Source organism: Styela clava, chromosome 12 (genome assembly GCF_964204865.1).
Source record: "Styela clava chromosome 12, kaStyClav1.hap1.2, whole genome shotgun sequence".
NCBI lineage: Eukaryota > Metazoa > Chordata > Ascidiacea > Stolidobranchia > Styelidae > Styela > Styela clava.
Genome location: NC_135261.1, coordinates 21050437 through 21122525, shown reverse-complemented (window position 1 = coordinate 21122525; position 72089 = coordinate 21050437). Strand labels below are relative to the sequence as shown.

Sequence of the window (72089 nt, the reverse complement as noted above, 5' to 3'; positions counted from 1 at the left end):
AATTGACTATAACTCAGCGACAAATAAAGATATAATATTCATTTTGGAATCGATGGAAATATATTTAAACCGTGCACAATTTTTTCTCAGGCCTATTTTGCTCATTTTCACAGAATTGTTGTAAGTTAGCAAGGTAATTGATTGCAGATTTTGTCGATGTGAATATTGTTAAAATTGATCCATCCAACGTCGATTTATTGTACAAGAAAGGAAGTCAGCTTCTTGGGCCACTATAGTGGCCCGTGGCAGAAAAAGCGTTAGGGCTAACATTTGGCATGTCGTTAACATATACATCGCAAATTTTGCTACAAAGGTTAATAACAAACAATTTGTTATCTTTGTTTTGACGTATACATGTCTCACGACATTTAAAAGTGAAAGTATAATTCTATAAACCTTGCATGAGAAGCGCACGACCCCCTCAAATCGTTGATACCCAGGGCCAAAATAATTAGATCCACATTTTTAAATACCGTGCCATGTAAAATCTCGGCATTTCCATGTGAAAGTTTTCCTCCGCGGATCGTGCACACAAAAAAATTGAATTCGCAGTCCTTTGAAATAGCAACAAACAAAACAATAATACAAATAATAATAATTCGAGCAGGTGAATAGTTTTAAAAAAATTCTGTTGGGGTTGGGAGAAGAGTATGCATGTTACCTCTAGCACAGGTGTCGGCAACCTTTTGAACTCGGCGTGCCAGTTTATGAATAATGAGCACCTTCGCGTGCCAAACATTTTTATGCGTATGGTTTGCATAGCCATCTACCTGGTTTGAATAGTAAGCGGATGAGCAACAAAATCATTTTATTGGATAACGTGCATGGAAAATAGCTTACGAGAGATTTCGGCATACGGCATTTCTACACCCGACCTGTCTTTGGACGACTTAAGTAATAGGTATTAATTAAGGCCACTCGCGATTAGTTTTGTAGCCAGAAACAATGAAATCGCGATAAATACTAAAGAAGATAACATTTATGTTGGTACTCCCGTATTATGTGCACCGTGATGGCCTACACCGTAACGTAGTATGTGTACCAAGTTAGCGTTTCAGGTACAAATACTACAGGAGTCATTTGGCTAGTCCCCAAACTCGTAATAGAACTAGAGATATATCGGTATCGGCAATGTCGGTCATTTCTCGGTATCGGCATCGGTTGGATTATGGCCGATATTTCCGATATATTTACCCTTTTGATATGGTCCAGAATGTTTTAAAAGATTAGTTGGAATACTACTTTTTAATTTATTTTTCGTCTGGAGAGATCGTGAGCCATGAGCCATACATGTCTCCTACCCCGCGAAAGAATAGGATTCACGTGTTTTTAGTTATTTATCAGCCAAACTAGCTCAACTAATTTGGCTATTTTCGCTGTCAAATTTTTATATTGTTGACATTTTTAATATTACTTAGTAATTATGAAGAAATATATCAACACAGCACATAACAAAAAGCAACTATAGGCGCCCAGTTTTAAATCATACAGTGGAATTGGGGTCCTTACCAACGGCTTGGGTTGCCACTTCTGGATAAATTTTTTTCGAATCGAATCTCGAATCAAAAATTTTCGAATCGAATCTGATTCCATTAAACTTTTTTTTGTTCATTGAATGCGTATGTTTGCTCAAAGTCACAAAAAAGCTCAAATCTAGAAGAGAAAAACTTGAAAGTGAAATAAGCTATATAGCAAGGATGATAAGGGTTTTTCAGTGAATAAGCCACACTTATTTCCATCATGATAAAAAAAGATGTAGGTCATAGATATCCCCAATAAATGCATTGATGAAAAACTTGCCGTTGCAACTTATCTGTGAGTCTTACAATATTGAGTTATTATTGTGTATCTTTGAGCTCCAAACACGCTGTTCTTGTATCAGGACTGTGGCAATTTGACGGAATTCATATAAGCAAATAAGCAGGAAACAGTTGTACTGTTATGCCATAAACACAATAACAGCACTGCTTTCCCAGTCCCACTCCAGTATATGTGGTGTTTCACTTCTTGTTATATTGAATTAAGGCCGGCCTTATTAGCGATTTTTATCTTCAAAATTTTCAGTACAATATTTTATATTCATGCTAGCAGCATAGAGTAATACGACAAAAACATTCTAATTGCATCTGAATTACTATAAATGGGAAATGCTTGCAAGAATATGACTGAAGACGATAAAATTAACCACGATTAATTACATTAATTTCGAGAAAAACAATCGTTCACCCGACTACGATTGCGAACAAAAATTTTCATAAATATTGCAGACAATATTATTTGTGGCTAACAGCGTTATTGGCTAACTAGGTCTTCATTATTATCGTGGACTACGTTTAATTTCGTAATTCAGAAAGTCCAAATGTGCATAACGGACGCCGCGCTGACCAGCGATAATTGATCGACGCTTCATCTCGATCAAACAGGGCTAAAGTAAGACGACATTCGTACAGTATGCTTGGTCTGGTATGAAATCTGGCACGTGTTGATTTAAACAGTGCACAAGTATAAAACAGTGCACAAGTTGCCATACCTCAAGTATTATTTACTCCCACCTGTCCGTTATGACATTTGCTAGAAATAATCCGAAATGTATTATTCCCGCTTGTATCGCGCTAACAGAATTAAAAGTAAGTATATACTACCTTTTTTTGTATTAGCTATTACATTATGCCCCCCTGATTTCGTTCACCGCCACTCGAGTGGAAGCCTGACAAACGCAAACAAAATAAATATATATTTTAAGATGAGAAACATGATTGTCAATTAACATTGCCGGCCGATGAACTCATTCAGTAATAGTTTTCTTCAATTGTACGAGAAATAATTGACTCATAACAAAGTTCAAATTAAATTTCAATCAAAATTAAATATTATCTAGACCAGTGGTTCCCAAACTTTTTTGACCATCGCCCCCCTAAAGTAGTTTATACAACTTCATCGCCCCCCTGCACTACAAAAAAATATAAAGTCACAAACGAATTTATTACAGACCTAATAAGAAGACAAATCATAGTTTATAGTGTTTTTTAATGAGATAGATGAGCTTGGTGTTCTTCAGCGAGTTTTTTATTATATCTGAAATTACCCCGTTTACTGATGGTAATGTGATTTCATTGTTCTAATAGCAATAGTAGCACGGCTGAAAACCCCTTTTCCACCATATAATAGGTCGGAAATGAAAGAATCCAGGGTCCTACCTCCTCAAAAACCGCCGTGTACTCTTGCCTTATAGCATTTCACTTCCTAAATTCACCCCATTTCACATTAAAATAATAAGAACAAAGTTAATTTTCCCAAACTTATAATAATGATTTTCGTACATTTCATTCATTCGTACAGCCTGATGACCTGCACCAAAATACTTCGGAAAAATCCATCCCCGATTCCTCATCCTATCACGGCCTCCAGTCCATAATTAACCAGCCATTTTTTTGGATTCATGGACTCGGATGTGGAAGAAGCCGTGACTGACTATCGGCTACGGCCCAGGGGTCGGCAAATTTTATGTCGCTCGCAGGACAAAATTCAGGGTTGCTAGTCTTTTGCGGGTCGCATATATTTTTTGAGAGTTAAAAACGGAACACACGCGAAAACTGCGACAATCGTGAACTCAACTCAGTCGTCTTATTAAAAAAATATTACAATGACATTTAATGTGACACTGTCTTGTTGCTGCATCGCGCTGGATAGCTTTACGACGCCAAGATTGAAACATTTTCTAAATGGGCATCACCAAACCCACTTCTTTGCTTGTTCTTTGTAATGTTCATTTTCGAAAATAATGGTTTGCACAAATATGTACTTCCAAACATCGAAGTGAATATTTTCGCACGATTTGTGAAATTTTGATAAATATATATTTTCTTAAAGAAGATACATTCTTACAAAAATCAAGCAGTGATGAATCTCCCGAATATGAATATGAATTTTATTTCCTTATTGCCTTGCAATATATTCGAATATTTACTGCGCTATTGAACCCCTACACTCAGCATCAACTTTTCTGCGTGTTTCCATTTGTCTAATTATAATTAAATCGTAGGCTCGTTAAACGAGTGGCTGTTCAGTAAATTGTTAGGATATAGTATAATTTACTCTAAACGTGTCTCACGATAAATTCTGTTACGTAAAAAAATGTAATTTACTCCTCGAGCGTAGATTATAAATAAAAAATTTTCATCGTCAAAACCGCCGTTTGGATATTTCCCCGGACATAGACTTCCTTGTTTACTTCGTGACATTGGCCAATCAGCAAGATGCAAAAAACGTAACAATGCCCCCTTTCGCAGGCGCTCAGACACTCTCACTCGGACAGATTTTCAGGGGTGGTCGTGAGCACTACCTCATTTTCGCGTTTTTGAATTATATTCGTTAGTATTTAGTTGTTTTTCGGAAATATAAATATAAATCAAATAAGTCAATGATTACTTTGTCTTCCTATGAGTTTCAGTTTAAATACAGCATCAAAAATTAGTGTAGAAATAGCTGTGATAGACTAGGCTAAAATTCTTTATCGGTACTTTTAAAAAAGTATGGAAAGAATTTTCCGCGGTCAAAGGTCGGGGAAAGGTCCATTCAGTGAATCGTCCCGGGCCAGATTATTTTACTTCGGCAGTATTTTGCCGACCACTGGGATACGCAAACTACCTTACCTTACTGCAAAGACAAGACCAGAAATCCTTTCGCGTGTGAATATCGCCCACATGATTCAAACCTGCGAATGCACACAGAGTACAGAATTAAGTGCGCCGAACATAGAACAGCTTTCGCGAGATCACCCCCTATCGCCCCCTTAGACTTTTTCGCCCCCCTCTGTATCGTTTTCGCCCACTGGGGGGCGATATCGCCCACTTTGGGAATCACTGATCTAGACGTCGGTAGCTGATTCTTTATCCAATCATGACAGGGCGTACAATAACTCAGTCGCAGCGCAGGTGTGCTGTTGAAAATTTTCATCAAAATTATCACGAATTTTTAGGTATACGATCTATTTAAATTCGCGCATAATAGAAACTTAGGCTATTTAGTGGAAAACTGAACTAGCAGTTTGGTGGAAATTAAGCCACACATCATCTCGAGTGATGCGTAAAAGAGTGTGTTGTGTCGAATTTGAAACAAATGACGGCAGATAAGTAAAAAAGTCAATCACGAAAAATTTATTTTCATTCATTTCCGTCCCGTAATTTGATGTTATTTGGAGTGCCGCATAAACGCATTAGGCAGTTTTAACGCCGCCGAAAACAACGATGAACAAATGTTGAATGTATTTCTTTTGGTCCCGTAATTTGGTGTTATTTGGAGTGCGCATGCACGCATTCGGCAGATTTAAAGCCGCCGAAAACAACGATTTATTAACAAACGTTCAATGTTTTGTTTTTTTCGGTTAATCTCTCTCTTTTTCCGAATCGCCCAAATCTGATTCGAATCGATTCGGAAAAGATGCGATTCGATTCGTAAATCCTATTAACCTTACATATACTTTTGGCACGGGTATAAATTCTGATTGTTTGTCCTCAAGTACGAGTGTCATTTAGTCCGTCGACATCGATAAACTAAATTCCGACACAATTATCCCTCTACGCAGGTATTAATTTAATTTTGTTTAACTACACAATTACTTTATAGATATATTGACGTGACCGCCTAGCCCTCTAGACTGTCTCAAAATATATGATAGCAATTGTAGAATATTATAAAATAGTAAAGTAAAAAACATCCTCGACGGTTATAGGTAGGCCTTCTTTTTGTCGGTGCTGATCGATATTCTTTCATGTTGGCTTTGACTTATTGCGTCGACGATTACGATTAGCCACGAAATAAAATATTTGTAAAATGCTTTTAATTCGAACGTAGGACGGTGGTAGAATGTGTGGGTGATATTCGATATTCTTTTAAACACGAACAACGATATTCAAAGGTCGCGATATTGACATTAAATTCAAATTGGACATGCCGGCTTATGAGTTTTCTAATTGAACACCGAGATTACTAGCGTTACTGTACAGCAGGCCTGCACAACATACGGCCCGCGGGCCGCATGCGGCCCGCTAGATACTTCTGTGCGGCCCGCGGGTGATTCGGAAACACGCCACTTCTCGGGTCTAACAATCAAAGCCGGCATTGTTATGCAAGCGCGCCGCTACTCTGATCATATTCGAAATCGTGAGATTTATGTTTTTCACTAGTTTCACTAAATGTCTAACTTTGTGTGAAATTTGTTTGCCCTTCGCGACCCCCAAAATTCGTCGCTAGACCCCTGGCCCTCCAGTTTGGGAAACCCTGATTTAGATATCTCAGTATTCAGACTGAATCACGCTTAAAACAATATCGGTATACAATCTCACACCCATTAGTTCATATTAAAAACCTCTTAATAACCCCATTTTTTTACTAGCAGTTTATGAAACTGAAGTTCCTTTTGTAATTCAAATTTAAAACTTAAAAAACAATTCCGTCATTTATGATTGGTGCAAAAATTCTCGCACAAAAGATTTTGCTATTTACTGTAAAATTTCAAATAAATTAGGCAGATTTTGTAGAAAAATGTAATTTAACAGTCAAAAAAGTACAACAGAGGAAGATCTACTGCTACTAAATTATGTTCATCGCCAATCGTCCATTCTCAAAAAAATTCAAAGTGTTTGCAATCGCTTTATTAGAAGAGTTTTTCATAGAGGTAATCGCGAAAAAATTGATGACTTATTTAAAGAGCATAGGCTACTACGAGTTGTGGATTTAGCTAAATTCGAACTATGTAATATGATGTTCTCTTGTCACATTGGAAAGCTTCCGTCCAGCCTGAACAGCCTGTTCCAAGCAAACCCAAATTCAAACAGCAGAAATAAAGATAATTTTTGTATTCCATTTGTCAGTAAAAGTATTTCACAAGAATCAATCGCAGTATGTGGACCAAAAGCTTGGAATTCCCTACCCGATGACATCAAAAATTCAAAATCGAACTCAGAATTTTGTTCCAAACTCAAGGTCAATTCAACACTGAAAGGGAGAGCTGTTGATTATTTGGATTGAATGAACTATCAGGAAACTGTCCTCCTCTTCAGTCACCATAGACCAGCTGACAATTTCAATAACTCTACAGGATGCTTCACCCGGATTCAATATAGAACAATGGACTGAATTAATAACTAGCACACCATTCTAATTTCATTATTATGCGTAATTAGACAACAACAAAAGCACAGCAATTTAGGTTATAGATAGTACAATTCAATAGAACTTCAATGCTCAAATAGTAGGGAGTAGGGACAATGGTTTTTGTTTGAGTAGCATGCTGTTCAATTTATTTCCATTGTTGCTACCTATCACCAAATCACACTTTTTCTTCTGCTCATCCCAGGATACCATATAATTTTATTATTTTATATTACATTGGAAAATCCATGACATGGTAAAATGGCTTCTCTTTTTAACTTATCATTCCCTATCCCACTGTACCTTTATACCATTCTAATCTTCTGGCTGAAATGCAACCATAATAGGTTTTGTGGAAATGCTTTTTATTAATTTCTTTTATTTTTTTTTTGAAACTTCATTGTTTTTGGCTGAATCCAGAATTCCAAAAAAACCTTACAATAGTGAGTCATTTGATACATACCTTTATCATATTTCACCAAAACCTGTAGGGTCACATTTTGGCCAGAACAGCCATAGACCACTTATAACACTGTCGCCCTTGAGTGGTGCATACCATATATGTACACACCCTTTAAACTTGACCATTCCCGCGTTTTATAGTATGTGGTATCATCACTCAATGGTATTGTACATTCATCCAAATTCTTAATTTTTTTTTTTTTAATTTTTTCATTACTATATTCATATGCAGTGTGTTTCATGTTGTGTTGTGTCTCTATTTATAGATGTTGTTTTGTCTAACAAACTCCTTTGTACAAACAGTTTTGTACGCTCCACCCATATCCCTGTTACCGCATCCACCCACCCTCCTTGCACAACTGCCTGTATAAAGGACCATATTGTACATATTTGATTTACCCTATTATAATTTTATATATATCAAAAGGGGTGTATGCCGCACAACTGTGTTTTAGGCCAATATGGTCTTGTGCATACATCCCGTCTTCAGTATTTATAATTACTTACTCTTTTATATTGCTTTTACGAGACGAATAAACATACATACATACAATTTTAACCTTTTCGCCTCGCCGCACACAAAGGTCAAATTCTACTAGCTTCCCAGCGGTGTAAAAACTAGATTCCCATCACCACTGTGAAGCTAGCAGCACTTTCAGCCAGAATATTTTTACACATTGAATATAGGTTCTACGCGCAAATAGTGTTCACTTATAGTTACATATAAAATTGAAAAAATTGATCAAAATATAATTTTAGCACGGAAATACATGAAAAATCTTCAAACTGACTGAATACAATGAATTTGACAAAAAATATAGTGTTTAAGAAAAGACCAACTGAGCGAAAATTGAATTTTCAAGTATTCCGCAAATACGAAGTTTCGAAAAATTATCGTATTTAAAACGTCGATTTCTCGAAAACCGCCAATAAGGGCAGCACCACGACACATTCGGAGAAAAGCAGATTCCTTATAGATTTGACTTTGATATGTCAGAACAGTAGCAGCACGTTTTGACTTGGCCATATATAATACAAAAAATAGCGTATAATTTTCAATTTTATTAACTATGTAGATATAACAAATTTAAAAACGGTTTGGTATTTCAACAGAATTTACTGGATAATTCATCAAATACTTTTTTCTCTTGGTCATACATCAAAACTGTACGTTCATTAAACTTGTAATAAGTGGGCAAATCTTAAAATAACAAAAAAAGATTTTACGCCCTCTTGTGGATTTTTTCCGGAATTTTTAAGAAAATATCGTTTTTGAAAAGGCGATTTCTCAAAAGCCGCCAATAAAGGCAGCACTACGACACATTCGGAGAAAAGCAGATACCTTATAGATTGGATTTCATTATGTCAGAACAGTAGCAGCACGTTTTTACTTGGCCATATATAATACCAAACATAGCGTGTATTCAAAATTTTATATAAAATGCGGACGTAACATATTTAAAAACCGTTTGGTATTTCAACTAAATTTACTAGACATCTAATGGAACATCTTTTTCTCTTGGACATACATATATACTGTACGTTCATTAAACTTGGAATAAGTTGCGAAAAGTATAAAATACCAAAAAAACATTTTACGTCCCCTTGTGGATTATTTCAAAATTTCAAAAAATTATCGTATTTGAAATAGCGATTTCTCGAAAACCGCCAATAAAGGCAGCACTACAACACATTCGGAGAAAAGCAGGTACCTTATAGATTCGATTTTTATATGTCAGAACAATAGCAGCACATTTTGACTTGGCCATATATAATATCAATGTTATGAAAGATAACAGGATACCGATTCTAGGCTTTATCAAACATAAGAACACCACTACCACAACTTAACATTGTAAACAATAAAATAACATGCAGACAGTAAAGTATGCAGTACGACAGATCTAGGGTAATCAAGAGTAAATTGTTTATCTAATAATTACACTGTAAAGAAATACTAACACCACAACCAAACATAGCGTTTATTCGAAATTTTAAAAAACAATGCAGACATAACATATTTAAAAAGAGTTTTGTATTTAAACTAAATTTACTAGATAATTTATCAAACTTTTTTTGTCTTGCTAACACTTCAATACTGTACGTACATTATACTTGGAATAAGTTGCGGAAAGTATAAAATAGCAAAAACCAAGTTACATCCTCTTGTGGATCATCTTCAAAATTTCAAAAAATTATCGTATTTGAAATAGCGATTTCACGAAAACCACCAATAAAGGCAGCACTACGACACATTCGGAGAAAAGCAGATACCTTATAGATTCGATTTTCATATGTCAGAACAGTAGCATAACGTTTTGACTTGGCCATATATAATACCAATCATAGCGTATAATTTTCAATTTTATTACCAATGTAGATGTAACATATTTAAAAACGGTTTAGTATCTCAACTAAATTTACTGAATAATTCATCAACTACTTTTCTCTCTTGGTCATACATCAAAACTGTACGTTCATTAAACTTGGAATAAGTGGGCGAATCTTAAAATAACAAAAAATGATTTGACGCCCTATTGCGTTGTGGATTTTTTTCGGAATTTCAAAAAATTATCGTTTTTGAAAAGGCGATTTTCTCAAAAACCGCCAATAAAGGCAGCACTACGACACATTCGGAGAAAAGCAGATACCTCATAGATTTGATTTTACTATGTCAGAACAATAGCAGCACGTTTTGACTTGGCCATATATAATACCAAACATAGCGTATAATTTTCAATTTTATTAATTATGTAGATATAACATATATGAAAACGATTTGATATTTCAACTGAATTTACTCGATAATGCATCAAATACCTTTTTTTTCTTGGTAATACATCAAAACCGTACGTTCATTAAACTTGGAATAAGTGGGCAAATCTTAAAATAACAAAAAATGATTTTAAGCCCTCTTTTGGATTTTTTCCGGAATTTTCAAAAAAATATCGTGTTTGAAAGGGCGATTTCTCAAAAACCGCCAATAAAGGCAGCACTACGACACATTCGGAGGAAAGCAGGTATCTTATAGATTTAATTTCATTATGTTGGAACAGTAGCAGCACGTTTTGACTTGGCCATATATAATACCAAACATAGCATATAATTTTCAATTTTATTACCAATGTAGATGTAACATATTTAAAAACGGTTTGGTATCTCAACTAAATTTACTGGATAATTCATCAACTACTTTTCTCTCTTGGTCATACATCAAAACTGTACGTTCATTAAACTTGGAATAGGTGGGCGAATCTTAAAATAACAAAAAATGATTTGACGCCCAATTGTGTTGTGGATTTTTTTCGGAATTTCGAAAATTATCGTTTTTTGAGTGGCGATTTCCCGGAAACCGCCAACAAAGGCAGCACTACGACACATTCGGAGAAAAGCAGATACATTATAGATTCGACTTTACTATGCCAGAACAGTAGCAGCACGTTTTGACTTGGCCATATATAATACCAATTATAGCGCATATTCTCAATTATTTGAATAGCGTAGATGTTCACATATTTTGAAAATGTTTTGTATTGTAAATAAATTCACCTAATAACGTAATATTCCGTTTTCTTACTTTTTCAAACACAGATACTGTGTATTAAGTAAACTTGGAATAATTTGCAACTTGTATAAAATGTTAAAAAAGGTCTTACTTCCTATATATCATTTTTTTAATTTCCCAAACATGCTGTTTTTGGAGTGACGATTTCTTGAAAACCGCCAATAAAGGCAGCATTACGTCACTTTAGGAGAATAGCAGATACATTGAAGATTCAATGTGATTGAACCAGAACAGTAGCAGCACGTTTTGATTTGGCCATATATAATACCAATGTTATGAAAGATAACAGGATACCGATTCTAGGCTTTATCAAACATAAGAACACCACTACCACAACTTAACACTGTAAACAATAAAATAACATGCAGACAGTAAAGTATGCAGTACGACAGATCTAGGGTAATCAAGAGTAAATTGTTTATCTAATAATTACACTGTAAAGAAATACTAACACCACAACCAAACATAGCGTTTATTCGAAATTTTAAAAAACAATGCAGACATAACATATTTAAAAAGAGTTTTGTATTTCAACTAAATTTACTAGATAATTTATCAAACTTTTTTTGTCTTGCTAACACTTCAGTACTGTACGTACATTATACTTGGAATAAGTTGCGGAAATTTTAAAATACTAAAAAATCATTTCAAGCCCTCTTGTGAATTTTTTTCAAAATTTTATAAAATTGTCGTTTTTGGAGTGGCGATTTCTCGAAAACTGCCAATAAAGGCAGCACCACGATACATTCGGAGCAAATCAGATAACTTATAGATTCGACTTCACTATACCAGAACAGTAACAGCACAATTTGACTTGGTCATGTATAATACCAAACATAACGTGTTTTCAAAATTTTATATTAAAATGGACGTATCGAACTTAAAAAGCTTGTATTTCAACTTAATTTACTGGATAATGGATCAAATATATTTCTCACTTTGTTCAGTATTGATGTGTGACTGGTAGGAAATTATATTTGAACAAGTATTCAGTAAATTTGTTTAAAATACGACAGCTTCATTAATTTTTAACGTCAGCATTATTCAAAAGTTGAAGAATACACGCTATGTTTGGTATTAAATATGGCCAAGTCAAAACGTGCTGCTACTGTTGTGACATAATGAAATCAAATCTATAGGGTATCCGCTTTTCTCCGAATGCGTCGTAGTGCTGCCTTTATTGGCGGTTTTCCAAAAATCGCCCTTTAAAAAACGATAATTTTACGAAATTTTGAAAATAATCCACAAAATGGCTTAGAATGATTTTTTGGTATTTCATATTTTCTGCAACTTATTCAAAGTTTAATGAACGTACAGTATTGGTGTATGTTTAATAGAAAAAGATGTTTGATGTATTATCTAGTAAATTTAGTTGAAATACAAATCACTTTTTAAATATGTTACGTCTGCATTGTTTATGAAATTTTGAATTCACGCTATGTTTGGTAATATATTGGCCGAGTTAAAACGTGCTGCTATTGTTCTGACATAATGAAATCGAATTTATAAGGTATCTGCTTTTCTCTGAATGTGTCGTAGTGCTGCCTTTATTGGCGGTTTTTGAGAAATCGCTATTTCAAAAAGATATTTTTTTGAAAATCCGAAAAAAATCCACAAGAGGACGTCAAATCATTTTTTGTTATTTTGAGATTTGCCCACTTATTCCAAGTTTAATGAACGTACAGTTTTGATGTATTGCCAAGAGAGGAAAGTATTTGATGAATTATCCAGTAAATTTAGTTGAAATAGCAAACCGTTTTTAAATATGTTACATCTACATAGTTAATAAAATTGAAAATTATACGCTATGTTTGGTATTATAAATGGCCAAGTCAAAACGTGCTGCTACTGTTATGACATAATAAAATCGAATCTATAAGGTATCTGTTTTTCTCCAAATGTGTCGTAGTGCTGCCTTTATTGGCGGTTTTCGAGTAATCACTATTTCAAATACGATAATTTTTTGAAATTTTGAAAATAATCCACAAGAGGATGTAAAATGTTTTTTGGTATTTTATACTTTTCGCAACTTATTCCAAGTTTAATGAACGTATAGTATATATGTATGTACAAGAGAAAAAGATGTCTCATAAGATATCTAGTAAATTTAGTTGAAATACAAAACCCCTTCTAAATATGTTACGTCTGCATTGTTTATAACATTTTGAATACACGCTACGTTTGGTATTATATATGGCCAAGTCAAAACGTGCTGCTACTGTTCTGACATAATGAAATTTAATCTATCAGGTATCTGCTTTTCTCCGAATGTGTCGTAGTGCTGCCTTTATTGGCGGTTTTCGAGAAATCGCTATTTCAAATACGATAATTTTTTGAAATTTTGAAGATAATCCACAAGAGAACGTAACTTGGTTTTTGGTATTTTATACTTTCCGCAACTTAATCCAAGTTTAATGATCGTACAGTATATATGTATGTCCAAGAGAAAAAAAAATGTTTGATAAATTATCTAGTAAATTTAGTTGAAATACAAAACGGTTTTTAAATATGTTACGTCTGCATTGTTTATAAAATTTTGAATACACGCTATGTTTGGTATTATATATGGCCAAGTCAAAACGTGCTGCTACTGTTCTGACATAATGAAATTTAATCTATCAGGTATCTGCTTTTCTCCGAATGTGTCGTAGTGCTGCCTTTATTGGCGGTTTTCGAGGAATCGCTATTTCAAATACGATAATTTTTTGAAATTTTGAAGATAATCCACAAGAGGACGTAACTTGGTTTTTGGTATTTTATACTTTCCGCAACTTAATCCAAGTTTAATGATCGTACAGTATATATGTATGTCCACGAGAAAAAAATGGTTGATAAATTATCTAGTAGATTTAGTTGAAATACCAAACGGTTTTTAAATATGTTACGTCTGCATTGTTTATAAAATTTTGAATACATGCTATGTTTGGTATTATATATGGCCAAGTCAAAACGTGCTGCTACTGTTCTGACATAAGGAAATTTTTTCTATCAGGTATCTGCTTTTCTCCGAATGTGTCGTAGTGCTGCCTTTATTGGTGGTTTTTGAAAAATCGCCCTTTCAAAAGCGATATTTTTTTAAAAATTCCAGAAAAAATCCACAAGAGGGCGTAAAATAATTTTTTGGCATTTTAAGATTTGCCTACTTAATTCCATGTTTAATGAACGTACAGTTTTGATTTATGACCAAGAGAAAAAAGTATTTGATGAATTATCCACTAAATTCAGTTGAAATACCAAACCTTTTTTAAATTTGTTACATCTACATAGTTAATAAAATTGAAAATTATATGCTATGTTTGGTATCATATATGGCCAAGTTAAAACGTGCTGCTACTGTTCCGACGTATTAAAATCGAATCTATAAGGAATCTGCTTTTCTCCGAATGTGTCGTAGTGCTGCCTTTATTGGCGGTTTTTGAGAAATCGCCCTTTCAAAAACGATATTTTTTTGAAATTCCGAAAAAAAATCCAAAAGAGGGCGTAAAATCATTTTTTGTTATTTTAAGATTTGCCACTCATTTCAAGTTTAATGAACGTACAGTATATATGTATGACCAAGAGAGAAAAGTATTTGATGAATTATCCAGTAAATTTAGTTGAAATACCAAACCGTTTTCAAATATGTTACATCTACATAGTTAATAAAATTGAAAATTATATGCTATGTTTGGTATCATATATGGCCAAGTTAAAACGTGCTGCTACTGTTCTGACATAATGAAACCGGATCTATAGGGTATCTGCTTTTCTCCGAATGTGTCGTAGTGCTGCCTTTATTGGCGGTTTTTGAGAAACCGCTATTTCAAAAACGATATTTTTTTGAAATTCCGAAAAAAATCCACAAGAGGGCGTAAAATCATTTTTTGTTATTTTAAGATTTGCCACTTCTTCCAAGTTTAATGAACGTACAGTTTTGATGTATGACCAAGAGAGAAAAGTATTTGATGAAAAATCCAGTAAATTTTGTTGAAATACCAAAACGTTTTTAAATATGTTACGTCTGCATTGTTTATATAATTTTTAATACACGCTATGTTTGGTATTATATATGGCTAAGTCAAAACGTTCTGCTATTGTTCTGACATAATGAAATCAAATCTATAAGGTATCTGCTTTTCTCCGAATGTGTCGTAGTGCTGCCTTTATTGGCGGTTTTTGAAGAATCGACCTTTCAAAAACGATAATTTCGTGAAATTTATTAAAGAATCCACAAGAGTGCGTAATTTTTTTTTTTGGTATTTTAGACTTTCCTCAACTTATTCTAAGTTTAATGAAGTGCATTATTGTGTGTGACAAAGAGAAAAATATCTTCTTTGATTAACTATCCAGTAAATTTTGTTGAAACACAAAATCAGTTTTAAATTTGTTGTATATACATTGTGCATAAAATTGAAAATTATACGTTATGTTTAGTATTATATATGGCCAAGTCAAAACGTGCTGAGTCTGTTCTGACATAATGAAATCGAATCTTTGGGGTTTCTACTTTTTACCAATGGTGTTGCAATGCTGCCTTTATTGGAGGTTTTCATGAAACGACCGTCCTAAACGACGAAAATTCAGTCATTTTTAAACAACTCTCAAACGAGTATAAAAAAAATTTATGCACTGTAGCAGTCGCTTTAGCTTGTTTACTATGTATTAACAATACGAGGAGTGTAGTTAATGATTGTTTTGCTTTATTTGCCATTGTGAAACTAATTAAAATGTACACTTTCTTTTAAAAATCATTGGGAACATTTAATTTTACGCGTGGGTATTTTCTGCGATTCTGTCAGTCACAATTTCGTGTTTTGCTGCTAGCTTCACAGAGGTATTCCCATCGTGCAACTGACATACCGTTAACAGCCCTGTTTAAAAAAAAAAAAAAGTGTAAAATTCTTTGAAATTAAACATACCAACTGGTCCGTTGACCGTAAATTTTGACACATGGCCTCGACGGCGACAACGCGTATTATTTCATAGGATAAAGGTCAAATAATCGGTGCAAACAGACATAGAAAGGCAGGAATACAATGGGCAAGTGGGACTTACAAACAGTACAAATGGTTGTAAGTCTATGCCTTGTACCTGTATGCGAAGTAACTATTCACTTTAGACAGATGTTATACGGTATTCACTTTGTCGGTATGGGATGAGTTAGCCAGTTATTTTATTTAATATGCATGGACGAAAGCCGTATCCAAACAGCTGTTACGGTACGAGGAGACTGGTTGGGATCTTATTACAGTATTAAATACAGAAATAATTATTTTTAAGGTCTAACAATTTAGATTTTGTTATACTGTTATACCTCACTGTTGGCGTATCGTAAGTGATGATTTTTTGTCTTGTAAAATATATTATGTACCGATACTGCGATACCGGAATTTTTATAATTCTGTCAATATTTCGGGTCTGGTATAGCCTAGTTTAGTACAGTAGTACCACATGTAGACTACTTCTAGATGACCTGGCTCAACAATTTTTGCATATGTCAATCCTAACCCCCACCTGACTATGTCACCGAAAAATTACGTCATTTCGACGTCACAGTGGCGTAATAAGGCCCACCGAAGTATGCGGATGGTTGTCCAAAACGCGCAGATGATCACCCGAAATCGAGCAAACAATTTCTCTCGTTTTCTCGTCACAACGATCACTTTAGGAGAGAGATCGCCGGCTTTAGCAAGTTCGTTATCGGCGGCGCAGATGTCATTTCGGGCGATCGTAATTATACTTTGGCATTTCCTATGACGTGATGGTGACGTTGTAGTGACGTAATTTTTGGATGGCATAGTCAGGTGGGGGTTAGGAATAGCATATGCAAAATTCGTTATGCTACGCCCACCGGAAGTACTTGCAGACTTGTGGTACTATACTAGACCCAATACTTCTGTCTCTGCTACGTACCGGTACAATACCGATACCTTTAAAACATCTAAAATACTGGAATATGAATGTGAAACTTAACTCTGGGATTTGAATAAAGGTTTTTTGGTATGTGGTATCGTTTGAAATGTCAGACAAAGCAGTTGTACCAGGCAATTATAAAGGTTGGTTGTGGAAGTGGACAAATTATGTCAAAGGTTATCAGAAGAGATGGTTCGTACTTTCAAATGGACTGCTGTCCTATTACAAGTAAGGGATATGCTCATAATGGGGGTTAATATTCATACCTATCCAAATAATTGAAATTAAAGAGTAAAACACTGATTCCTGTATTCAAACAATGCAATCATCCATTCTGCCATTGCTGCATTGTCAGAACGTAATGAATTCATGATGATTATTGAATTAAGGAATTCAACCTCTTTGATATTTCAAGCTTTGTTTTGATTTGTTCCTACTTAACAGACTTATACAACATTCAATCACAGCATTCTAACATATTTTATTTCAATTGTTCAGGCTTTCACTTACAGACTTATGCTCTGATGTTCCATATTCAGATATTATTTATTTTCCCACAATCAGACACTCGTCTCCACCGGTTAACTTGCTGACTTGACAGTTTGAGTATTTTTCAAATCATGATAATTAAGAGGGCGTAAACTATCTACTTCCAGGCATTGTTTATGTTAAAGTGTGTCTTCTCTTTTATATCCTGACATCTTGATTATCGGTATACAAGGTGTTTTGTTCTTTAGGAAGACAGCTGCTTCACATGATGATAAGTTGTATTATCTCCTCTGTATCCCACTCACTTTTGACTGACAGATCCAAAGCAGTTAGAGCAAGGATAGAGAAAAATTGATAAATTCAGGATAGGATTGAATTTACAAATTCATCCCCGGGGAGAGGAAAGCCCATAAGACAGCTTAACCATATGGCTGTCTGGTGAACCACTGCCTCGCATCCAGTTAACATTCCATGTTGGGTACAGGATTAGTTAGGTATTTGTTTTCGGAAGTATGGGCGTGGAGGAGCCAACACCAGATAAAAAAAAATTAACTTGTCAATTTGGGTTGTGAATCACTCTCTGGAGTGAATCTTTCCCTAGTGTTAGTTTAGTGTCTGAAAGTAAAGTTTTGCAAAAATAAAAAAAACTTTGATGCTCGCGCAGCTTAAGAACTTCTTCATGTGAGAAAATGTGAAATAGCTTCTAGTATTTTCCGGAGGAAGTAACGACCACCGCCTTGACTCTAGCTGTAACTGTAATTGCTATTCAAATATTTGGTTCATTAATAAAAATATTATATTTTGTCAATGCCTTTTTATATATTATTACAATGCATCAATTGATCACCTCCTTTCTATATATTTTCAGGTCTCAAGCAGAAGTGTCTGTAGCATGTAGAGGTACAGTCATTTTAGCTGGAGCTTCTATTGTTACTGAAGATTCGTGCCATTTCACAATTTCAAATGGAAGTGCACATCGTTATCATTTGAAGGTAATGCTTTTTAACCAGAAAACAGATATATGTATTGTCTTTCAAGTTTTTGGCAAACCTTCATTTTTTTAGTTACCCATATCTTATTATCTCACATATTTATACATATGTGTAGATATTGAAAAGTATTCATGAGTCATGACTTATTTTATTTTGTAATCTTCAGGCTGGTTCAGAAATAGAACGCCAAAGGTGGATAACGGCATTAGAACTAGCAAAGACATTATCAACTCAAATGCTGGATTCAGGTACATACCTAAATCGTATATGAGGTGCATGGAAAAATTTGACACAATTTTGTATTACTGAGGCTTTTGATTAGGCTTCAGTTACTAATTTGTAGAATTGCACATTATTTGCATTTTGACAAATAAAATAATCTACTTAAATTTTTTTTTTGTGATTCATGGCTTGCAGGGCGAAATTTCTTTTATTTTCTTTCGTTTTGCATAAAAGTATGAAACAATTTTTTATATAAAATTTCTTCGATTCCAATATTTGTTGGCCTCTACTAAGGTACTATTAATAAGGCAATTCAAAAGTTTATTTCTTTTTGATATCTGTTTAAAATTATGTAGCCGTTGTACCTAGTGCCCGCCTTGGTTTAAAGTTATGCACTTTCACTTACCCACAGAATTGTTAGGGGTATGTGTATGAAATGATTGCAGCTTTTAGGGCAATAAAATTTGGAAAACAGGGTCAACTTTTTTTCTATTAAACCGCACTGCGACTGTATTAGGTAATTTCTGAGTTTCAAATATTCAAAGCAAATTTGTGATTCAAGTTTTTTCTCATATAAGCATTTCTTTTCTTTGCAATCATTATTAGTAATACACAAGAATATCAGCTGACATATGCTGCTTAGCAGTGGTCTGCATATCTTCATTCAATCGCTACTCATGTTTGACATCATTGGGCAGGATAGTGTTTTATGCATATTTTAAATATCTAAACTCATTTTTATTTGCTAGGCCTATTTGATTTTGAGGATATATAGGGATGGGCAATGTAGAATAATTTACTATTCTAGAATATTCTAGAATAGTTAAATCGAATCCAGAATACCGAATCCTATTCTATTTTCATACTGGGAATTTTCCTGATTGCTGGATTTAGATGTCAAAAAATTATAACTGTATTACTATAAATGTATTATGTATTTGGAAATTTCCTTAACATTTGATTTGATACTAAACACGCATTTCCCAGCACAATGAAATCTAAGAATATCACAATATTTTGCTTTCAATTGTTCCAAATGTATGTAATCTCTAAATACTGATATGCTAAATTAAGACACGCTTCAAACACTTTAATAGTAAGCTGTTAAATACAAAAATAGATATGAAACGGCATTAAATCATTATTATTGTTAGAGTGCCGAGTGTACTAAACACACCCGCTGAGAATTAATTAGATGCAGAACCAGCGTGTGGCCACTGCAACCTATGCGACCGATGTAAAATATTAAATTTACCCACTATCAATTAAAACCAATTTTTTATTTTGTGCGATCAAGACGTGCAAAACAAGGTTCCCGTAAACGCGATTTCGTAGTTAGTTATTAGTTAATATCATCTAAAGACGAATTCATTTTCTATTATTATCGTTACATATCATTATCTACCCAGACTTGGCCCTACTCAAACTCAATACGTAACTATTTTCGCCAGATGTGGCATCTTTTTTTAATTTCATCGGCGAAAAAAATTACTACAGACACTCGATCAAACGTGCGTCTATCTTGAACGATAGAAACGGACCGAAAGATATGTAATCTTTTGAGTGTGAAATTTAAATGCGACAGATCATCGTGTTTTGCGATATAACTTTGTATTTCGGAAGCTGGTGCAATAATAGTAATAAAATTATTCCTAAATAATATTTGATTTAAATTAATCGCAAGTAATGTCGAAACATTTCACACCTGGCTTTTGGTTTACATGCATCATTTTCTGGGGAAAACTCGCCGGTCGCGGAAAATCATTTACAGTAATGTAAAATTAGGCAAGGCACGCCTGTAAACAATTGAAGATTGTTGCAATCAGATTATCGGAATATCGCCAGTAAGTCGGCACAAATAATTATTATTATTAAACCCTAGCTAGATAGCAAAGAGGGAAAACGCAAAAAATGGTGCAATAACGAGTCTCCGACGGAAGGTGTACTTCAAGACTTCTTGTCCAGGATACGCCGATTGAGATTAAAGTGTTGGATGTTTACCGATTTTACGGGTTCTTCGCGATTAGTCAAGTTTAATTAAACGAGAGAAATTTCCACGCGAGAAAGAACGCTCGTCTTTAATTGATAAATTAGAAACCCGAAATACAAAAATTGACGCACGGCGCAAACGCAAAAATGGTGCAATAACGAGTCTTCGCCATGAGATGTACTTCCTGTCCAGAATACGCCGATTGAGATTACAGCGTTTGAAGTTTACCGATTTTACGGGTTCTTTCCGTGCAGACGCAAGTCTATTTAAACGAGAGATTTCCGCACGAGAAAAACGCTCGTCTTTAATTGGTATTTAGAAACCCGAAATGCAAAAATCGACGCATGGCGCCGGAGAGGCGGAAACCGAATCCTGTTATCGAATCCTGTTGGATTCGAATACTTTGGGATTCGAATCCTCCGGATTCGGTATTCTATATTGCCTATCCCCAGAGGATAAATTATTTTTAATTTATTGAACATTCAAAAGGACATGAACAATTGTTTGTCGACCCTTTTCATGTGATTATGTATTTGTGGGAAGTGATCATATTTGCTGAGCCGATTTTTTGTACTTGACCCCCTCATAGCAACTTATGTTGCTCACTGATGTCTTGGTAGGAAGCTCTTGTTATTAAACAATAGCTCAAAACTGTCAGGATTAGATGAGGTCAAAGCTTCGATAAAAAGAAGGAAAGTTATAACTTGAAACTGTGAGGGTAGTCGATAATTTTATATTCAATCCTTCAATAGTATTGTATTTATGGTAATAAATGATATTATAATGTGTTAACTATCGTACGGAATGGGTTAACGCTTATCTCCTACATTTATTCACCTATAAGTGGACAGACTTTAATTTCAAAAAGAAGAAATCTGAAAGATCGTATATAATTTCCCAATCCAAATTTCCAGCCAGAACGATTTTGGTTAATTATTCAAAACAGGCAATTTGAAATTGTGTCACAGGACTCATTTTTTAGTATAAGGGTACTTTTCATTTCAAAGTGCTATGATATTTAATGTCTAATCCAGGGCTTCCCGAACTTTTGAGCTCGCGGCCCCTTCTAATATTTTAAAAATTTTCGCGACCTCTATTTACGTTAATGGTGCTAAACAACAAACTACTCAATAAGAAAAACAATCACATATTTACTTAGATTGTTGTTACCTAATTATTCAGTGTATTGGGTGCGGATGCATTTTGCTGCATAGCAAGTTCAGCTGTAGCTCAATGTTTGTTTATGCAGGCCTAAATGATGAATTGGGATGTGTGGCCACCGACGGCATGGTCCTCATCCAGGATTTTTCACTCTCATTGATCAAACTTACCATAAGGCAAATTATCAGGGAAAACACACCTATACGAAAAATATGCTGCCTAAAAATAAAACACCATTTTTTCATTGTTAATATATGCCATTTGAGGTTTATAAACATGTAGGCCTAAGGAATAAAGGCAAAGGTTAACTTTTGGCTCTCCCGTAGTATGTGAACCAAGATGGCGGACACCGGAACGTAGTATGTGTACCAGGTTAGAGTTAGGCCATAATTTCATTCCAATTTACTTTACTTTAGTTCTATCACGAGTTCGGCGACTAGCCAAGTGGCTCACGTAGTGTTTGTTTCTGAAATTATGGCCGAACCCTAACCTGGTACACAATACACATACTACGTTCCGGTATCCACCATATTGGTTCACATATTACGGGGGTACCAATTTTTCTTATCTCTGTCTGGTTTTTCTTTAAAATGTTAAAAAATGTTCGATAAACTCAGTTCAGCAAATGACTTAACTGCAGCCTACGAAATTGCAGCAAGTAGGGTTTACCTCTTCTGATACTTAGCAATAGACCCTACGTAACAGAAAGTAAACAACATCGAACGCTAAAATGAATTTGATCCATATACTTGTCATTTGCAACAATGGAGAAACAATAAAACATTTACAATAAATAAAATATGTGATATGTTTCGAGGCGAACAGCAATTAAAGCCGACATTGCTATGCAAGCGCGATGATTCTACCGTGTTTCGCCGATACTAATACCAAGCCTGAACTTTATAAAAAATGATTTTATATATGATACTTCTACTATATGCTACTTATATCTTCTACTTTTACTGAAAAAAAATAAGATTAAATCGATCTTACCTGTGATGGTGTCATAATAAGAAGAATCGTTTCTGAAACATTCGGTTTTCTATGGATAAAGATTATTTTTCCTTGGCTCAAAAGTGTTGCGAACTCCCATCCCCTTTGCGATTTTGTATTTATATAAAGCAGGCTTTTCTGCCATGGTCCATTAAATGTGATTTCACTGACTGTCGTTAGGTTTTGTTTGTTCGTTTATATGAAATTCATTGCAAAAAAGGTCTTTTATTGAAAGGTATTAATCAATACGTATTTTCACGGGGAGCCGCAACTTGAACATAATATTTTTGGAGGGCGTCACAATACAATGATGTTCGAAAACCACTGAGTCCTAGTCGATAGCGAGAAATCTTTTCTACTTTTTAAATGTAATAATCTATGTGTAGCAGGTATTTTAAATCATTCAAGTCAAAACGTGCATTTTATAAGTAAATAAAAATTTGTAGCCTATATTTAAAAATGTCGCTATTCTCTACATCCCCTCAAAATAAGCCCTAGTGTTATTTTCGAAAGAAAATTGAAGACGCTGTCTTATTTTCGGGGAAACAGGGTATCAAGATGTATTCACTCGGAATCGTGAAATATTGTTTTACACTATTTTTATTAATTATATTTGGAATCAAGAGTCTGAAAAAAGCACAATAGATATAGTACTTTGTGTAAAATTGGTGTTCTATTTGCGGCTCTTAAAATTCGTTTCGCGGTCCCTAGTTAGGGAAGCCCTGGTCTAATCTATCCTAAAAGCTTAAACAACAACATGATGATGAGAAGACAAGATAACTAAGTTGTGTTCTAGAAAAAGAAGTGACATTCAAATGGCTTATATTTTCAATCAATGTCAGCAACTATAATATTCACTGTCCACCTACCAGATGTGAATTCAGGGTATATTCTTCATAATTTTTTTGGTGCTCCCAAAGTATGTGCACCAAGATGGCACACAACCTGAAACCTAACCTGGTACACATACTATGTTCTTGGTGCACATACTTCTGGAGCTCCATTTTTTTATTTGTTAATAATTTTACTTCAAACTCTTGGACAAGCTGCTACTGATACTCATGAGTGTTTTTCTTGATGATCAAAATCTTTGTAATATTGTTCATTGAGTAATCTTGCACGATTTTTTTGTTTTATGTTATTTCAAAATTACATACCGGTATGTAATGATTATTTGAAAAATATTGAAATGAATGTGTTGTGTAATTGTTTTGGTTTTATAGTATTTAAATGGACAATGATTCCTATAATAAATGGAGAATATTCATAAAACAACCATTTCAAAATAATGTTTCCTTGGAATGATTACTTCAGCATTTATGCAATATTCCAAATAAATAATATCCTCAGTTCCGTTCTTGTTGTGTTCAATTTATTATGTGAAAACTTCTCTAAATTAGCCTTAAATAAATGGGTTTTTTTCAGGGAGTGAGCAGTCATTGTCTATTAATAATGGAAAAATTTATGCGATTGTCATAGGAATACAGTTATGTGTCAACAGAATTGCAATTTTAAAAAGAACTATTTTGTGTAGAATTCTGCGCAAAAATACTTTTCTTTTTTTTATACACTGAGCCATTTCATGGTTGTGATGTCTACCTTTAGTTGTTCCTCTTTCATCAGAAGAATCTTCGGACGGGGAATCGACATCTCCTACATTCAGAAAAGGATCTGTTGATGTTTCACATAGTGATAGCAAAAAAAGGGAATTTGCCTATATTTCTCGACAAGATCAGTTATCGGAAAGTGAGAAACATGAGGTAACTGTTCAATAACACTTTATAATCTAGCAGAATTTATGATAATGACATAATTGATCCAGTTTTGCCTGTTTTCTTACTAACATTCATCAAATCGAATAGGCCTAGCTTATAAATCATTTATTTTTCATCATAATATATATGGATGAAAAAGATCACAAATATGAAAAAGGTTAAATTCTTTAAATTATGTGATAGGAGTCTTAAGGGACCTTAAGGAGGTCTTCTAGCAGCGACACGCATAATGCTGTGTCAGATTGACTAGCTATGAAAGTTGGTACATGCAGATGCTTCTAATCATTATTCCCAATATAATAAAGCACTAAAACAATTCAAAGAAAAATATTTTTAGAACAAGAACAATTTTAGAAAATAGGAAAGTCAATTATATATTAATGTTTTATGAGAACATAACATTCTGTATACATATTTTGAAATTTGCGCAAGATTTTACACAAGATGCAGCATACTGTGCAAGGCTATCAGATATTTGAAAACAAGACTAAGCATAAAATGATTATTCATTTATCATGTGAACGCTTTCAAGCAGTTTTCAAATCAATAGTTTATTAATAACGTCATTGTCAATAAGGATTCAAAATACTTGAAACTTACGTATTTTTTTTTAAGTCACTTTGAAAATCATGACAATACAGTTACCTTATGGTGCCTGGTTGATCACTCTATTAACACCCATGTATTAATGTATTTCTGCATTTTACATGTGTATTTCGGGACTTTGTGAAAGGCAGATAAGACAGTGTTGAGTTAAAGATATCTGACGTTATATCACCTATTGCCTGGGAAATGTAAAAAATCTTTCATATTCTGACCTAGAAAGTAATATATTTTATATTATTAATATCCATGTTTTGGCAATCATTTATACTCATAGGTTGATAAATAGGCATCTAGTTATTGCTGACTTTCATCTCATCTGTTAGGTTTACACAATCGGAGATTTATAGTGACCTTTGCACTTTTAAAGAATGTTCCACCTAAGCAGTGACTGTTGATGAATCAGTGTGACAAAGTCCATTTTATTATGATCAATACTAACCAAATCAATACCTTGTCGTTTATTTGAAGGTTTTAGATTAATAAAATTTAAAAAAAACTGGAGGAATAACATGCCTATTAAATGCTTGTGTTATTCGATACATTGTCGTTCATATAAAGTGAGGAAAGGGATGAAGGGTGTGCTTGTGCTATCCATTTATTGTCATTGGATTTATTTTTCAATATCTTTCTGCCATTTCTTCTTTTTCACATATATCAATTGTTGCACCACGGTGGACATCAAAGTCTTTTTTTTTTAATTTCATTTCAAAACTGTGTGTTCAGTCAGACAGACAAGTAATTCGAAGAGTAAATTTACAACAACGTACAACAAATACAGTGATACCTCAAGTCGAACATAATTGGTTTAGGATTAGTGTAATAGTGGGCCTACCGAAACATTTTTTGCCATAAGGAACAATGGTAATTATTAACAAAACATCTAAACAACAATAACTATTAAAATTTTTACATAATAAAGATAGAATAATGCAAAATTTTATATCAGTTACTGTAAATTCGAGCAAATTTTTTGGCGTTATTGGAATTTTTTTGTGTGTGATGATGTCATCAAAATTTGCACATCTTGCGGTTGTTCCACTTTCGCGTTAGATGTCAAGATTATCACAGCGGTAGTCTACTGTGACAGATTGCATACCCGTACTACTTACTTCCCTTCCTATGATTATTGTTTTGGGTGATTGACATAAGAAGACAGCTGAACAAAAAATTTTCTGACTCAATTTCTGAAAGTTGTAGAAGATATAAAATCAAATGATTTTAATTTCGAGTTTTCAGATTCATCTAAACATTTTATTTATTTCATAACTATTCGACATTGTATATATTATATGTTTTAAGCGTTGTCCGTTCCCGAACTAAATATAAAAAAAAACGTTTTTACTTGCTCAGAAATAACAGTAATGTTTTATCTCAAGATCAGAGCGACTCTCACACCACTAGAAGTGAAGTTAGCAGATCTTGAAACATGCAATAATTTGATTGGAAAACATGGAACTACGCTTTTATCAGCATTGGCAGACTTGGAAATTGTTGAAAAACAACTGTCTAATAATCCCAAATCTAGCAGTGGAGGACAGAATGTTGGAATAGCAAAATTAAAAGTTGTCAACGAACGGGCTATGCTATTTCGTATAACATCATCAGCTATGATTAGTGTGAGTATTGATGATTATTATGTTCTGATCACCTGCGTTTGATAGTGTAGCTCCATTCCATCGATGCAACTTTTGTGTCTGAAATTAATTTTTTGTGTTACCGAAATGTGTCATTTTATGCATAAATCAATCTCTAATGCTAATTGGTGTTATGGTATTTTAGCTATAATTCGACTCCTTTTTTTTTATATTTTAGTACTTATTTGAGGTTATAAAGAATTGATTTATTTGTAGGCATGCACTGAATTTCTTCAAGTTGCCAAGACACAAAGTAAAAAGTGGCAAAAAATGTTGACGCATGAAAAAGAGCAAAGATTGAGACTTGAAGAAACTGTTGAAACTTTGGCAAAACAGCACAATAGGTAAAATATATCAGATGCTAATGATAGTTTCAATCTTTTCGATATGTTTTCTTCTGTTTCAAAAAATTACTGATTGCAAGTCGCTAATTGAAAATGCAGTCTTTTGATGTGCTACTGCTCCAAGGTATTTCATGAAAATTAACAACCAGCAAAATAATTTACAGGAATCGAAGTGGTATTTGATGACGAAGACCCCAAAGCTATGTTTATTTAATTTTTTTGTCAACTTGTTGCAGTTTATTTGTCATCTTGTATTCTTTGCACAGAAATTGAATCTGTCTTCATTTCTGTATAAAAAATTGTTTCTTGTCTGGTAAGATGACAGGAAAAATAGAATATGGTTATTTCTAACTTTTTCAAATTAGCATTTGATTTATATAGTCTTGAACGAGCATTGAATGCAGCAACTGGTCCCCCTCGATCATCTCAACAAACAATAAAACAAAATAATGATGGTGATGTTACATTACAATCTTCAGCTGAGAGACAGGTCGAGCCACAATTAATAAGTGAGTTTTAAAATTGTGACTCTTTTTACTTGATATTATACGCATGAATATTTCGGACTCATAAATTAAGTTTTCAAATTTGAGGATTTTTTTAATCCATTTTTACTATCCATATCTTGGCCAAAGTTGGAAGGATACCGCATTGGTGTTAAGTCAACAAAACATAGCCTGGCCTTATTAATGAAATGTACAGAATTATATTTTTCTGGAATGCAGCAAATAACCTAGTTGGAGTACTTGCATTTCCATAAATTAAATAAAGAAGGAATTACTTTTATCTAGGGGTTCGGTGGCAAACTACAAATAAAATTTCAAAATATTAATTATGCTAGATTTGTTCATTGGGTTTTCTGATTGCGATAGGATGATTGATGTGAATATGTGTAGAAAGAATGCTAAAGTTGTTTTTGCCGAATGGTTCACCCTGTAGATTTATATCACACTACACAAGAAGCCAATTGATTGATGGTTCATGTCCTTGTTTTTTTATATCAAATCGCTATTGTTTTATTTCAGGACCTTTGAATACACTTAATGATGAATTGTCTGATGAAGACGATGAATTTATGGATGCCTATGAAGATGCTTATCCAGAAGAAAGTAGTCGGCAGGAAAGGTACAAGAAATCATTCCAATATTTCACCCAGCCTTAATAATTATGATAAATCTTCTTGTTTTTGTTTCAATGATCTGATATTTCACAGATTTTTTTGTAATTTTTTGCATGCAATCGATGTTCTGTGAACAAATTGAAAATAAATTTTTTAGAACTGCTGAGGAAAATCAGGATAAAGGTTCGATATCAACAAGTAGTAGCCATGAATCTACGGAGTCTGTTGAATCAGGATCAGAGACAAAAGCTAGAAAATTATTATTGAAAGCTGGCCACGGAGCTTCATCTGGTGGTGTAAGTTGCATATGCTATTGGGAAAGTTTTCAGTTTCACAAGAATCATCTGATTTTATTCTATAATGATACTAGAACAGTGGTTCTCAGTCACCCTTTTTTCTTTCGTGTCCCATTTTCGTTGTACAAAAATTCTGTGACCCATTAAACTTTTTTATGCTAGGTGAAGTCCACAAGCAAAACAAAAAATTCTTCCTGCAAAAATAGACACTTTCACTATAATAATATAATAGAAAATTACCACCCTGTAACAAAATACAGCATCATTCGTTGCTACAACAATCCAATTTGAATAAATTTATCAACAGCTCTAGCAATTCTAATAGATCTCTGGCCCATCTGAAAATGTTTCTGTGGCCCAGCAGTGGGCCGTGGCCCACTGGTTGATAACCAGTGTACTATAAGAATGCAATTGACCTGATTCCAAAATAAAGTGTAACTTTTGAAAACCCAAAAAATCAGTTTGTGCCCTTTGTTGCACAAGTTTATGAGCAATTGAAATGAAACCTTGATTGACTTGACCTGATTGTTTGAGTATTTCCTTACTACGCTAAATAATTAGTAGTAATGATGACATGTGTATCTTGGTACATTTATTGCTGTAGCTAAATTACACTGCAACGATTTAATGCTGAACTTCAAAGGGTACTCTTCACATGTATAACTGGAATTTTAATTCTTTAAATTCTTTATAACAAGTTGAACTAAATACAATTTAAACTTGTAACACAATATTTTTCAGCTAAGAGGCTGATTATTTTAGAGTTAGACTCCAAAATTCCATGTGTCCACGGCACACATTATGCTGATTCAAATCTATACCATGGTAACTGAATTTGTTATCCATTTTTAAATCTTTATTTCTGCAGATTGACGTGGTATTTTTAAAAAGTAATGCTTTTATTTTGTGCTGCCTTTTTTGGCTGTAAAATGTAAAAATCCTCATTTTAGTTCTGAAAATACTCTTCATCTGATTTACCGGGTCAACTTATCAGCCGGAAAACATGGTATTAAAAATAAATCAATTGATGTTCACTTCATTTTTTTTATTAGTTTTTTAGAGCTGCAGACATTTTCAATATGTTCCTTTTTTTGAAGGTGATTCATCGTACAAGAATTCCATTCAAACCAAGCAATAAACTAAATTTATGGAGTTTTATGAAGAACTGTATAGGAAGAGATCTTTCAAAAATTCCTATGCCGGTATGAGGAATTCTTGATATTTATCAGATTTACATAATTGACTTGCTAAATAAAATAGAATTGAATACTATCTTGTAGGGATGGGACGACTCTGGTGTTACAGAAATTTACAAATCTGAGTATTAGGTCAAGGACTCTAATCGAATCTTCCGAGTCTGTGACATCATGATGCAAAAACGGTTTCTGACTCTGCTACAGCAACATGCGCTCGCAAACTCAGTCATATCTCATATTTTTTGTTTGGTGGTTTTGTAGGTATCTGTTGAGCCATTTTAGAAATATATTTTTCCACCTGTTTCAGGCAGCCACAAAGCCCACAGTACAAAAGTAAACGTGGGTCAATGGTCGCCTTGGTTGTAGTCATGGACTGAATTTCCTGTGTATCGCCTTCGTTAATTCTGGGAGGCTATTTAGAAATTCTCACATGTCATTTTTGACTACAATGTGTCCACATATACTTACTATGCCACATGCGCAAATGGTAGAGAGATGCCACTCATCAATACAATGTGGTGCATCTGCTTGTGATTTAGTAGTTCATGCGAAATTTCTAAAACTAAAGAGTTATTGATGTAATTACCCCTTGGGTTGATCTCCTATATATTTCTTGTTATGATAATTTAATATGAAATGGTTTTTATTAGGCATGAGCGGGTATTTACTTGTGGTAGTGCATGTTTCATTTTTACGTGAAGTCAAAACTCGAATATATTGCATTGTTCACAATTCACATGTATAACAAAAATGATAGATAGTTTGAGCGGCGACATTATTGTTATAAGTGATCAATAGTTTTTATCTTGCATTATTTTATCTGAATATCTTATATCATTTTTCTCGGCCCATCCCTACTATCCTGCATCGTCATTGACAATGAATTTTAGAATAATGAGTCTAAGATTTTTAATATCACCCAAGTATTATCTGAGATCATCTTCATTTTAATCTTTCCTTATTTTTTTTTATTCTAGGTCAACTTCAATGAGCCGTTATCATTTTTGCAAAGATTGTCTGAAGATCTAGAATATAGTGAACTGCTGGACCGCGCTGCTAGATGTACTGATTCATGCGAACAACTTGCTTATGTTGCTGCTTTTTCTGTATCATCCTATTCTACAACTCTTTTTAGGTGAGGTGGCTGATTGATTGATAAATACAAAACGTGATTTTGAAAAGATTTTTATATAATATTTGCAGATGACAAAATTATTGATATACTCTTCAAGCATATTCCAAATTCCTTTCCATGCTGAAAAATAATCCTGTGTGGGAAAAATTTTTTCATTTCTTTTTATGGGTTTGTAGCCATCAGAGCATAAATTTCCATTTTGCTGTATCTTTGGCCATACAAAATCTTGTTTGTCAGCTTAATTAGCAAAGTTTATTTTTTTAGGTATTTTCCCTAGCTTTCAATGATAAATATAAATTGGATTTTTATGAATTAACTTTTAAAAACTGTTTGAATACAATATGAAAGTGAATACAAATTTTAGAGCACGACCGATATATCGGGCCGATATTGCGTGTTTGCCGATATATCATATCGGCCATACTCGGCAAGCGCCGGGCTGCGTGCTTCAACGGCTCTCGCCCCTGCGTAACTAGTTTCCCAATATTTCTCTCGCTTTCATTTTGCGTTCTAAAGGTGTCTCTCCTAATTCCCCCGGTGTCTTATGATTAGCCATTTCATGCATGGTCATAACTGAAAAGTTATTATCTGGAGTAACAATGACGTTTTTGAGAGAGTACACATTGAGAAAAAGGCAAATTTAGTAGCAGCATTAAACGGTGGTTCTATAAATAGAATGGATTGGAAGCTGGTGAGTTAGTGATCATAAAAACATGGTACAGGTAGCTCGAAGCAATATTGTCAGTTCCGAATTTGTGACCTCCCCAAATTCAATTTTAAATTTCTGGGATAACAGTTTTGTTTATATTGATGAATGCTTATCATTTTGCTGAAAATTACAAAATAAAAACTTAATCCATTATTATTGACTAAATAAGGTATTGAGTCTCTGGAAACAAAGTTATTAAAAATTTCACATGTAACTGCACATGTATGCTATCACAATATCGAAGGATAATTATCACGATTCACTTTTGAAATTTTTTAATACCCTTAACATATGTCCATAGTTATATTTAAAAACGTCTGATTAACAATTCTTTTTCCTGGAAATAACTAGACTGATATTGAAGTATCAGGAAAAGTTACAGAATAACATTTGTTCGAGCATTAACTGAAGTTAGTTAAATATAAGTCTTACTGCCATGATAACGAATATCAAAATGAAACTACAGACTCACCAAGGTGCATCATGAAAGCGTCGCTCAAAATATGATTTATATTAATATCGGCATTGCGATATCGGTTATCGGACACCAGTTGGCCGATATATTGATATCGGCGTCAAAAAGTGACATCGGTCGAGCTCTAAATACAGTTAGGACAATTGCTACATACATGGGTGAGAGTTCACAGGTGATAGAGTTTAATAACTGAAAACCTTTTTTGAAAAACAAGTTTAGAAGAATCTCTGTAAAATATGCACCACGCAAATTACGTCGATTGGAGAGTGTTTGTAATTCTGATGCCAATCATATTCTCTATTCTTTTATTACCCATTTAAGACATGGGTGGGACTGGCGATGATTGGTTTCAGATGATTTATTCATCGAATAATATAAAAGGAATAGGGAGCGAGAAACTACATCTTAACCGGAAAAAATTTCAACAGAACTAGACTGCAAATTGCACTGAAAAACATGAAAAGCAATATATTTTAATATCTGTTAATATTTGCAGAATCGGTAAACCTTTCAATCCTCTATTAGGAGAAACTTATGAATTTGACAGTCTTGATGAACATGGTTATAGACTGCTTGCTGAACAGGTATGCCAGAATTTTATTAAAATTTGATTCAGAAATTTGACATAGAATAATTCTATTCTAAAATTTAAAGTCATGGTTGTTCTGAAATAGCGTATCTAGTTTTTCCAAATAATATAAACTCCAGACCTTCTAACATCAGTCATATGCCCAAATTCCCATTTTTTCATTTGGAATATCTTGATTATGTACCAAAATATAGACAAAGTTTTAGTTTGTAAAGCATTCCATGACACATATTTGGCTGTAGATAACGAGACGACAAGTCCTTTCACTTTATTAGGTTCTTTGTCTTTTGTCATTAAATTGGATGTTAACAAGTTTGGTATTACTTGATATTTTTTAGGTCAGTCATCACCCACCATCAGCAGCTTGTTATGCTGAAACGACAAAATCAGTTGATCATGGAGGTTGGTCTTTCTGGGAACAAATCACTTTAGTCAGTAAATTTAGGGGAAAGTATATCAGTTTTACACCAATTGGGACATGTCATGTTAAATTCCACAAAACTGGACATCACTACACATGGAATAAAGCTACTATTACAATACATAATATCATTGTTGGAAAGTTGTGGGTTGATCAGGTATTCAATTTTTTTGTTTGTTTTGTGGTTGGTCTATGATTTGCACTATCTTGGCACGAACTTAAAAAAATTGTTATCCTTTTTTTTTCACCGTTTTCTGTTGCGATTATTTGAATTTATCAATATTTGGAAACATTATTACTATTTCCTGAACTCTTTGTGTGTTGTTCCAGAGTGGTGAATCAAACATTGTCAATCATGTTACTGATGATAAGTGCAAGATAACGTTCTTTCCATACAGTTATTTTTCAAGGGATACACCACGAAAGGTGAGAACTATATACATAGTTTTATTAACAAAGACTATCACATAATCTACTATTAAATTACTGGTACCCTTAGACCTTCAGATTCTACGTTTTGGGAGATTTTTATCTGATCTACATAATTCACGCCAATTACTTCTAGTCATTAATTAAACTTGTTGCCAGATTTAAAAGCGCCAACTGGAGATCTTCTGTGTAGAATTTTGTGAAAAATTATAGCTATTCAGTGAATATTTATATTACTACTAAAATTGTCAGTTTTGTAATATTTTTTGGAGTCAAGTCTGATGGAAGTTAAGGTCATATCTATATAGTTCGAATGATCTTCTTATATATTCAACACTGAATTCTTAGATATCTGGCTTTGTGATAGACAAAGATGGCAATGAACGTTTTCAAGTATTTGGAACATGGGATGCATCTGTGAAATGTAAAAAAGTCGATAAAGCTACTCCGAAAAGTCAACAAAATGTCACTTTATTGTGGCAAAAATATCCCCTGCCGTAAGTCTGTTATATTGAAATGTCTTTGTTATAGTAGATGTAGTAAAAAATCAAATTCAGTTGTAGAATGTTTCAATAATATTGTATTTGCATCATACTTTCACAAATTTTATTCCATTGCATTTCTTCTTACTAAAGTCAATTTTCTAAGAAGAGCAGTGTAGAACAATTGTATGTATATTAATTATTGTGTCAAGATTTGATTTTAAATCGATGGTTCAATAGAATTACTTACATGGTTCATGTTGACGTATGATTTTGATATTATTTTTGCAAAATTTCAATTTTTTATAGGAAACTACTTTTATTAATCCAAGTTGAGAAAAATATTTTTATACTTCTAGTCTTCTTGCTGAAAAAATGTATTATTTTACGAAACTTGCACTTATACTGAATGAATGGGTTGATGGAACTGCTCCGACAGATTCTAGGAGGAGACCAGATCAGAGAAAGATGGAGGAAGCAGCATGGGATGAATCTAACAAGATTAAACTTGAATTGGAGGAAAAACAGAGATGCCGAAGAAAATTGCGGGAGATGGATGAGGCAAAAAAGAAAGAGGAGGGTACTGTTCATGAAGTGTATTTAACAACTCTCGGAACAAATACATACTACATCTTTAGTTGTTTTCGTTCATACTTTAATAATATTACGATCGCTCACATTTATTAATGACTTATCAACAAACTTGCGTATCAGGGCAGATTTTGGGCTTCAAGTAAGATGCGAAATTGTTTATTTAATTGAGTTATGAATCACATTATGCAAATCAGGTTTCCTGTTCTATGTGTGTAATATTTTGGAATATAGCCACAATGGTTTCTTGATTGATTTAAACCAAATCATTATTCAAAGTCAATAATTTCATCTATGTTGTTAGGTGTTCCTGTAGTACCTTATCGACCGAGATGGTTCAAGAAAACACAGTGCCCTCTGATGGATGAAGATGCTTTTGTCTTCACACATGAATACTGGGAAGCGAAGAAAAGACAAGACTGGGGACAAACAGTGAATATTTTTGATCTTGATTCTGAGAAACCTGAAACACAGTCAACTTCAACCGCTGATACATCCACTGTATTGGGGGATTTACCAAAATCAGCGAGTGAGGGTCAGTTGACACCGTATTTTGTGAAACAACCTGTCGATCCTCCACAAAGTTCTGTTGTTTCTTGATTTTTCATTGTCTGTAATGTGGAATGCTAAGTCATGACGAAATGACTTCGAAAGTATGTGTGTTGAATTATTATGTGATGGACATGTGGACAGTGCAATTATAAATGTCTATTCTATTTAACATCATTTTTTTTCTGTTATGTCAATACACTGGAATTATATATCAGAAATAATATATTTAGGTTGTTCAGTAATAAGATATTCTGGTTCATGGTGTCAAGATATACATACAATAATAAAATTTTCTTGTAAATTGTAGGTTTTATGCTATCCAGGTTTTTTTTTTATTCTTACAAGGCAAAAATCTGATTAGCTTTGCTGTATTAATTGCTATAAGGAGCTTTCTTGCAGCTGCACAATATTTGGTCCAGGAGATGGGTGCGGTGAATAAGTTGTTGACAGAAATTTAAAAAATAAATCTTGTTGTGCAATATTTTCGTCATTTATTCAATTTTCTAGGGACTCCAGGTAAATAGCGGAATTAATGATGACGTTTAATACTAAATATAGCATTTGGATCACATTTAAAGACTACATATCACAGAGAAACATCCCGAATGGAAATTATGGTATATAAATGAATCCCGATATGGCGCAGGAGGGATGGATGGGATATGTATTTACAGTATGCACCAAATATCACATATGACGCCATATATTCATAGAATCCATTGTTTACAGTTTTGTAAATGCTTCAGGTAGAGTAGGTTATCATACACTGGAACCGCTGGAATTATTTTGGCATTACCTCATCCATTCCAAAATCAACTCTGCCATCTTCAAAGCGCGGGGCTTTACCAACGTTTATCTTATCACGTGCCGCTTTTTCTGCTTATCAAAGCCTGAACGTAGACAGTGCTTTGCTGTGGAAAATATTCTTCTGCATCCCATTTTTATCTTTTGGAGAAAGTTCTTCTTTTAAAGAAATAAAAGTCTTTTCCCACATGCTATGGATGTTTCTGCCCCAAGTGGCGCTAAAAATGCTATGCTAACTCCCGGTTGAAAAACACTGACCTATACAAACGAAAAATTTTGTGTGTAATTTACACCGACAAATGCACATTGCGTTGTCACTCGCGAAATTGATCAATTTGAATCGTTTTTCATTTCAGCAATAGCATATTTGAAAAAGAAAAATCTATTGACAAGAGAAGAATTTAAACTGAACGACAGACTTGCTATGAACATGAGTGACATCATTGTAGTAAGCCAATTTGAGAAAACTCATTTAGACCGTTCTAGACTTTTATCAACTTCAACCTTGCTACTAACGTGAAATAAAAAGAACAATCGTTTAACAGACCCGCGACGGCTATTATCATCTTCGTTCGACGGCGCCACGTTAGGTTTCGTTCATTAAATTTCATCACAAATAAACATAAAAAATATATGAGGTGTGCAAAAGAAGAAGGAGAATCCCACCCACTTCGAGCCTCTGGCAAATCAGCATCGTTCTCCGTGTCATTTTTGGAAAAGGGAATTACACTTGGTTCAGCTTTGGACTGGTCAGGACATGGTGCCAAGTTGTTCACAGAAAAAGTCGTTCGTCTTCCAACTGGGTACTCACTTCCTGATAGTAGCCAAACTGGGGGCGATTGACCCAGTATTGATCTTCGTCGAAAACTAAATATTCGTTTTCGGAGATTCAAATTAGTAGACGAATATATATATATATATATAAGATCTTACGTTATGTAACACGTCGGATGAGACAATTTCGCAAGCGGCCTTAGGTATTTTTTTGAGAAGCCAGGAGCAACTTTATCATCATCATATTTTGTTTAATCCTTCACACTGCGCATTTTAAAAAAGACACAATATCACCGCTGCAGAAATTATATTTTCTTATGGATAGGCGAATGGAGAAGTGAACAATCAACAGAATTATCTTCCCACCCTGTACGCCACCCCTGTAATCTATGCTGATTATCACTATAATTGTATTCCCCTCTTATTCTGATAAGCCATAGATCAACCCAGCAGTCAACAGGACCAACAAAAGCATCAGCCTTTCAATTGTTGTATTGTAACGGTACAGAAGAATTCAATAGCGCTGGAATGCAGCAACGCCAAAACGAAGGTAAAAGTCAATAAAGGTTTGATGGAAGACCGATTTCTAATCTATTATAGAAAATACATGACCTTTAGCTATCTCGTCCATTTTAGGCAATGTATAAAAGGTAAATAGATGTGTCGGTTTACCGTTTGGGAATAATATATACATAATTTACAATTCTTTTCCAATGTCGGGTATCTTTGATCACAATAACCTAGGCTCTCCGCGGAGGTCTTGAAGATTGTCTTACACCTCCCTCAGGAAGAGGCGATATCTCGCTTTTTATAAATCGCCAATCATTGGAAGAATAATTTATAGAAGGAGCCGCTATCGGTTTGAAATAATTCAAGATAATTATAGCATAATTCAAAGTGCTAAATCGATTGCATAGTACACAAACATTAACATAGTACACAAGGAAGTGCCACGCCAGTTCTAATCATCAGTCTGCTTCATAAGTGTTTCAATATTTTCCAAATAGTTTCGTTGTGTTTTAGTCCTAGGTCTAACATTGTATAACAGTGGCCGAAGACGGCGAACAGCCGGAACCCATTTTTTTTCATATTAAAGTTCAAAAGTTAAATAATTTAAAACATGGGGGTATGTGTCACAGCGTCCTTTATTGAAGTCATAGACCGGTCAAGAACCCATAATCAAAGACAATTTATTTTTGGGACAGATTCGGTTGATTTAGCAGAATCAAATATTTATTATACCGGGTTTGACCCCTAGATTTAAATAGTAAGGTTAAAGAACGTCATCGGTACATCACTGATATGTAGATAGTAAGTCTAATGGCTTGTAATACTTTCCTAACTGGGTGGAATTTATCGGTTTGTTCTCGTAAACGCAAAGTAAGACAATGAAGGATTTGATTGGGAACGATACTGCAGACTGTTTCTGAAATTTGTTACCGTGGCCCCGGTATGTTAGTCGTTGCCGTGGCCCTATGATCTAACATTTGGAGTCTTTGGAGGATCTTCATATAATACACGAGAGGGATCTTTATATGATCCCTGAAGCCAACGTTACGCGTGCCGTCAACATCTAAATTGTTTGCAGCCCCGCAAATCATACAATTGTACCGAAATGCACTTGGAAGTCCCTGATTCAGTAGCGACGCCATTGATTTTAGAGCGACGTAAAGACAATAGCATACAGCCAAATCCACTTTTATTCAAGCTTTACTCACGTTCTAGCAATTGTCCAGTCGAGTTCATCATACTCACGTCAAGCTTAATCCTAGGAATAAAGCTATTATTTGAGCCTGCTTATGTTTAAATTACCAGTGGAACAGAATATACGATGGAAAGTAATTGCCAAAAAGAAGCGGTACGCGTTCACTCACCTAAAACTATTGAATCAAATACATACACACTCGCACGCACACACACAAAACCACAGGGCTATAATGAAGTTAGAAAAAAGTGAGAAGCTTTAGATAAATTATATGGTAAACAAAAAAATGATTAAATACGTAAAAAAAGAAATTAGAATAAAAGATAAATGTAATAAAAAATAAGAATAGTTTGCCACATCATTTTAATAATTTTATAAAAATTACCAAACACGAGTGAACAGTATTTAATATGAAAACCCACAAAAAAGGATTTCGCCAGTCTGATTATAATTGTAGTCAAATGCATGAAGTGCAAGTGCATGAAGAAGTGGGCTAAACCGCTTCATTCATCAATGAAATGCCAAATTGTAGTCCGGATTACATCAATTATTAAATGCTACTAGTAACAGTTTAATACAGACGACTATGCAAGCCTGAAAACTGAATGAATATTTGAATTCTGCTCGTAAAAGAGCCTCACACTAACAGTTCATTTTAACCAAAAACAAGTAACACAAAATATTGTTACACGCCGCAACTTTATTGACTAAATTTTTCAACAAATCTCACTGGATCATGTTTTTGATCCTCTCAATTCAAGGTGACTGCTGTATAAAATGTCCATCCATTTTGCAATTGTCCAGCTTATTACAAACATATGTTATCCACAAATTTCAACTCTATCCTATTTGAATGAACCATACAGATGTAATCGCTTACAATGGCTTTCTATTTCAGAACTCTATGGTTGGCCTTTTTTTCCGGAACAATCGTAGCCAGCCCGGGACACGGGACGCTAGACGTCAGTTCCGGGACTGTCCCGGCCATTCCGGGACGGTTGGTAGCCTTAACCGCTTAGGATTGGTGAAAAATTAATTCTACCATCCGTAAAGGAAGTTTTGAAAACTGTTTTGCATTACAAGGCGTCTTGAACAATTATCAAGTCTATTCCATTGAGCAATAATACAGTACAGAGACGAGTTGGTGAGATGGCATCTGATATAGAAGATAGGCTCTGCAGTATAATAAAAAATATAGAATTCAGTCTACGACTAGATGAGTCCATATTGCCGGGAAATGAATCACTGCTACACGGATATGTCCGGTTCGTACATGATGGGGTATACACGCAGAGCTAGCAATGGCTCTATCACTGACAATCAGACACTCGAGGCGAAACAGTGTTTCGGGTGGTCAAAAAGTATTTTGAAAATGACGAAATTCTCTGACCAATATTATAGCTTGTGCAACTGCCGACTGATGGCGCTCCAGCTATGATTGGTCGTTACCGCGGCTTCATTACACTTCTGAAAGAAGAAAACCCAAGTATGCTGCCTATTCACTGTGTAATTCACCAACAACATTTGGTGGACAAGAATTTGGGTGCTCGTCTTAGTTTTTCTTTGGCAATAGTCATCAAGGCAGTAAATAATATAAAGGTCCGTGCGCTAAACAGCCGCTTATTTAAACAATTATGCAATGAGAATGATGAAGCATTTGAGCGCTTACTACTCCATACCGAAGTAAGATGGTTTTCCAAGGGGAACTGCCTTACCCGACTTTACTCACTTTTTGACACTGTTGTTGAATTGCTACAAACTTGCGATCCGAGTCTCGCGAAAAATATTAAGTGGTCAAAAATGATATCGCTTACTTGGCAGACATATTTTCCAAATTTAATGCACTGAATTAATCTCTTTATAAAGACGAAATAACTCTGATAAAGATGAATCGACACTGTCTGGGTAATAATAAGCTTGTGAGTTATGAGCGAAATTTATCTCGGCGAGAATTTTTTCAATTCTCAAGCTTACAACAGATATAGACCAGTAGCAGAAGCATATCTAATAGGGACATAGACACTTACAAAACGCATCTTCAAGAGTTACACAATGACATGGAAGTTCGTTTCAAGGATGTATTTCAATTGGATATTCCGCCATGGATAATTGACCTATTCAGTAATATTTCGAACATGAAATTCTTGAGGAGGAACTTATAACATTGATTTTAAACTCAAACCAAAGTCGTGATCGCGCTTCTGGATGACAGGAGAAGCCGCCTTGACATAGTCAGACGAAGAGACTTAAGACTGTTTATGACCAGGCTCATCCTCATTCGACTAAATATTATATGGAAAATAAATTTCTTTCGTCGTTTTAGTCAGGGGGGCATTCATTTGTCAACAAGTTGTCCAAGGGGGCGCTGCTAGAAAAAAGTTTGTGAAACACTGCTTTAGCTTAAAGGCATGCATTTACACATTATAACGCCATTGTAGCTTCGGTGACAGTAACTTTTTCTTCGATTTGAGTAATAGTAGTCGGTCACTTTTGCTGATGATCCTCTAGCAGCTTTTTTATGCTTGGAACTTTCAACGTGGTATAGCCTACATCAGTGGTTCTCAACCTTTTTCAGTTCGCGGACCGGTAAAATTTCAAAACAAATTTCGCGGACTGGCGGACCTTCAAAATTAACCAAAAATGTCATGAACACAAAACATAATCAAAAGAATGCAATTACGACAAAAGTAGAAGGTGCAAAAGAATACAATCCAATCTAATGAGAAATTTGCGGCTGTCTTTTTGATATTATTTTTTTCGTTGACTTTGCGAGTTTTATTGTGTCGTTTGGCACAAAGAATTTTGGTGCAGACTTTGCACATGGGAAGCGGTACTTTTTTGCTGCTGGGAGCAATGTTAAAACCTAGCTCCAAATACTTCTCATCATACCAGATCCATATCAACTTTTCTGAAAGGTTGTTTTGGGGCATGTTGTAAAGTTGATGTAGCAGTCTCTTCATCTGTCCTGTCAACATCACTAACTTGGTTTCCCCACTGGGTTTCTTTTGGAAGAACTGGATAATACTTTGTTGTTTATTTGTCTTCATATTACTATCAAACCTCGCTAAATATAGGCCTACTGTCAAAAACGGAACGTGCGAACTGCGAAGTTCTCAATCAGGTACAGTATTGTGTGTAGAGATTTGTTCAAAAAGAATTTTTCTTTAAACAATTGTTTTAAATCCATTTTTTGCCTGTTTTGTTTAAAATGGCTGTACTATTTGCAGGCGCTCTCGCAGTATGTGGACCAAGATGGCGGACACCGGAACGTAGTATGTGTACCAGATCAGGGTTAGGGAATAATATTATTCCATTTTTTCTAGCCAAGTGACTGTAGTATTTGTACCTAAAATTATGGCCTAACCCCAACCTGGTACAGATACTACGTTCTGGTGTCCGCTATCTTGGTTCACATACTCCGGGAGTTCCGATTTTTTTGTATCAAATGTGTTAAAGAAAAAAAAGGATGTAAAAACGTGCCAAGTGCTTCTTATTTGCAATAAATCCTTCGAAACGCCACAAATATCGACGAAGGTCCATACAAGCCTTCTCAAGCTTTAGTTCAATGCGTCCGCAAACGTGGTTGGCGCAGGAAGGCGCAGGAAGACGCAGGCGATAAGACGAAATTACGTGATAACGATATTACATGAACGACCCTGCGACGAGAACGACCTTGCTTGCAAAAATTGAAATACGACCGAATAAATGAGTTTGTATAACTTTGAAAAACTATATCACTTTAACCTTAATTAAGAACAAAGTATGCTAGGCATGAATCAACCGAACAGTTTTACCGTAATAATGCCTTTATTTTATGAGGAAAATGTCAATACAGAAACTAAAAATCCTTATTATGGGGTCATAACAGATTAGTTTTGACATCATTGCACCAAACGTATCTTACGATAAGCATAGCCTGACTCATCGTTTAAATCCGATTGCCGCTGATGTAAGTATATATCGTACCGCACTTGTTTTGCCGAAGACTGCCATTAATTAAATAAGTTTCATGATTTTTCTTACTCAAAACGTCTCTCTGGTATCTCGGATAAATATTCCTGTTAAAATCGTATGACTTTGGTATAGATACAAACTTGGCGGTAATGGTACGCAATAAAGGTGAAAGTCAAAGCAAGAATTTTCACTTACATTTTTGAAAATATAATTCCGGCAGCTTATGCGGCTGCCAGAACGCAACGTTCTGACGTGCTATCAAACTCCTCCGATAGGACGTTAGCCGCCGTTATAAGGGCCATAGACTTGACGAACATCCAACCGTTCAGGGTTTGAAATGGGCAGAAGACCTCTCACCAAGTTTGGTTGTTAGACGAATACCGGTCTACGAATCAATAAGAGTTAAAAAAAATAATCATAAAACTAACAGAAATGACGTCAATACATTGTATTTTGCAACTTGCTTATAATGAATTAATATTGGAAAAATATTTGGCGGACCGGCAGCGGGTGAGAACCACTGGCGTACATGATTCCTAATTAACCTTTTTTGAATGAAACAAAGCATGAACGTGAAATCATAGGCAAAATAAATATCAATGTAACGACAAACAAATTATAAATTGAAATTACAACGGAAGGTCGCAGATATATCTTTTTCAAAAACTCTGAAAATTGCCTAATTCGACATTTGCTCATTTTTGCACTTTACAGAACCCTTAAAAATGACCCATTCATTCATCAAGCTTTGTCGAAGCTCTCGTCGTTTTTGGAGAAGTTCTCAGCATTCTTATTTTTTGAATATTTTTACAGTATAAATACAGTGCCACAAACGCAACCAAGGTTGAGTTAGGATTGGATTTACATATTTATCCCAGAGTTGTATCTTGTATACGTAGTGCGAGATAAAAGCATCATTGTTGCGCTTGTATCGGCGGTAAGTCGATGAAATTGAAGATAATTAAAAGATAGGATTCGCAAAAAAATTATATTGTCTTAATGCTATATTTCTGATACTATAAATCGCCAAAATTTCGCGTTGAATTTACTTGCCAACGGCAGCGATACCATAGCGCTAAAATGAAAAACTTTAACTTTGCAAACTGAAATATATATTACATTGTGGTTTCAAACAACTCTAGTCAATATATTTCCATGATCAAATTTATTACAGATTATAATGAAATGAAATTTATTCATTGCAATATTTGTTCAATAATTTTCTATTTTACCGTAATTGTTGGTATTGCAGCTGGGATAAATGGGTTTATATATATATTTTGATGGCTATCTTCGTTGTTTTTTTACGACGCACGTTTTTCGGTGGTTCATATATAATTATATATACATGCGAAAGTACGTTTACGCACATGGATTTCATCTGATCGACTACCATAAATCGCCTTTGTCCGCCTTGTGGAATAGATGCCGCAACACGTGTCTCAATGATTATTTTATGGTGACCGTACATTTGAACCCATGTACATTTGAACCCATGCGCATATCCACGGGTTCAATCTATATGCGGGTGCTAAAACTCATGGGTTAGGGTGAGTATGGGTTTAACTATCCGTGAAACAAAAAAAATTCCATAGGTGCAATAGCATACAGGTGCAATTGTCAAATGTACGTGGGTTCAAATGTAATGGAACCTTATTTTATATGCCCCTCGGCCTTCCATTCCGTGATAAAAATAATTTTTCGGCTTGTCAAAATATAGGGTTCGCCATCCCTGGCCTAGCTAGGGGCCTTTCTCTCATCGTCTAATTCCGGCTCCTGAGGGTATTGTATGAAAGAATGTGTAGATGCCTCACATCTAATTCGCTTCGCATTTTGCAAAGTATAACATATGCATATGTGTAGGTTCCAAACACTGGTTAGATTCAACAAAAAGCCGGGCGATGGACTGTAAAACGAAATGACTGATTGCATACATCCATACACCACCTGGAAATAATATTGTCAAAATTCATTATGAATGAGGGGCGACAGAGCGCAACAAAATATTTTCTCTTATGTGAGCTATAAGCAGAAAAATTCTTTTGTAGGTTCTTTCAAACCGAAAGGTGACTTAATTAAAAGTCATAACGTTTCGGAAAGTAAACACAGGTTTATCCACATTCCTTATTTAATTTCGTCAGTGTATTGGGTTCGACAGTATATTTCTACAAGTGCTATAATGATCTAATTTTTAATTTTCGAAACAAAAAATTATAATCAAAATCAGAAAGATAGTTAAGTATTCTAATTTATAGCATCCTAATTTGAAAGCGTTTTATACTACCATTGATCATCTGGAAAACAGAAGCTATAAGATTAAAATAGGACAATATAAATATTACCATTTATCTGCCTATTAAATCCAATCTTTTTTGCTTCAAGATATATTGATGCTAGTACTGAATCTTAAGCGAAATCCACCATCGCATTGCACTTTTGGTAAATCAATTGTAATTGTAGTACACTCATTTAAAACAATTGAAATATAAACAAAACCTGCTTGATTAATTTTTCGTTAATTAGTCAACGGTCTTAGCACACTCTAGTTCCATGCCGCAATGCCACACGCTCGGTAGCTCAGCAGTTTGTGTCTTTATGTGAATTGAGCTGCGTAATTATTATCTGTTTCAGATTCTATGGCTGTTGCTTGAAAATAATTTGTAATATTAGTTATACGGTGTTTGGATTGCTTCTGAGCCAAACATGTAACTGAGTGCTACGAACATACCGTGCGAAACCAAAAACGAATACAGACATTAGTTCGACATTTGCAATTTCATAATATAATAGTGATTTTATACCTGAACTAATTATTCTCATATATATATAAAATATGTTTTACATGACTGCATTTTTTTAATCACTCAAAAATTTATTTTCAAATAAAACTAAAATAGATTAATACTTGTCATATCATTTCAAAGAGGCAGATATTTTCATTGCAATGTTTTACTTTTGTCAATGTCCGGATAAATATTATTTTCATACATTTTATTTTGTAGACCAGTCTCAGGTAATCTATGTGTGTCCTATGATTATGTGTTGCCTTTGACCAACTGCTTTGTCATCTTCCTTACTTAGAACTTTATTCTGATTACAAACAGTCAACATTTTTGCCGGATAAAGCAAATAAGCATGTGAATTATTTACACCTCTAATAAAAAGTCGACTTACTAACTTGCATTTGATATCTCAGCATGAAATATATGTTGATTATTTTAGTTGGATATGAATAGTTCCGTGTCAATCTAATTACCGCCAAAACGGCAGTAATGACAAAAAAATTTCCAATTTGAGAATGCATTATTCCTTCATAATGTTGCTATACATAGTATCGGAGAGATTCGAATCAGTTAAAACCAAATAAAATAGTGGATGTTATTTTTGTATTAATTTTGTCATAGTTAGGTAGGCAAGCATCACTTGAAAGAAATTGAAACATTACATGATTTCAGATTCCCTCTCATTCTGGAAATCACTGAAAAGAAATGCTTTTAATTTTTAAGTTCGTATCAAAGCGAACGTGAACTTCATCAGAATATTCGATTACACGCTAGACAGCCTTTGCTGCAGGAACAGCAAGATAAAACAACCCTCGATGATTTAAAATTTTATTAGACAAATTGGCCTTCTGGCATAACTGGTGCTATAGATGTTAGAATCAGTATATGAGTATGAGTACCAGTATGGAGGTAACTAATTTTGTCCGCCTATTTTACATCAACTTGTGGACTGAAACCTATGCATACGTAAAACTGTATGACAGGGACGGGACAAGGGGATATTCAGTTGGCTAACACCGACAGTTCACGAGCTCGTAATGGAACTGAAAATGGGAATAAAATTATAGCCCAATCCTAACCTGGTACACATACTTCGGGGAGTACCGAAGTTTAAAATAAATTTATGTCCGGCGGCGATGAGGCGTTGCTGTTATGAAGAATCGAACCAGTAGTTGAATGGAAAATAGGTTACAGAATTTAAAGATCTCTCGTGAACAATCGGAAGCGTAAAAATATGGTGTAGTCGATATCATACGTGCGTGTTCTAAATTTTCATTGACTATCACACTGGTTCGATTTGTAAACAAGCTTAATGTGCACGAGCAGCAAAAGCATTTCAACATTTTTTTGCAGGTAGTTCTGTAAGAATAAAAACTAACTAACTAAGTTAAGAATAACTATGGCAGGTTAATAAAACAATAAAAACCATATTTCGATTTGAATATATAATCTTGCCAAAATTTTTGGAAGCGGACTTGATTCGGGTTCCCGAATGGCGTGACATCACGTAGCGGGCAGCAGTGATATGTCAGAGTACCGGTACTATAAGTATATATAAAAGTTTTGATAATAATACGTGAATTGCTTCAAGTCTCGACTCAAACTCTATTTACATTCGCGAAATCGCACACCATAATAATTTTTCTCGTTAGTAACAGTAGTAGGGATGGGCAATATAGAATAATTACTATTTCATATTACTTGAATCGAATGTAGGATACCGAATTCTATTCTATCCGTATTGTTATTCAAATGTGGGAATTCTCCTACCACATTGATAGATTACAATTTTAAAGAGGAAAAATGTGAAGTTATTACTCCATTGTGTTGAGTTGAAAATATCCGGAGTATTGGATTTTATTTGCTTCCAAACAGGACAATGAAATGCTGGTCTGCATCGCTGTAGGTTACCTGCCTCTGAGCTAGGCTTACCATACGTCCGCTTTAGGCGGGACAGTCCCGCTTTTTAGCGCCTTGTCCCGCCGTCCCGACAAGTCAGCCAAAAGTCCCGCTTTGGCGTTCAGCCATCCAGCATAATACACGAACATGTTCTCGTTACAGTTGTTGCTGTGTAGCGCAGCGCTAGCGTACTTCCTAAAGGTGAATGCGTTATTTTGTTTGTGTCGTTGTTTCCCGTTGACATTGTTAGCGAACGTATCAATTAAATTTAAAAAAAATCTATAGCGTCTATTTCTTTCTATTTTTCGAACTGAACCCAAAATTTAGACAGAGAATATGCATATGCGCACTTTCGATGACAATATGGTCAATGAAGACAGCCGGTTAAATGTAGGCCTATGTATTATAATCGGAAACTGTAAAGTTACATGATCACAGCTAAGGGGTCGTGTCTTTGAAGGCGTCCCGCTTTGAAGTCAAAAAAATATGGTAACCCTAACTATACTTGACAACAAAATAGAATTATTTCAATATTCTTTATTAAGAACTTTATTTCATAAAACTTTTGATGAACAACTATTACAAAGACAACCTCTAAGAAACTATGGAACTTAAATCTGTAATCATAGGAAATCCTAACATTTTCCGATCGCTTCGCGTTTGAGAATGTCCAATTTGTTGTTTTCTTCTTCTTGGGGTTCGCTCTTTTTCTCATTCCTATATCTGATTCTTCTATTTTGAAACCAAACTTTTACTTGCGCATCTGTGAGTCTTAGCTTTTTAGCAAGTGTTCGTATTTCAATTCCGACCATGTATTGCTGATTGTTGAACTCAGTTTCCAAGCGTTTCAATTGTTTCTGAGTGAATGTAGTTCTCGTTCTTTTAGCCTTTTCTGTTCATTGAGGTCTGTGTTTCGGTGAATGTGAACACATTTTCGAGTGAGTATTGCCTTGACCAACAAAAGCTGTAGTCTCAATCGGAGCATACGATATCGCATGTTGGCGATGAACCATCCAATTTTGCTGCAAAATTTTGTTTAAATAAGGATATAAATAATATACATCATTGTTAGGAATATATATACGACTGTAGCTTTCTGGATGCGGTAATTGCCGATTTTTTGGGGGGGGGGGGGTTGAGGTTCACTGACACAAATTCCACTATCATTTGCACCAGTACATGCAATAATCGATTCGTCGTTTTCTTCAGACGATGCAAAACCAGAATCGAATGAATCACCTTTGCTTTTTGTTGACTGCGTAAGTTCCATTTTTCTCTTTTTGCTTGAGCTTTCGTTCGAATGTCCCAGTAATGCGTCGATAGTGAAAAGAGTTTTCGCTTTTCCCTGTCGGTTATTAAATTTTGTCACTTGTTCGGGCGACTCCGAAGTGTTTATAATTTTGGAATCTTGTGTCTCCTGATTTACAATTGTAACTTTCCTAAAACCCGAACCTTGATCAGAGGAAAATTTCCTCTTTTTTGTTGTAATTTCTTTTAAATCCGGACTTCCTGCGTAATTGAGACGAAGAAATGGCGTCCATTGAGCATTCGAGACAGCTTGGTAAGGATGGCGGACTGGCGGTAAGGAATCATTTTGTATATCTTGGTATCGCTCAGTATTGTAAATGAAATGTTGTAGAATGACTGGTGTGTTTATACTCGTATGCTATTAGCTTGCTGATAAGCGCACTATTTCTAAATAGTTATTTCAACTTATCAATGTCATAGAGCCAATTAAGATAAATCGCACGCGTGTAGTTATACTAGTAATAATAGATAAAAATAGAGATATTCACTTTGTATATAAGCGACTAGGTTTTAATATGATAAGACTTATCTACGATATCATAATTACTTTAATCATAAATTACCGATTATCCAATATAAATCACAAAAGTTTTAGCCAATGTAGCATTTCATCGGGGTACAACAACATTACAACCGTTGTACCGATAAGATTTGATTATCATCTGATGTGTGGCACTGGACACGCGCTTTAAATTTAGGTTTATCGAATAGATATAAATTTCTAATCATACGCCATGGAATGATCAATATTTTTCCAAATCCCCAACCTTTAATCAACTTCATAATAATTACTAATATTTTCCATTTCTGCGCATCGGAATTAAGATAGATAATATACATTGAAAATTTTCCCTAAAATAAGGAAAACGCCGCTCGAAGACGCAACAATCGGTGTTTCTCCGACCATTGACCCCAGAAAAATTCTTCCAATCCTATTTTACAATTGCAATATTTTTGGTATATACTCATTTCATTGGTGGTTTCGCGAGTTAGCACCTCAAACTGGTTTACATGTTTCAAACAATCATTTTAATTTAAAATATTTAACCCTGTTATTTAAAAGTTCCGGTAGAAATATTTATCCTTGCTGTCTATCACAGCTATTTTTGGACTAATATATATATATATTTGATTACTGCAATTAAACTATATGAGAAGACTGTATAATATACTCAGGACAATTGCATCTGCATACTTCTTCACTCGCGGGCATTTGCACCCATGAACAATTGCACACGCAGATTTTAGTACAACAAATACAAATTTTACTCATGAACATTTGCACCCATGGACATTTTCACTCATGAATATTTACACCCATTGATACTAGCACCCATAGACATTTGCACTTATGTACTTTTGATTTACGGCAACTGGACACGCGCCTTGAATTTATGTTCATTGAATGGTATAAATTTCTAATAATGCGCCACGAAAAGGTAAACATCCACCCTTGAATATCCTCTGAAAATAAAATAAAAAAGACCGCCCTTAATCGCTACGTCAAATATTGAACTTCAACTTCCTTACGTTTAATTTCATCTTATCTTTCTGTATCCCTTATTGAAATTGAATGGCCAGTCAATGGAAACACAATATGAGTTTTAATGCAGATTCCGATGATATATAATATATCTTCATCAATCAATCACAATATAAACGATTTGATTAGACTTTCAGGGTAGAAGTCATTTTACTCATATGTGCAACAAAAAAAAAGATCACTAGACCATTTGGTCGCTGGTTTTTTGAAAAACAAAGAGTTGTATAACTGGAGGGATGATTAATGTACTGTAACAGAGCATTGCTCAATGGTTTTGGGGGTGTCTCTCTGGTACAATTATTTGGCTTCTTAATAAAATATTTAGTTTTGGGTCTATTGGCGACAAAGATTACCTCTAACTGTAGAGGTTGGGAAAGCAATTTTAATGGCAGACTTGCCAGACTATATGTTTAGGGATTTGTTCAAAAAGAATGGCTATAAAACTGTTGCGCTCGATTCTACGTAGCCTGGTTACTTCTCACGCACATTAAGAGATTGGAGACTTCAAAAACGCGTCCCAATACCCCAGTCCTGACCCCAAACCTATATCGGTTAATTGTTACAACTTGTCCGTGCTTTCAAGCAATTAAAGTCTGTAAACAGCGGTTAAAGTGCCCCCAGATTCTTCTGTGCCTTTCAAGTGCTGCCCCAATATAATTCAACTTGAAATCGGTGAATATCTTTAATAACAATCAACAGACACTTCAAATCAAATCTCGAACATGAATCAGGAAAATAGAACCTGCCGGGTACGAGAAACGGAACGTTAATGGAACGTAACGTAAATCTTGATACCGGGTATAAGGAACGTATATGGAACGTTGTTAATGGAACGTAAAGGAACGGTTTTCTGCCAAAATAATAGATAAAACTAAATAGCTTATATGGCACAATTAATCAAATATAACAGTATTACCATTTTTACAAGCAATAACAATTCACAGCAATTAGCAGATAACCAAATGTCACAATTATGTACAGATTAAATCACATAGGATAAAATAGCATTCACAATACTAAAATACAGAATAAATCATACAAGATAAAACATTATTTACATACCGAATGTTTAGGATCTCCAGGTAACTCAATTCAACAAATTATAATACAACTTAACTTATGTGACTAAATATAAAGAACAGCAGTTATCATCCCATTTGGACTGTAATACAACCCTAACTTGTATCCCTATATTATATTACAACTCCAGTATAAACCCTAGATTTCAAACCCAATTAATAATTTCAATCCGAATCGTTCGTTTATCCTAACCGCAAATAGTAAACCCAATATTTAACACGATAAACAACTCCTAGCGCAATAGATTACACTGGATACAAGACAGAAGGTGCCAACTCATCGAAGCAGCGTGGCGATAATTTAGAATTCCCGGGATTAATCGAGAAACAGGACTATGTCGCAATAATGCTTCGTCGATACGTTTGCAACGTCTGCGTAACAACGTAAAACAACATCAAATTATAAACACGCTATGATTCTCGCTAACATTCCCCGCCCCAGATGTAGGAACGAAGAGAATACCGGTACATCTTACAATTCAAAAAAAAAGATGAGAATCATCATAACTAAGCAAACACAATTTAAACTATGAATTACTCATCGGCTTTCTGGATCAAACAAAGTTTTGCAATTGGCCTTCTTAAAAACCCATGAGAAGTTTTTACAGTCACTTGTCTGACAGCTCCAAATTTGTCTGGTATAACTTCCACAATTCTGCCTGTCAGCCACTTCCCTCTTGCTATCGTGTTATCTACTAGTAGCACAAGATCCTTGCCTTTGAAATTGTCTTCTTTCTTCAACCATTTATATCGAGCTTGTAGATTGACAAGTACTTCTCTGGACCATCTTATCCAAAATTGGTCAGCCAAATATTGTATTTGACGCCACCTTCTTCTCGCATAACAATCTTTCTTGTCAAATATTCCTGGTGGTAAATTTGCTTTATGCTTGAGCAACAATAAATGATTTGGTGAAAGTGGTTCTTCATCCAAAGGATCCATACTAATAAGTGTAAGTGGTCTTGAATTCAATTGACTTTCAACTTCACAAAATATAGTAGACAATGCTTCATCAGTAACCAATTGATCATGCAATAATGCAGACAATATCTTTCTTGCTGATCTGATGAGTCTTTCATAGAATCCTCCAAAGTGCGAAGCTGTGGGAGGATTGAACTTGAATATGATATCACTTTGTCTGCAAAATTCTCCCATTTTAATGGAATTCCAAATTTGAATTTCCTTTTTTCAATACTTTATTTCCAGCGGTAAAATTGCTCCCATTATCACAAATAATGGTTGACATCTTGCCTCATCTGGCAATGAATCTTCTTAATCCATTAATGCATGAATTGACATCCATACTATGCACAATTTCCAAAGGCACTGCTCTAGTTGTTGCACAGGTTAATATCAAGCTCCATCTCTTCACGGAACTTCTTCCTTGCTTCATCAAAAATGGTCCGAAGTTGTCAACTCCAACACATGCGAATGGTGGTTGATCTGGTGTCACACGTTCTTTAGGTAAGTCAGCCATAAATTGCTTACCCATCGAAGCATTCATCTTTTTGCAAAAAATGCAATTACGAATAATTCGGTTTACAACAACAGCTCTATTGATAATCCAGAACTTCTGTCTCAGCAAATTCCATGTATGACTTGCTCCACAATGATGTGAACTTTTATGGTATTCTCTGACAATCAACTGTGTGATATGATGGTTACTTGGCAGTATAATTGGATGTTTCAAATCAAAATCTATGGGTGCGTTTTGAAATCTTCCACTCCATTCCATCAATTAAAACAGGATTCAACTTTTGCATTGAAGGTGCAATTTTCAAATTTCTAAGCACACATTTACCTTGTACATCAGAATTTCGTAACTTGGCAATAACTTCATTCAACTCACGATTTTGTAAATACTTTATCAGCTCATTATCGGAACTTCTGAACTCTTCTGTTTGCAATTCACCCTTTTTAACAGTCGTTTTTGCTTGTAAATACATTTTGAATCTGATAATCCATGCTGTAGCTTTCTTACACTTATACCATGAAGAATAATAGTTGATAAACTTGTCCAAAGGTTCATTCTCTGTCACTAGATTCACTAGAACATTCATTGGCTTCTTCAGAATAAATTCCAATGGTAAATCTGGTAATTTAACTGGCATTTGTGGCCAGTTCTCTTCTTTCAGGTAGAGAAATTCTGGTCCTTGTAACCATGATTTCTTTGCAATCAATTTCTTTGCTATCATTCCACGGGATGCATAATCCGCTGAGTTCAATTCACTTGGAACATAATGCCATTGATGTGGCTCTGAACCTTCTTCAATTTTTGCTAATCGGTTAGCCATGAAAGTAGGAAATCTTATCGACGAGTTGTAAATTGATTGGATAGTAGCTGTGCTGCTACTATCCAATCACTCCAGAATATAGACTTGTCAATTAAGACGTCTTAAAAACATATCCACTCGCACACAAAGCGCAGCAGCTGTAATTTCCAGCCGTGGAAGTGAACATATTGTCTTGATAGGACACAATCTTGATTTTCCAAGTAAAAATGAACAGTGTATCTGACCGTTTTCATCTGTTAACCTCAAATATGAAACTGTTCCATAGGCAACTTGTGATGCATCGCCAAAATAATGTAATTCTTGTGAAACGATAACCCCAAATGAATTCGGTTTAATGTATCTTGGTAATTTGACTTCTGATAAGTCTGGAATTGCTTTAGTCCAGCTTTCCCATGCTATTTGTTCATTTTCTACGATAGTTTCATCCCATCCCAATTGTTGACGACATAACTCTTGGAATATAAGTCTTGCCTGCAATATTACAGGTGATACAATACCCATGAGATCAATCAAACTAAGAATTGCTAGAACTCCTCTTTTCGTAGCAGGTTTTGTCTTCAGCTTTGTATTAAATCCAAAGCAATCTTCTATCACGAACCACACAACTCCCAAAACTCTTTCAACACGATTTGGGTCTAAATTTACGTTTGCTTGAATTTGTGCTCTATCCTTTTCTGGAAAACAAGAAATAATTTCTTCTGAATTACTTCTCCATTTGTTTAAATGAAAACCTCCACATTCAGTAAGTTCTGAGGTTTGCTTGACAATTCTCTTCCCTTCAGATATACTATCTGCTCCAAGAAGGAAGTCATCTATGTATGAATTATCTTTGATATTGTCACTTATGTCTGATGGAAAGTCTTTTCAAAAATCTTCTGCTGTTCTCCTTAAACAGTAATTTGCACAAAATGGACTTGATGTATTTCCAAAACAATGCACTAACATCTGATGATCGACAGGAGTTTATGTCAAATCTCCATCAGGCCAAAATAGGAATCTCAATGCATCAACATCCCTAGGAGTTACACGAGCTTGTAAGAACATAGCTTATATATCTGCAGTTATACCATATTTGTACATTCTGAAACGTAGTAAAACAGATAACAATCCATTTGCCATATCAGGACCTTGTAATAATTGATCATTCAATGATGTGCTCATGTATCTTGCACCTGCATCAAATACAAGGCGTACTTTACCAGGTTTCTGTTCTGTTGTAACGGGTTGATGAGGAAGATACCACACTTTACCAATGGGTGCTTCAAATTCAGTATCAGGAATTTTCCTTGCCCATACTTTCTGTATAAATTCAGCCATGGTACTACAATATTTGTCCATTAAAACATCATTCCTCAACAGGCGATTTCCCAAATTGTTGGTTCTTCTCATAACTGCATCACGATTATTAGGAAATTCAGGACATCCAGGTTTCCACGGTAGCGGAGATTGGTAATGTCCATCCACCATCTTTATATTATCTTCCATCAGTTGTAATGCATACTTATCTTCTCTTGACATTGTTGGTGTAGGAGTCAATAAGATATCTTTGAAATCTGTTTCCCACATCTCTCTAATTCGTTGTTGAAGATCTTCACTTTTCACTTCAACATGATTTACTTGTACATGAAAACTTTCTTTCCGAGAAGCTTTATTAAAGACAGGCCCCACCAGTGACCAACCAAGAACTCTTCTTTGCAACTGGTTCATTTGTAGTACCACGTCTTTCATCTTTCACCCAGAATACTTCAGATACATTCACGCCAATCATGAGCATCACTCTTTCATCTGGTAATTTTGGAAATTCAATACCCTCGAGATATTCATGCCTTTGTAATTCAACCCTTTTAGGCAATTTATTCGGTACTGTCGGAATTTCATTCACAGTGAGCACACGATGTAAAGTCACACAACCTTCACCTTTTAGTGGTTTAACAATCAAGTCAAGAGCAAATCCATCTTGTTTCTGTGGATTAGGTGTGTTTACAGTAGTAATGGAATAACTCATTGGTTCACCATCCATCTCTAAAAGTTGCATCAATCTTTCATCACATAGACAAGAGGTGCTTTCCTCATCTAAGAAACAGTATACTTCAATTTCTCTACCTTGAGGTGAGGATACTTTCACTGGAACTATATTCAAGTATACTCCAGCTGAATTTCTGGTATAATTCGTCAAGGTTGATCCCGATGTAGCAGTTTGAGTAGCGGAACTTGTACTTTGCTCATTTCGCTTAGTATCTGCAACATTTCGATGAAGCATTCTATGATGTCTGCCACCACATCCTCTCTCCATACATGCAGGATTCTTACGACATTGACGTGCCATATGACCAATATATAAACAATTTCTACAAATATGGAATTCACGAATTTTAACCTCGCGTTCACTTCTTTCCAAACTCTGGACAATGAATAAGAAGATGATCTTTCGGAAAGATTACACATCAGTATCGATTTCTCACAAATGTACCTTTTCTCTCGGTAGAGTGTTCAGGTTTACCATCACTACTTGTTGAAGTGGAATTTGCATAAATTCTCTTCTTTTGAGGGTGTTTAGCCTTTTCCCTCTCTTTATGAGCTCTCATAGCTTTGCCCATTGATGATTGAGCAGTAGTTGCTGCTTTCTTCACAAACTTTAGAAGATGTTCAAATTTTAATTCAATGTTTCTATTCTCATAATCTGCTGCCTCTTCTTTCCATTTATTATGGTACTTTAGGGGTAATCTACATGAAAGTTGTGCAATATTGTCGAAATTATTTAGATCTGAATATTGCTTCCAATGCGACAGTGTTAGGTAACATTCTTCCATTTTATGGGAAAGATCCAGAAGACTATCTCGATCATCTGGTTTCAACATTGGACCATGGACTAACTCTTCCATATATGTTCTGGCAATCAACAATGGTCTTCCGTAAGCTTCTCTTAGAAGTCTCTTTGCTAAAGTCAATCCTTCTGTAGGAGGATATACAGAATATTGACGAATCAATTCTCTTGCTTTACCTTTGCAAAATTGTTGCAAGTAAGTAAGTCTCAGAATGTCATCTGAAATCTTGTTCTCAATATTTATCTTGAAACTATCCATGAATCTTGTATATTCTTCATGAGAACCATGAAACGAAAGTAATTCAGGTTTAGGTAAATCTACCATGTCACGCATTGTAGATGTCATAGTAGCAAGAATTGAGCCAACATCTTGTGGTGGCATATTATGTAATTCAACAGGACTCACCAAATTGACCTGTCTCATTTCACCTTGTCTAGGTTGCGATTGTTGATTAACGAGATTCAACTGTTCCGTAATCACTTTCAGAACCGGATCCAGGGTTAATCTAACTTGTGGCTCTCTAGGAGGCACGATACAATTGGTTTGACCAACTTGGGATGTGTTTACTTCAGCTTGTGCTGCTTCACATTCTACCAATTGTGCTATCGGTGGTCCTGAGTCTATTTCTTGAAACTGGACTTCTTTCATTGCGATTAGAGCCTATTTCCCACACTTCAGCCTCTACACATGCGGCTTGATATTCGTGTATAGCTTGTAATCACCTTATTTCTCTCTCTGATGCTGATTTTATTTCTTGAGCTTTTCTCTTCTTTTCTTCGGCTTGCCTTTCTGCTTGCCGCTTCTTTTCTTCAGCTCGCTGATTCATTTCTTCTGCTTGCTGGTTTATTTCTTCAGTATTTCGTTCAGCCTGTTCCAACTCTGACAGTTGCTTCATTTTCAATTTTGCAAGTTCTCTGACAGCTATTGCTTCAGTTCTCTTGTAACTGGAACTTGTACTTTTCTAACTCGATGCTGTCCTTGCAGATCGAGGTCTTGACATATTAGATGATTTTCTACTAGCTATAGATTGTGGTTTTGATGGAGGATTTTCTACTGTTTGTGTGCTTTCTTGCTTGGAAAGCCGCTTTTCAACATGTTCTTTGAACTCTGCATATCCATAACTTTGTCTCTGGAAAGATTCTCTAGCTACTCTTTGAGCCTCTCCGTCTACTGGCAGTTCTGCAACATGTATTTCATAAGCTTTAGAATACTCCACAAACATTGCATCTATTTCTTTCACTTGTGATTGTAGAATCTTCCTATTTCTTGAATTCAACATCAATTCTTCTGCTGATCTATACTGACCATTCAGATCAGCCAATAAACTTTCCAGTTCTTCTTGTGAAACTGGTTTTGCAGCCATTTCGACTTTTAAGTGACTTTCTTCACTTAATCTAGGATCAATTGAAAATATCTTTCAATTGCTGCTTTCAGTACTCTGGTTTAATTTCGAAATAGAAAACTTCTGTTTTCCTACATTCGAAAACTTTAATATTGCGCTCGATTCTATGTAGCCTGGTTACTTCTCACACACATTAAGAGATTGGAGACTTCAAAAACGCGTCCCAATACCCCAGTCCTGACCCCAAACCTATATCGGTTAATTGTTACAACTAGTCCGTGCTTTCAAGCAATTAAAGTCTGTAAACAGCGGTAAAAGTGCCCCAGATTCTTCTGTGCCTTTCAAGTGCTGCCCCAATATAATTCAACTTGAAATCGGTGGATATCTTTAATAACAATCAACAGACACTTCAAATCAAATCTCGAACATGAATCAGGAAAATAGAACTTGCCGGGTACGAGAAACGGAACGTTGTTAATGGAACGTAACGTAAATCTTGATACCGGGTATAAGGAACGTTGTTAATGGAACGTAAAGGAACGGTTTTCTGCCAAAATAATAGATAAAACTAAATAGCTTATATGGCACAATTAATCAAATATAACAGTATTACCATTTTTACAAACAATAACAATTCACAGCAATTAGCAGATAACCAAATGCCACAATTATGTACAGATTAAATCACATAGGATAAAATAGCATTCACAATACTAAAATACAGAATAAATCCTACAAGATAAAACAGTATTTACACACCGAATGTTTAGGATCTCCAGGCAATTCAATTCAACAAATTATAATACAACTTAACTTATGTGACTAAATATAAAGAACAGCAGTTATCATCCCATTTGGACTATAATACAACCCTAACTTGTATCCCTATATTATATTACAACTTCAGTATAAACCCTAGATTTCAAACCCAATTAATAATTTCAATCCAAATTGTTTATCCTAACCGCAAATAGTAAACCCAATATTTATAACGATAAACAACTCCTAGCGCAATAGATTACACTGGATACAAGATACAAGAAGGTGCCAACTCATCGAAGCAGCGTGGCGATAATTTAGAATTCCCGGGATTAATCGAGAAACAGGACTATGTCGCAATAATGCTGCGTCGATACGTTTGCAAGGTCTGCGTAACAACGTAAAACGTCATCAAATTATAAACACGCTATCATTCTCGCTAACAAAAACCATTACATCAAGTTTTTTTTTGCCTGTTTTGTTCAAAATGCTGTACTATTTGATTTTTTGTATTTAATAGGTTGAAGAAAAATGAATGTGAAAACTTGCCAAGCGCTTCTTATTTGCAATAAATCCTTAGAAACGCCACAAATATATATAGGCCCATACACACCTTCTCAAGCTGTGGTTCAGTGCGACCACAAACGTGGTTGGCGCAGTGAGACGCAACTGAAGTCATTGCGCGAACAACCCTGCGACGAAACCACGTTATGAAAACTGAAATGCGATCGAAAAAAGGAGTTGATATAACCTTGAAAAAATTTAATCACCTCAATCTTTAGAACAAAGTATGCTAAGCATAAATTAAACGTACAGTATTAACCGCAATGTCTTTATTGGTACTAGGGTTAGGTTTTAATTTCAGGCACAAGAACTGCGAATGTCACTTGAATAGTCTCCGAACTTGTAATATAACTTAAATAAGGAAAATTGGAATAGAATATGGCCTAACCTGGTACACATACTACTTTCCGGTGTCCGCCATCTTGGTGCAGTTGTTTGTAATTTCTAGCCGAATTTGAACGGAGAGAAAAGTATACGTGAAGGACCACATAATATCAACAAGAGCTTATTTGTTTTTCGAATTACCTAATTTGGTCAAGTTATGTCGATAAATTGTATCTACGAAATATCTAGACACTCGTTGCATCATATTGTTGGAACGTAAATTTTCTCTGGGCACCTTCGATGGAGGGACGCAGCTGTCTTTTAACTGCCCCCAAATATGCTGTACCTTTTGGTTGGTTGGTAACCGCAAACTCATCTACAAAATATTTTCTTAGAATTTCGCCGAAATTCCATTATATATTCCATGTTTGTACTTTGGAGTCACCGGTAATTAATTGGATGGTCGATAGAGCTTGTAATCATCCGGCGTACGAAAGATTTTTTTATTGTTCTGACGGAATGGGTCACTTTTGATAAACTAGAGCTAGCATTTCACATTATTTTAGTGAGAATGCTTTAGAATGGTGGCACCACAACTTCTAAAAAGTCGTTTTCTGTAAACAATAAATGTAGCAGGAAGTCCTTGGTGTGAAGGATCATTGTTTGCTTTTAAATGGGTCCTTTATTTGTTTGAGTTCGTGGAAATTTAAAGATGTATACTCATTCCGTATAAAATACTTCTTGAATTGCGGAATTGTATAATTAAATTCATCCACCCACTCGTACATTTCCAAGGCCTGTGTAAACAAAACATTTATTAAGATATATTCAGTCGGTAATTGAAGTTTAATTAGTTAGTGTTATCACACTTAGTTTTAAAATCACTTCCATATATTTGGGAACGCAGCAGTTTGTATTTTCCATAATTTATTTTGACTTATATAATAATGATAATGGAATAAACTAGTTTTAAGTATGTACTGTAAATAGAAAGAAAGGTCATAATGATATTGCACAAAAACAAAGAAAATACATGCTTTGAATGCTTAAGAATAACAAAAGTTTAATATGGCATTTTGCTGTAAATGATTAGCCTACTTTGGGAAATAAGTGAAAAATAGCGCTTTCTTGTGAAAAATTCGCTTGCTGCGATACATCCAATTTTGTCTATGATCTTTAAGTTTCCGAAATCAAGATCGGACATAGATGCATTGTCAATTGCCCAAGTCTATATATACTGGTATGCTAGAATCGGATTTTGATATAGTTTGTGTAATTTCTAGCCGAATATGAACGCCTTTGAGGAGAGAAAAGTATAGCCTACGTGAAAAAGGACCACATAATATTAACAATGGCTTATTTGTTTTTCGAATTACCTAATTTGGTTAAGTTATGTCGATAAATAGTATCTTCGAAATATCTACATACTCGTTGCATCAAATTGTTGATACGTAAATTTTCTCTGGGCACCTTCGATGGAGGGACGCAGCTCTTTTAACTGTCCCCAAACATGATGTACCTTTTGGTTGGTTGGTAACCGCAAACTCATCCCCAAAATGTTTCCTTAGAATTTCGCCGAAATTCCATGGTAAGATTGGGCCTACAACTAATTCCTTCGTCGATATATGGAATATAATGAGCCTATTGTCTGCAAAATTTGACATTACTTGGCGGTCGCAATAAAGGAAACACTTTTAAAAAAAATAAACATGAAATTGAATAAGCGTAACAAGCATACGAAGTCTTCGTATATATTCGAACACAAAGTGAATAGTAACAAACCATGGCTTATGAAACCGACAAAACCTTAGTTACACTGCACGCGTGCCAAGTCGTGGTAATTAATTCCTCAGTTAATCGATTGTTTTATTCCCTCTCCCTAACAAGCGGTCATTTATAAACTTGTTTTGATATCAAGATTGAGTTCACATTCATGGAAGTGGTTTCAATTGTTCATCTTTATCCATAAATTATTAGTAGTGGATTATATCGGCCAGAGTGCGGTGGGTGCGATGGGCCCAGTCCTTGGTTGATAAGCTTTCAGGGTAACGCGGTTTAAAATGAACGCAAGAGAAAAATTGTGTTTACTTATCGTTTAATCTTTGAAACAGCTAAAGAGAAGATTTGCTATTATTTGTACTTTGGCGTCATTGGCAAATTGGATGTCAAATACGTCAAATAATCGTCAAATAACTAATTGGATGGTCGATAGAGCTCGTAATCATTCGGCGTACGAAAGATTTTTTGATTGTTCTGACGGAATGGGTCACTTTTGATAAACTAGAGCAGGGGTCACCAAACTACGGCCCGCGGGCCAGATCCGGCCCGCGGCGTCATTTTATCCGGCCCGCAATAACAGGCAAAAATGGCGAATTTTAAAAAAAATTTGTGCAAAAATGTTATTTATTATATTATTCGCCAAAAGAGGCCATACCATACGTATCTTGAAAACTGGGAACCACTTTGTGAAATGACGTAATGGTCTCAGTAATGCTCGAGTGGATTTAAAAACAACAGATCTTGAGATTTGGAGAGATTTCAGAAACCTCCGACGCGTTTCTGTAGTGGAGGCAAACTATCTGTCTAAACTGGCCCCCTTGTTTATTTGTAAGAAGAGAATGCGTATGACCTATTTTCTGCGCACGTGAAGCACTAAAATCGAAATAAACAGGCATCGAGAGCAGTAAAATGGCGCAATATTATTCACATTTCGAAAATAAAAATATTGACTCTATTCACCACATTTTACGACGAAAGCGATGCTCGTGTAACGACCATTTAATTTGTTTGTAACCTAACACAGGACAAACGTGACGGCTGACGTAAATCAAGTTCATGCAAAACATTTATATTACTTTAAACAGCCGAACGATTTAAAAATGGAATGTTCGTCGCACGCCAGAAAAACAATTCGCTCTGCATCGTATACCTCATGAAAATAGAAGTAGCAGATATACCGAAAAAGTGTAAGGTGAACAATACGACCAAAACTAGCATATGACATGTATAGAATTAATTAAATACTATCCAAATTTATCAGTCTGAAAATATAATTTGGAACCAGTAAACAAACATTTATATTCTTCCAATATCAAGCATGGAAAATCATTGGCTCCTCTCTATATGTGTGGTTCATAGTATATCGGCAACGATCAAACACTCACTAGGAAACTTTTTTCCCAAATAATATATTTCCACTGCCATTATATCGCAAAATTATCTCGTTGTTGACAGCTCCGAATTCAATAACGTAAGATCTAATAATATTATTTCTAGTTGTTGACGAAACACAGGCCTACAGACTACAGAGTACAGACACAGATAGAACGCAAATGCCACCCATGAATTAATGGAATGCGAGTGGGTTAGCATTGCGCAAGAAGTTTTTCTGATAAAAGTGATGCAACTTGAAAATAATGTATATGGATGATTTAATGGGAAGTCTCATGTTTGGCAACTTCACTGAATTAGCCTGCCATCCTGCAAATTTTTCGTGTTTATTGTATTTTTGTAGCATAGCAGAGTTCAGAACATCTCAATTCAGAAATTAATTTCCTCGGCCAACAAAAATAGTAATTGCTAGTAAAACATTTGTACTTTGATTTGTTGTCATCCGCCAATGCATTACGTGGTTCCCGTATTCCAGAAGTTTGGGGGCAAGTGTGGACATGTTTTGCGATTATGACTATCCATTTTTTTCTCTTTCACATATCCAGTAAGGGGAATACGTTAGTGTCAATATTAACAAAGATTTGATTTCTGATTTTTTTTTGGTTAGTAACGGGTTCTCAATCATAAAATGAGGAAAACATTTCTTTGTTTAATCCTGACGGAAAGCTCTCCAACGACTTTTGGACTTTCCTGATTGAAAACGAAGTTGACCCATTTTTAGACAATGGATCTTCTATTATCATCATAAGTCAATGTGCAAGAGATCTTCCTTTTTGACTTATGTTTATTGTTTGTCTGTTGGAACAAAACGTCTTTGTTAAGTTATAAAACCAAAGAGCAATGTTTCAGCTTTGCTTTAATATATTTTCATTGACTTTTATCAATAAAAGTAGAATGTATATGCCTCATTTTATACAGCTTTATATTAGGATCATATCTTAATCACAAGACTGAACCGGCCCCCCTCCATTGTTTACTTTCGCCGGCACACTATGTGACGTCACACTGGCAATATCTACGCATGATTAAGTCCATATGACTACACAAGAGTGGCCTCGGTCGAAGGTCGTTCGCCAGATTTTTCTTTGAAATTAGAATGACGTGAGTAATTAGAAGTATTTGTTTGAATAGTATGAAGAATCAGAATATGACGATGAATCAATTTGTTTCTGAAAAGAGCAACAAGTGTCTTGTGTATCGCATTTTTTTTATTTTTTTTTCGACACAAACACATTTTGAGTTGGGCATATTACGTATTGTAATAATTTAAAACAACATTCAGCCTCCTTCTTTTCGCAAAAACTTTCCAAATGGATAAGACAAATAGCAGGTTAGCAGCCCGAAATTTTGCCATCGCAAGTTTGAATAAATGAGTAACCATTTCAGATCATTTACATTCATTTTCATGTACTTTTTCTCGGGGCAGGATTTCAAGCCAAATTGGGTAAGGTTTCTTATACCTAAAGTTTTTGGAAAGCGCTACATGCACACTTGTACAATCAAAGGCTAAGGAAATTGTATCGTGATTAGATAAAATCGTAACGTAATAAACAAGAGAGTAATGCTCCATATATGGACACGCGGCTAAATAGAAGTATCAAATCTTTTACAGTACCGATAGTCTCAACATAAACCTTCCGACTTCGCTGACCACCAAGTCGCTGAAATACAATCGCGGAACCGTCACATGGCGCGCAGTTTTTAATTTTGATAGTGCCATCATACAAAACTTCAAAGTGGAAAACGAAGATTTTTAGTAAATTAATAGCATTTTCTCGACAACAACAATCGTCAACCACTGAAAATTTCAAGTCATCTGGCCCAGTTGTTGAAGACAAAAGCGATTTTTTTCACCATAACAAGAAGAGGAAAATGATGAATACTAACAACAACAATTAAACAAAACGATCCATAGGTTCACTTCGTGTTCAATAATGGTACATTCAGTGATTAGTGTTTTTCTATAAACTCAAACGTTAGTGTTGTACGTAACCGCATCAGTGGCGTAGCATCCACCCCCGCGGTCGCGGGAGGGCCCACAGCGCAAAGGGGCCCAAGCGGTTAGAATTTAGAAATTTAAGCCGCAAAACCAAACGTTGCATTGCAAAACCAGTAATGCACATCTTATAACGTTGATGTTAGTTCTGCTCAAATCGTTTTGTTACGTAACAATGTCAGGGAGTCGTCGATTTTCGGCGTCTTGTGGTTGTTTAATCGCACCGGCAAAATTACGAAGGCTGTCAGAATGATGTCGAAAGCAAAACCTCCCAGTGGCGCACAGAAACGCAATAAAAAGCAGAAGAGAAAGCACGTATGAAAAAAATTGAAGTAACCAAGATAAACGGAAAATTTTAGGTTACCATTGCTTTCTAATAGCGACTTGTTATGCTTTTTGACGAAATAAAAAAGCGTTGTTTTAGCTTATGTCCGAGAGTTTTTAGGGTCATCTCCACGAAATATTTTTGCGGGGGTTAGGGGGGCACGAGAGTCTTGCTGCGCCACGGAACCGCATATATATATAATGGTGTATTAAAACCACACGTAGTGATACATATTTTCTATGCGAACAATAGAAATAGTTGCCCCATAGGAAGTTCCGCCCGTTGCGTGATCATTTACATTGCGCAACTGACAACTTGGTCACGACATTCTCTTTCATCATCTTGTTGAGCGAGGCTTGATATCGGGTTCAATTTCGTAATTAACGCCATTATTGCGTAATAATAACTAACCTTTGAACCTAATGAAATGTATCAAAGACGGTATCATCATGACATTACACATAGCTATTTTTAAACGTATCATGCTAATACTGCAATTAAGAATTTACATGTAGTTAATCGTAAATATATACTAGAGTTAATACATTGTGAAAATTATTTAGAATCGGCAATAATGAAATCTGTACATGATAGAAACGATAAAACTTTACACAAAACTCACTCAGCCCGGTCTCTCATAAAAAAAAAACTTTTGAGGTCCGCTTTTTCCGCTGGAAATATTAACTATTTATTTGAATATTTGAGGTGACACGTTATTTTTTGCATTGCTGATAGCAACAAAACAAATAAAATGCAAATATTCCAGTAGTTGGAAACGCTGAATTAAGTTACGACAAAGTTTTAATATTGTGACCGGAAGACATGGTCAATTTCTTTGATATATATGTTTTTTTTTCTATTTAAGGAAAATCTGAATATCAAATCACTCTTTCAAGATATTAACCCTAACTGAAAATTTTCGACTGACGATATTGAAGTTTTTATTGCCAAATATTTCATATCAAGGAGTTAAAAGATAACGCCACGACAATGTAGGAAACCACTATTACACGAAATAGTAGTAATACAGTTAGAAATGAATTGTTATAGGATTATAGTAGTTGTCAAACTTCCATGATTTGTGGCCTTTTCTGCTTTGAATATATAAAAATATCTGGTTTTGCTCAAGCGGGGTTCCATCAGTTCTTTTAATCGTCACGTTTGCGAAAGTGAAAGGGTAATTACATTGAAATCAGAGGCGTAAACACATCCCAGCTAATCAAAGTAGTCATCGTGAACGATATCTTGTGAAACCTTTGATCGTGACCGTAAAAAAACTCTCTGTGGCCCGTTTCGAGGGCAGAAGGCACACTTTGAGAAATTCTGTATCTGTCACGACTGTAAATAATTGGTTCAAATTGTGCTTCTGCCTTATCTTATTTAACCACTCTAGATGACTAAAATGGCAAGTGAATGACAATACTTAACACACCATTATTGAATATCGGTCCATCTCTATTTATATATACTTATTCGTATAAAAGCGAGGCTATTATTTGTGTTTGAGAGAGACCTGATTAAATGTATTTTCAGTGGAATCAGACGTCAAAACAAAAAAGCAGGAGATTTTTTTATTAAAGTGGACGTAAAAAGATCAAAATGACTTCGAAAACAACGATTGAGAATGAAACAAAGACTGGCGATGAACTTGATAAAAACTACTTTATCGCCGGAGGGTAGACAAAAATAGAAATGGTGAATCATTAAATTATCGGCAAAAAAGATACAAGCTTTATCATCACAAAGGTAAATTGAAAATCGGATCTTGATTGATCCGATGATTGAGCTTGGTTCAATTAAACCATGTACTACCAAGGTCGTCCGAGCTTCAAGTTTTGAATGAGTACTTTAATCCGGGTTGCCAACACTAGTAATCAAATTCACTAACCAGGTTCTGCGGAATTATACAAATTGCTGTTGATCTGAGCGGCAGTAATGTAATTAGAGCTAATTGCAAATTATCAAACTGCGCGCACCAAGACATGCACTAAGTGAAAGTGTATTTCAAATTTCTTTACTGTTGAGGATTAAGATTTTTAATATGATGGGAATAGAACTCATAGCATCACAAAACGACATCAAATTGTATGTGCAAAACCGGATATGAATAAGGGCTTATAGGAAAATGAAACATTCCAATACGTTTGATAACTCACCAACTAACGTTTTGGTAACTATTTTCCTCTGTATTGACTTTTGGGAGAGCATTTGAGTTCTCATTATTTTTTTGTAAAGATCATTTTCTTGGTGTGAGTTCATCCAATTTGAATCACCTGGGTGAGGGGAATAAACATATATATATATATATATTGATTCTAATGAAATACTTTAAAAGGTTTTGCAAATTTTATCTTAATCCGTAATGAACCATATTCTTTTAAGTCAAATGTCATCCCCGATGTCAAGTCTGGTGACAAAGTCGAAGCAAAGTAGCTGAACGCGCTGGAACTGTGACACAGGATTTAATCGAAGACGGAAAGGAGATAGAAGCTCCATGTTGCGGCAAAACATTGGCTCCGTATAAGAAAGTTAAACCCATTGGAAAAATGCCGCAGGCGTCCATTGCAGAGAAGAAACGGTCAGAAACACCATTTGGTAGTAAAACCTAACGGTCACCACGAAAGAAAGGGTAATGTGAATTTATTATGTTTAAATATTGATGATTTTTAACATTATGACATTAATAGTATTTTATTTATTTGTTTATTTTTATTTTTTTATAGGCAACCACAAAAGGAAAAACCCGTGAAGACTAGTGTGAAAAATAGACCACGAAAAACAGATGGTCAATAGTTTTACTGAAACTCATCTTCCCTGGCCCCGTCTTTGAGCTTGTCTAGACCAAGTATACACTGCTTATCGTGCTGTTGGGAACATTTAAACATCCTCCAATTTTTTTTTTTGATTGTGTGAGTGTACGTGTGTTTTAATATATATTCCTCTTTTTTTTTTAGTCAATATAAAAATTTGAAATGAGACCATACAGGTTAGTGAATATGTGTTACGATGTTATTACGTATTGTATTCGTCGATATCTGTCTGAACCACTAACCAGTTGTTCTCAACCTTTACTTAAAAGGATCACCATCTCTATTACAAAACGTATTGTGAAATATGTTCAGCAATCGACCCTTTTTCCTCCACCTGATGAAAGTTCGGGGAGGATCAAAAATTATTGTGCTATATAGAAGTCCTTCTATAGCCTCATGTGTGTACACTGCGATGCATGTTTTATCTCAACACGAATTCGATCTTGGGCGTACCTGGAAGCGAGCGGCTTTCCATACACAGAATGTTTAGCTGTTAAACACGCGTTGAGAAACTTTGGTTACTCGCAATTATTACTCGCAGATATTAAAGGGTACGTTTTTTTTAGCGTCCCATTTTCCCACGTCAACTAGTGTGTTATGTTTTAAATGAAATAATTTTCTATTTCAGGTACGCGAAAAATTACCAATGTGAAACCTGTAAAAAGTTATGGCATTGTCTGTCGGGACTAAATAGACATTTCAATCATTGTTCAACACGGAAAGAAAAATACTTTGGTGGTGTGTATGAGAAGCAGATGACTGTCTTTGAAAGACTTGAAGATTTCAATATTAATACCCCCCTAAAGGACCAATTTTATCCTTACCGAGTTACTTTCTATTTTGAATGCTATTTCCCTTCAACAATTTAAATTGAAGATACTAAACGCACCAAATATCTCAAAGAGAATGTACCCCTTAGTGTTGCGATAAACTCTAATGCCCCCGGGTTCACTGACGCTAAATGTTTTATAACTGAAGATGATTCAAAGCACTTAGTATTCCGTATGATGAACTATATCGATGAAATTCAAAAAAACGCGTATAAACTTTACTCATTGAATTTGAACCTTATGTTGTACAAATTAATAAAAAACTTCAAGATTTACTGCGACGCGAGAGGGCTTTCGATATTCCGATACTTCCGAAATTTCAGCTTCAAAACATCGTTTAAATGGTTTAAAAGAATCGTTAACTACATTTATGAGACAAAATATGATTCTTGGCCATAACTCAGGAAAATATGATATCAATGTAATCAAAGGTTATTTGTGAGTTTTTTTTTAATCACAGAATTCTAAAATATCGTCGTTAAAAAGAGGAAATAAATTCATGTCTTTACAAACTAAAAAAAATCGATTTTTAGACGTTATGAACTATTTAGCCCCTGGTTACACGTATGATAAATTTCTTAAAGCCTTTTTACCGAACGTCTCGAAAGGCTCATTTCCTTATAAATTAGAGGACATCAATTACCTCCCCATTCAACCTTTTTCAGTCGTTTAAAAAATAGAAAATCATACTGACATTGAATATGAACAATGTAAAACTGTTTGGCGAGAACGCGATATGAAATTGTTAAAAGACTATCCTATTTATTTTAATACGCAGGATGTAACGCCCTTATTGATGCAGTCGCAAAACAATTTGATATTTACAAAGAAAAAACAGGAATTGACATGTTCAAATCGGCGGTATCTGTTCCTGGTTTGACCCTAAAATTTATGTTTCAAAACCTGAACACTGTTTTTACTGTTCCAAACCCAAAAAATTCTGATATACATAAACTTATACGTTCTAATTTGGTAGGTGAACCCGCTCAAATATTTCATCGTTATCACGAGGCGGGTGTAACAAAAATACCGATGATTACGACGAATCTGGTCAGACGTGTGCGTCGGTGTTAGGTTTAGATGCGAACGCTTTGTTAGATGCGAACGCTTTGTACCATATGGCTATCGGGGAAAATCTTCCAACAGGTTTTCCCATAAGATGGAATTTAGACGGTGAAAATCGATTTAGAAAAAAATACGGCTCTTAATATTTTAAAAACCTGTCGGCTACTCTGGATTAGTTTTTTAAAAAACATAAAAATTCGACACGGTCTCAATGCTTCAGAAAAAAATAGTTGGTATGTAAAACTTCCCTGTTGATGGGTTTTCAATAACACCAGATTGTGCTACAATATATCAATTTCACGGTTGTCTGTTTCATGGTCATAATTGTCATATTGGTAATAGTTAATAGTAAAACCTTCCCAAGTAAAAACTCTGGGAAAATTTACGACGAAACACAGCTATGAGCACGCGTTACTTTCGAACTCTCGGGTATAAAGTTGTGATAATGCGTGAATGTGAGTGGGATGAAATTGTTAAAATAGAACTGGTGAAATCCTTTCTTAAATCAAGACGACCGAATTTATATAATGATTACGAACGGTCAAAGCAACAAATATTAAACGCAATTCGGAAAGGTAAACTGTTTGGTCTTATCGAGTCCCCGACAACTCAAAAGAACATGCCCCCAATGTTTAATATTTTAGTATCTCAAGAAGATATCGGTGGACATATGCGACAGTACGCTATTGATAACAAAATAATGTCCCAACCCAGACGTTCACTTATAGGGAGTTATTTTGGTGATAAAATTCTTTCGGTCACAGACCTCGTCCGATGGTATCTTGATCACGGTCTCCATATTACCCATAAACCAATTTATCAGAGTATGAACCCAAAGCATGTTTCGTGCCGTTTTGTAACAAAATTTTAATGGCTCGCAGAAATGGCGACACGTCACCAGCAAAAGCAATTTTAGCTGATACATATAAGTTACTCGGTAAGTATCATTTTATTAATAACATTTCTAGTAACACCTTTTGAATAAAATTATAATATAAAAATTAATATTAAGATATTCTTTATTCACTCTACTCTTCTTTCTACTCTTGTATGGAAATTACCCAATTAAATTGGATTTGTGTACCAAAACGAAAAATTACGCATGTTGGAACTGAAATATGACTTTTTTTGATACTTTCATTGCCCCGACTATCAATACTTGTCAATGGACACCGATAGCTGTTATTCAGCTATTTCCAATAGAAATTTAGAAGTTTTGGTAAAACCAGAAATTAGAGGACAATTTTACATTAATTACCATAGGTGGTTCTCCTCCAAATCATGTGAAACCCATCGTCATGAGTGCATTTTTAATAAAACAAACCTATTACCATTTGACGATACACGTGAATGTTGTATAAAACAGTTGAGTTTGATAAACGCACACCGGGGCTTTTTGTAGTTGAATTTTCTGGAGATACTTTCGTGGGCCTTTGTGCAAAAACATATATTTGTCAAGATGATAATACCTTTAAAATTGCCGCTAAAGGACTTTAAAATATTCACCAGAATATCACGTTTAACAAGATGCAAAATGTTCTCTTCTCTAAGAAAACCTGGTGGAGTTAACATTAACTTCAGTATACATACAAACAAAATATTTACCTATAAACAGTATCGAAATGGTATGCCTTACATCTACGGCAAACGAACAGTTCATAATAATGAAATTTCGACCAGTCCCTTGTTAATTTAACTATCAAGGTATTGTTACGTTCTGGCGAGTGTTCAAATTCATTTAAAACGATAATTTTCTGTGACATATATTACCAACAAAGTTACAACTTATTTTATAATTACTTCTGTATGTTCTATGATGTGATAATACATGTACAATAATCAAACTGTTGTTATTCTTGAACATTTAAACCATGTATTTTCTTTGTTTTTAGGCAATATTATTACTTTTTTTTTCTATTTATAGTACATACTTAAAACTAGTTTATTCCATTATCAGTATTATAATAATCAAAGGAAATTATGGAAAATACGAACTGCTGCGTTCCGAAATATACGGAAGTGATTTTAAAAAGTAAGCGGGGTAACACTAACTAATTAAACTTCAGCTACCGACTGAATATATCTTAATAAATGTTTTGTTTTCACGGGCCTTGGAAATGTACGAGTGGGTGGATGGATTTAATTATACATTTCCGCAATTCAAGAAGTATTTTATACGGGATGAGTATACATCTATAAATTTACCTGAACTCAAACAAATAACGGACCTATTCGAAAAACAAACAATGATTCTTCACATCAAGGACTTCCTGCTACATTTTAATGTTTACAAAATACGACTTTTTAGAAGTTGTGGTGCCACCAGTATTGTGGTTCAAGGAGTATTTAAAAATGCACATTATTAACGTTTTTTCACGCATTAACCTCTTGCATTTATTTTTACTCTTTTTACATTTTTTTGAGTTTCAATTTTCTACTCATTTACTTTTTTTTTTTTTTGTGTGTGTGTGTTATAACAGTGTAATATTAAATGTAAAAAATATAACTTTGGTAATTTTTTTAAACGACTGATTCTAAAGCATTCCGTCAGAACACTCAAATTTTTCGTACGCCGAATGATTACAAGCTCTATCGACCATCCAATTAATTACCGGTGACGCCAAGATACAAACGAGATTATCGGTCAGAGACTGAAAACTTAC

At 34.8% G+C, this 72089-nt stretch overlaps 4 protein-coding genes across 5 annotated transcripts; 1 reads left to right on the top strand and 3 right to left on the bottom strand.

Moving 5' to 3' along the window:
- Positions 1-16417: 16417 nt before the first annotated feature.
- Positions 16418-35753, top strand: LOC120329551 (oxysterol-binding protein 1-like). 2 transcript variants are annotated; one of them, XM_039396201.2, is made up of 17 exons: positions 16418-17299; positions 18429-18552; positions 18719-18800; positions 24524-24678; positions 26676-26915; positions 27150-27277; positions 27659-27786; positions 28303-28402; positions 28555-28693; positions 29791-29895; positions 30867-31024; positions 32705-32792; positions 33136-33375; positions 33549-33644; positions 33996-34144; positions 34489-34709; positions 35025-35753. In XM_039396201.2, the coding sequence occupies exons 1-17, from the start codon at positions 17178-17180 to the stop codon at positions 35318-35320; spliced, it is 2571 nt and encodes an 856-aa protein (XP_039252135.2). In that variant the 5' UTR covers positions 16418-17177; the 3' UTR covers positions 35321-35753. The 2 variants fall into 2 exon arrangements, with proteins under 2 accessions (XP_039252135.2, XP_039252136.2); XM_039396202.2 differs by having other exon boundaries at positions 16419-17299; positions 24542-24678.
- Positions 35754-51655: 15902 nt separating this feature from the next.
- On the bottom strand, positions 51656-52276 carry LOC144430628 (uncharacterized). Its single transcript, XM_078118636.1, has one exon. The coding sequence runs from the start codon at positions 52274-52276 to the stop codon at positions 51656-51658; it is 621 nt and encodes a 206-aa protein (XP_077974762.1).
- A 536-nt stretch (positions 52277-52812) lies between these two features.
- On the bottom strand, positions 52813-53415 carry LOC120330467 (uncharacterized). Its single transcript, XM_039397428.2, has one exon. It carries the CDS (start codon positions 53413-53415, stop codon positions 52813-52815), a length of 603 nt encoding a protein of 200 aa, XP_039253362.2.
- Positions 53416-53502: 87 nt separating this feature from the next.
- On the bottom strand, positions 53503-54981 carry LOC144430627 (uncharacterized). The gene is made up of 2 exons (XM_078118635.1): positions 54483-54981; positions 53503-54227 (listed from the first exon to the last, which is right to left on the bottom strand). Exons 1-2 carry the CDS (start codon positions 54979-54981, stop codon positions 53503-53505), a joined length of 1224 nt encoding a protein of 407 aa, XP_077974761.1.
- Between the last annotated feature and the right edge of the window lie 17108 nt (positions 54982-72089).

Bases quoted from the DNA above. Each gene is read 5' to 3' on its own strand.
- LOC120329551 (XM_039396201.2), top strand. From the start codon at position 17,178: ATGTCAGACAAAGCAGTTGTACCAGGCAATTATAAAGGTTGGTTGTGG. The intron at 17,300-18,428 runs GTAAGGGATATG...ATATATTTTCAG, and splicing joins GGACTGCTGTCCTATTACAA to GTCTCAAGCAGAAGTGTCTG. The intron at 32,793-33,135 runs GTATGCCAGAAT...GATATTTTTTAG, and splicing joins ATAGACTGCTTGCTGAACAG to GTCAGTCATCACCCACCATC.
- LOC144430627 (XM_078118635.1), bottom strand. From the start codon at position 54,981: ATGTGGGAAACAGATTTCAAAGATATCTTATTGACTCCTACACCAACA. The intron at 54,228-54,482 runs GTATAACTGCAG...ATTCATACATAG, and splicing joins TTTCAGAATGTACAAATATG to ATGACTTCCTTCTTGGAGCA.
- LOC144430628 (XM_078118636.1), bottom strand. From the start codon at position 52,276: ATGGGAGAATTTTGCAGACAAAGTGATATCATATTCAAGTTCAATCCT.
- LOC120330467 (XM_039397428.2), bottom strand. From the start codon at position 53,415: ATGGCTAACCGATTAGCAAAAATTGAAGAAGGTTCAGAGCCACATCAA.